The 60,948-nt window shown below is 42.0% G+C and overlaps 1 protein-coding gene across 5 annotated transcripts; it reads right to left on the bottom strand.

The window, feature by feature from the left end:
• Window positions 1-294: 294 nt before the first annotated feature.
• LOC122662373 (pathogenesis-related homeodomain protein) lies at window positions 295-48,686 on the bottom strand. 5 transcript variants are annotated; one of them, XM_043857991.1, is made up of 12 exons: window positions 48,485-48,686; window positions 46,465-47,054; window positions 28,270-28,435; window positions 27,618-27,741; window positions 26,954-27,066; window positions 26,611-26,867; window positions 26,475-26,559; window positions 22,237-22,464; window positions 21,983-22,072; window positions 20,299-20,349; window positions 17,802-18,050; window positions 295-817 (listed from the first exon to the last, which is right to left on the bottom strand). In XM_043857991.1, the coding sequence occupies exons 2-12, from the start codon at window positions 46,962-46,964 to the stop codon at window positions 503-505; spliced, it is 2,178 nt and encodes a 725-aa protein (XP_043713926.1). In that variant the 5' UTR covers window positions 46,965-47,054; window positions 48,485-48,686; the 3' UTR covers window positions 295-502. The 5 variants fall into 5 exon arrangements, with proteins under 5 accessions (XP_043713926.1, XP_043713924.1, XP_043713925.1 ...); XM_043857989.1 differs by having other exon boundaries at window positions 26,475-26,867; XM_043857990.1 differs by lacking the exon at window positions 48,485-48,686 and adding an exon at window positions 47,438-47,507 and having other exon boundaries at window positions 26,475-26,867; window positions 46,465-47,055.
• Window positions 48,687-60,948: the final 12,262 nt, after the last annotated feature.

Here is a 60,948-nt window from a genome sequence, read left to right as displayed (position 1 = left end):
ATTTTCCAAGCCAAGTTACCTAAACTAGCGGAAGTGACTTGTAGCTTAAATGAGAGGTAGAGAGCAACTACCAGAAAGGAAAAAAAATGGGAAAAAGATGCAAAGATGCTTCCACCAAAACTAATATATCTGTATGGAGATAGATGGGTGAAAAAATAAATAAATAAATAAAGACATGTCTAACTGTCTAAGGTTCAATGATGTCTAATAAAGTAAAGGTTGCCCCACACTAAAGCTTGAATTGTAGAATAAACTCCAAAAAAAGATAGAAATAAATTAAGGCCCAAGAAGTCTACAGTCCAAAATTTTACTTTCTTTCCCTGTTAACATTCAATTCCACCAGAATTATCTTCTGTAATATTTATACATGTAATGTTTGTAGTTACAAACTGGGTGGTATTCAATGTTCTGGCAGAGATCATGAACAGTTGAATGGAAAGGTAAACAGTAAGATATCTATTTCTCTTTAATAATCTGCAAAAATTTGTGTTCTCATGAAAGATTATCTGAAATCACACTTTTCCCTTACCTCTGCAACTGGAACATAGATTACCTGTTGTTTATCCAAGATTTCATCCGACACATGAGTCTTGTCATTGCATATTCTTGACAGTGCCTTCAGTCTTTCAATCTTATTCTGAAGACAACACAATCTCTCCAACTCAGTCAAGTAAAGGTGTTCCTTGTTCTTCATCTCATTTACCTTAGAGGTTCCAATTCTGCACTGGGGTTGAACCCTTTTATCCAGTGCATTTTTTCCTTTTAAACTGTTTATTTGCTTCTTCAAACTCAGTCCGTTACTTCTCCCAGGTCTTACCTGCAACATAAGGTCGTCATGATGTGAATGGTAAAGTGACAATAGCGAATTTCCAAAATCATAGTTAAAGCACAAGCCACCCCATGTGACACAAGCATGAATATACTCCATCATATTTATTTTCTACAAGTTCTATTAGGCAACGCTTAAAGTATACCGGCTTCCACACTGTCCGGTAGGGACATGTTTGATCCAGCTTGTCCACAAGAAAATGAGAGAGGATGACATCAAACAACCAATGTATCAAAGGAATAACACAGCTAATGATTAAAGTAGCCAAAATAGCAATCAAAAGAACTTGTGATTATCCTGATGATATTACTCAATAAAACAGTTTGGATTGACAATTACAAAGAGGAAGAAAATATTCCATATCATAGAACGTTTCTCTTTAATAAATAATGAATTTTTTGTCGAAAAAATTCCTGGTTGGGTCAACCATGATCACTTCCTGGCTGGCAATTTTATTGTGCCATGTGGAAGGATGATGTGGCTAGTTGGCTACTCAGACTGTTAAATGTAATGATTTGTATTGCCATGTCAAATTTCAAACCCAAATTCAATCATTTACCCTCCCATGTTATGGCATACCCTCATACGTATGTCCTTGCATCCCCTTTGGTAGTCCAGAATTTTTTAATACTTCATTTTGCCATGTGGCAAAAACTGTTTAAATTAAAATGCTAAATGAATGGTCATTATGCAAATCAAAGGGTTTATAATGCCAAAATATAATGGTTGAAATGCATCCTCTGATTGGAATCTTTTAGAATTTTCGGATGCTTTGATCTTAGATTTGGTTGTACCATCGTGTTTGCCATGATTTAGAATACCATTTGAAAGACCACGATCCAAATCAAACATTTAAAAATGTTTAGACATTATGGTTGAACCCTAACCTTCCAATTGGAATCTTCTTAAACTATTGATGGACTGATCTTAAATCAGACTATGCTATGATGTTTGTCATGATTTAAAATTCTATATGAACGACCATGATCCAAATCAAAGGTTAAAGTTGTGAAAATGTGATGTTGAATCATGTCCTTCCAATTGAAATCTTTGTGATAGATTTAGGAACTTGGGGCATTTTGGCCATTTCATTTCATCATCGTATTTTAACATGAACTAACACCGTTTGTGCTTGGGGCACCCCAAAAATAAAATTTTAAACATTAGGAACCTTAGACGTAGATAACCTGAACGTGAGGACTCTCATGCGTAATTTACCCGAATAAAAATAATGCCTTCGTAGAAACTCAAGTGATAAGATGAAGGAAACAACATTCATAAGAATTTGTGATGGGCAATTGAGACTAATAACTGCACCTATGAGGAGATGTATGGGGCTAACCAGTGAAGATCTAAAAGCTTAAGGACCCACAAATGGACAAGGGTTAAATTCCTGAGGAAGGACATGAACCAGAAAATTTTAATGAAAAATATGAATGTAGCCCCAGATCAATAAGAGTGGAACAGTGAAACACCACGGTCCAAGAGCTGACTAAAGCAACCTGCTGCTTCTTATGATGATGATGTTGATGGGGATATCTAATTGAAAGGAGCAACTAAAACTGGCCCTACAGAAGAAAATCTGGTAAGGTCCATCGGAATTAACCTCTCGCCACCTTTTTTTGCCCCAAACCCCTCCCTCCCTGCCTGATGATCCCCCACCATCCTTCCCTACCTCTATGGCAGGCATCCTTGGTGTAGTGCAGTCACCACCCAGGCCTCCACCTTCTTCCTCTGCCTCTCCCACCCCTCTCCTTGCCCTGTCAACCCTCCCTCCCCTGGGTGGTATGGTGTGGAGTTCTCTACTGAGTCAGTTCCGTCCGGCTATGGGGGAGGGTCTTACTCCCCATTTTGTTCCCCCCTCTATAGTTGGAACCTCTAAGGTTACCCTTTGCCCGTCAGGCTTACTGGACATTGAAGCTCTGAAATGGCAGAACTCCTTGGTAGGCCATTTCATTGGTAGCAGACCCCCTTTCAGTATCGTTAAGCTCTCGTTGAGTGCACATTGGAAACTACATGGAGTTTTGGACACCTACCTAATGGACAACGGCTTTTTCATTTTCAAGTTCTCCGATTTAGTAGATAAAGTGTGTTCCCTTGAGGTTGGTCGATGGCATGTCAGCCGGAAACCTATTTTTCTCAGCCAATGGGATCGTTACTTCCAACTCCACCATATTGACTTGAGGTCCATCCCTCTCTGGATCACTCTGCCTGGACTGCCACTCCATTACTGGTGTAAAAATGGCCTTAGTATCGTCGGTTCCGTTTTGGGGAAATCAATGTACTTTGGTGGAAGAACAAAGAAGATGGATCGTCTTTGCTAACGCTAGGATCTGTGTCAAAATTTCAGCTGAAGACCCACCGCCAACCTCCATTAATATGCTTGACGGTGAAGGATTTTCCTTCAAGCAAGAGGTTTGTTTTGAGTGGCTCCCTCCGCACTGCCAATTCTGCAAAGCCTTCAGTTACCCCTTGTGAGACCCCGAATCTCGTTTCCTGGGAATCTTGTGTAGACCCCAGATGTCAAGAGTATTTTAACAATACTGTATCCAAGAACCAATGAGTCTAAGTAAGGGTAGATGAAATGTTGGTGTCGAACCATGGGTAACCTGCTGGGTCGGTTCAATAATGACCCAATGACTTGGTCATTTAAGGTTTAGGAGTAGCAAGATGGATTCATTTTTGGGTCATCAAGATGGAAGGTTTTGAGAGGAGAAAAGAGAGGAGAGGAGAGAAGGAAAAGGGGAGGAGAGAACTTAGCAAAGGAAGGAACCATGGGGGTGGATGGCATCTTGAGCCAAGATTTGGGAGAGGAGAAGCTCCCCATCACACTAGGGAGTAGGATGAACCCCTCATCTCCAAGTATTTCAAAGATGGGTGGAATTAGAGGTAAATCACCACCAAATCCCAAAGTTGTTTCTAAGTTTGATATCTAGAGTTTAGTTTGGTACTTGTATGAGATAATTAGCATATATTCTACTCTATTTCAGTCTCTATTGAGGAAGAAACGTAAGGACTGAAGGTGAGCTCGACCTAGGGTTTGAAAACGGGAAAATCCTGAAGGTAAGAAAGGGTTTAGTAGATTTTGTGAAATATAGGTAGATCTCTTGATTTCATGTGTTGTAGATCACCTAGGAGGTGAAGTTATGCCCTAGATTAAAACCTCAAAAATCCCTAAAGTTTGGATGATTTTCCGCAGGGTAGAACAAACCCAGATTCACAATCGGCGAGTCTGTTAGCCAAATTGACAATCCAATTGAACTATTGAAGGCCTCCGTTAGCCTCTGGAAGAAAAGCCTGTTTTCATTTTTGAGTACTGAGAATATCAAATCGCTAACCAGTGAGTTCGGAAAGGAATCCGATAGGTACCGGTGACCTCCGTTAGCCCCTGGAGCCATAAAGCCTGTTTTCTCAAAGAGAACCAGAGGCTATCGGATCGCTAACCAGCGAGCCTGGAAGCCAATCCGATAGGGTATCGGCGAGTCCGATAGACCCCAAAAATCTATTTTTGCCTATTTTCATAGGCAGAACCCAATGAGAAGGGTTGGATGATACCTATGAGGACTCTAACTTATTCTAATCCCTTATATAGACAAATGATCATGATGCGAGTGTTTCAATGAAACCAATGTGAGTGGATCTACTTTGAGATTATCTTTCCAATCCTGTGTGTAAACATGTTTGTATAAATACCTTGTTACAGTATAATAACCTGTGGTTGATGATGGAATTTATAATATAAATTGCTAGGATAATAAATACGGTGATGTGGGACATGGAATGGTTTGAATAGCATCCATTGTAAGAATATTATGTTAAATGAAATGTGAATGGTATGAACCTTGTATATAGAATAGTTGAGATAAGTTGCTACAGACACTGAATTTTGTCACCCGCCCCCCCCCCCTCCCCCGGCGATGATGACAACAAAACATGGACAAACATCGGTATCTCTCTCTCTCGGACTTTTACCTCTGCACCCAAGCTATAACACCCTTTTATCCCCAAAATGACTTAAAAATACCCTTTCACCAAATGCTAAAGGAGGTACTGCTCACCAACCTTGATCATGGTAGTCTCGCTAGCCGATTAGCGGGCTGTGGGGGTTGTAGGGGGCGGAGCCCCCTGACAGAATTTTATGAAGAGTCAAAAGGGAACTAAATCCCAAAATCCCGAAAATACCCCCAGCCCTGAGACTAGCTACAGAAGCCCATGGCCAGGTTTCTGCGACGCCGGGTCCAAAACTTGGACTACGGAGGCGTTGTGGCTGCGGTGCCTCCGTAGTGCATGCCCTTTCCGCAGTATCGTGGAGTCTCCAGAGACCCCTATAAATAGGGGTCACCTCCCTCATTTGCAACAAGCAATATTTTGGGGAGAGGTGCACTCCAGAGCCCAATTTTGCCTGTTTTGCTCTCCAAAGCCCTGTTTCGCTTGTCACGGGGTCTACCCCATCCCCAACTTTGAATCCTTTGGCCCCATTGCCCGGTCTGTAGTCCGGATCGCCCGGATCCGATTACCCAACCCATTTCCATACATTTTCTCTTTGAAGTCTATGAATCCCATATAGCGTGGTTGTCTTGTCCAAAGATCAAGCATTTGGCTTCCAAATCTTCTGCGACGCCGTTCTTCTGTCTGAGGATCAAGCATTTGGCTTCAAACCCTGACGCCGTTAATCTGCCCAAGAATCTGAGTATGAAACTTAACCTTTGCAAGCTGTTACTTTGCCCGAAAAGAGAGAGGTAAGTCGATTGTTTGTCTCTACTTGAGTCGGGGGACGCCTTCCATCTTGCATACTTTATAAAAGCATTGATTTAACGAGTAGGTATAGATTTCTACTGTTAATCTTTAATTTCGGCACAATGTACTTAGGTGCTCATGTGTAGTGTACATAATACTTAGCATAATGTAGTTTAGTCTCTTTTGCATAGTTTATGCATCATGGTTTAGACATACATGTTGGTATAAGATACCTTATAATGGGAGAATATTCGAAATCAAGCATCTAGTAGGAAGACCGGTTCAATCGGACGAGGTGGGTGCCTAACACCTTCCCACTGTCCTAACCTGATCGCTTACCTAGCATCTCTGACCAGACCATATGGAATCATGTAGCCCTTTATAGGACTGAACCAATTGGGTCTTAGGCCCTAATCCTAGGTGGCGACTCCATTTCATATGATTGTATGATCCCAATCCCCTATATTTGTACAACTCTTCTTTCCGGTCCTCGAAGGGAGGACCATCTCCAAAGAGGAACGGATGACACCATCCAGACACCCTCCGGGAAGGGGAAAACCCAAACCGGAAAACCCCCGATCCCATGGCGGATCCTCATAGTTGCAAATATGAATATTGCTACGCGATTAGTGTGAAAGGGTGAAAACTGAGTAAGTGTGATGACCCATATGGCTTCTAATTATAATAAACGTGACGTGAGATTACTTGCATGTGTTATTTCAAAGTGTTAATTATACTTGTTATGAGTATCATTATGAGCCATCTCACTCGGGAAGTGAGTACGGCAATGGTAGGAAATGTGTATGAGAAACAGTCGTGAGGTTTCCTCATCCAGTGGGGGAAGTTATGGGATGAGAGAGAGTATAGTGGATTACCTCATCCAGTAGGGGAAGTTATGGGATGAAATGGTATTCATGGTGTACCTCATCTAGCAGGGGAAGTTATGGGATGGAGGGTACAATGATACTTGGCCACGTGATTGATGACATGAGATGAGATGTGTGTTAAGGGAGAGGATTATAGTTTACCCCACATAGTGGAGAGTACAATGGCTTGTGGCCATATGAGTAATGGTAAGGGATGATATGATGGTAATATGATGGGGTCCATCCATTACGGATGAGTAGGTATGGCCCATGATGAATGTTTGTTTTGGATACTGTCACTGCTTTATCTCACCCGGGGTGTGAGTATGGTAATGACTGGTCATCAATCCGATTTTATTGTGGCACCATTCCACCATGAGTGTGGAAGCAGTAACTGATTGGGTGCTTATGATTGTAAAGAACATGGTGTGTGCGTAATTATAATGTGGGGCCATCTCACCATGAGTGTGGAGATGGTACCGATTGTAAAGAAGTAATATATGTTTGAAAGAGCCGATTGTAATCGAGGAAAACAATTCAGTTTAAACTTTGAGAGAATGCAAATGAGATGTAATAAATCATAATTATTTAGTTGTTGTGGTGTGGTTGGTGAGAGTCTCAAAATAGATTTTAGTCACTAGGCTATGGTAGCTTACCCCTTTGGGAACCCCTCTTTTCAGCTTTTGCAGGTTAACCTAGGGAGATGTTGTCACTTGACAAATGGAGTATCATCATTTTACAACTATTGTGATTGAGTCTGTATGGTACCAGATATGGTTGCTGTCAGAAATCAGAGTATAAGTTCAAGTGGGAATAAGAGTGGGTGTATGTAAATTGTTGGGGGTCTTGTCTTATTGTAAATTCGATTAATTCCGCTGCGTAGAATACTCTGGTGTAACTGTGAAAGACTATTAAAGTGTTAATCGTTGTTAGTGATGGAAGTTAAAGAGATAATTCTTTATACATTACGTAAATTATAATGGCTTTACGGTCAGTGCCCGTGAGGGCTGCACCTTTCCCTTATCCCGGGACTAGGGTGTTACACCCCTCCGCCAAGTGCTCCCCTCGCTCTACTACCATCAACCTCCCTTCCTTAATTGGTATCTCTATCAATGTCCCCAATATATCCTCACCCTCCATCCACCCCTTCTCCCTCTTCCCTCACCTAGCTGGTCCCCCACTCCTAGCCTGATCCTCGCTCCCCTGAGTCGTGGCTGCCGTTGGAGTCGACAACTTGGGGCTAAGTGTTGTCGCGAGCCTCCTTTCGGTTCACCCCAAGGTCAAGAAAAGCTCTACCTTCCCTTCCGTTGGTCCAAACCGCGCCTTTACCCGTTAGTTTCAATTGCTTCTCATCTCTGCAGCCTGTTAATAATAGTAATTTTGTCGCTCCCAAGATTCCTGTTGACCATGTCGGCCCCCTCCTCTAGCTTGCCCGATGTCTAGTCCCCATCACCTTGGTTACCTCTTCCACCACTCCATCGCCTCAGCCATCCTCATCCCTTCCTCAACTGGATCCAACCAAGATCTTCCACTCTCCACTAGACCATCTCCCTGTCCTAACAAGTTCGAGAAGCTCCTATCTCTCCCTTTTACCCCTCTCTACCCTTTCCCTTGGGGAGGGACCCACCCCTTGCGTATCTCAGCTGTCCACACCCACACCACCGCCCCCACTACCTCTTCTCATCCCACTCCACAGTGGGCCCTTAAACCGAACCAGCCCATCCAGCTCCCTTCCTCCTTTTGCTGGGCCTGTCCATCTGATGCAGTTAAGATTGTCCAATTGGGTCAATTGGGCCTTATAAGACTTTATGTTGGCCCATGGTTGGGTTCTATAGACCTTAGGCTTCTTATTTTTGAGTTTATTGATGTAATGGGCCTAATTTATAAGCCTATAAAGTGGGGATAATGTTAGTACACGGGATTAGTAGTTAAATTGAGTGTTTGAGTTAGAATACTTAATAGCTAGATAGAGTTCTGTTTTGAGTTTATATACTTTATTGAGTGTATTAGAGTGATTAGAAGTCCTTTTATGAGTCAAAATAGGAATTTTAGAAGGTCTATATATATGTAATACATCCCCCATCAGTTAGAGATGATTTGAATAAAGAATCTGAGTTACTTAAAGAGTTTTGGTGTTGTTGAGCAGTGCATACGGGATTGGTGTCCCAAATCTGGTTTCTTCTATTCTCTTTTGTTCTCTTCTTCTTTCTTCTTTCTCCCAAGAAGATCGATCTCCTCTCTCTTCCCTCCCCTTTCATCGATCTTATTTCTTCCCTTGACAATGCAGTTGCCTCCTTTATCTCAGATTTGATTACAGATTTGATTATTGGGCCTACTTGCATTTGAGATCCTTAAATCTGGATTTTGAGATTACACTAATTGGTATCAGATTTCATTTGGATTATCTGCGATCCTTAATATTAATTCTTCCCTTCACAACACAGTTACTTCCTTTATCTCAGATTTGATTATTGGGCCAACTAGCATCGGAGATCCTTAATCTGGATTTTCAGATTGCATTAATTGGTATCAAATTGCATTATTGGAATATCTGAGATCCTTAATCTTATTTCTTCCTTTGACAACGCAGTTGCTTCCTTTATGTCAGATTTGATTATTGGGCCTACTTGCATCTGAGATCCTTAATCTGGATTTTCAGATTGCATTACCATCCCATTCCCCATTAACCCACCCAGTCTTTCTTGGGCCAGCCCATATCGTTACGGTCCCTATCCAGCCCAATCAGTTGTCTCTCCTCATGATGCCTTGTGCCCTCTAGACTTGGACCCTGGTATAGCCCACTCGACTGATCCCTCCGCCAACCATTCTCCTTCACCAGACTTTACCACTGCTTTGGCCCCCTCCTTTCACAACCAGCCTGCAATGAACCCCCTTGGCGGCCAATCACCTCCATCCACTCCCCCATCCCTCGTGAATATCAGCGTCACTATTCGGACAAATCTGGCCAAACCCGCCAAGCTTCCCTTGTCCCTGCCCTGAGGGACCATGCAATCTCCCCATTCTTCCAGATGACTCAGTGTGTCTTCTGGAACCCCTGGAGGGTAAATTGTTCATCCAAGCAGGCCGAAGTTCACTCCTATATTAAATCCTTGTATGCCACCTTTTCCTGTCATATTAAACCAGAAACAGAGATTCTAATGCCTCCCACATTGCCTCCTCCATTGCCCCCTTTTAGAATCTCAGCTCCATTTACCCTCACCATCCCAATGGGCATATTTGGTACCTCTAAGACCCATCCATTGTTCAAGTCTCGGTCCTTTATTCCTCACCTCAGATATTACAACTCCTGATTTCTGACCCTGCTAGGAAATATTCCTTCCTTTTCACTGCCATTTATGCTGGCTAACTGTCCCTCTGAGAGATCCTTTCTTTGGGTAGACATTCGACATATTGCTCCCCAGGTTAGCTCTCTCCCCTGGGCCTTTGGAGGTGACTTTAACGTCGTTCAGTTTGTCCACGAAAAACAGGGAGGTGGCTGGCTTGATGAGTCCTCAATGGATGCTTTTAATGAGTGCTTCAATGAAATAGGCATGGATGATTTGAGATGGTCTGGCCTTAAGTTTACCTGGCACAACAAACACGGTGGTGATTCTATAATTGCATGTAAGCTAGACAGAGTTCTAGTAAATGATGTAAGGCTAACCTCCTTTCCCTCCTCCCATGCCTCCTTTGATGTCCCTAGTATATCTGATCACAGCCCATCACTGGCTTTATCTAGCTAATGTAGTCCTAGATTGGTAGAAGACCAACTAGGAGCCAGTAAACCAGGATCTGTTTGAGCAGGTGAATCGGCTAGGTCAAAAAGAGGCTTTTGGTGAAATTAGGGTTAGGGTTAGGGTTTAGGTATTTGAAAAGAGGAAAAGATGGATTTTTAGGGTTTATGATGGTCAGAAGAGGGAGCAACTTGGATCGAGTTTTCCAATAGGGGTGGGGAAGGTTCGATCCAAATTTGGGACAGAATGGGTGGCTGGTTAGGTCTGTGGGGGATTTAGGTTATGGGAAAATTAAAAACAAAAAAGGGGAATGTTAGGGTTTGGTGGTTTAGAAGATTTGAAGAAGAAAGGTTAGGGTTGGAATGAATTAAACTCACTGTTGTTGCAGAATTTTCTTGGCAGCAGCTTGTTTGATTGAGAAACTTGAATTAAAATTGAATCTTTAACTAGAACTTGAAGGAGATCTTCAAAGAACTTGAAGGAGAGCTTCAAAAGAACCACCCGGGCTTCACACCGCAAAGAGTCGATTGGATCAAACACCAATCCCACCAACGAACCACCAGGGCTTCCCACCGCAAGGTGTCAATCGGATCAAACACCAATCCCACCAGCCTTGATCAAACACAAGGCAAAAATCAAAATGGAGAAGAAGAGCAGCAAAAGCTTTGCATTAATATCAAAATTCGTGTTCAATACTTGCCCCCCCCCCCCCTTACAACCTTAAATAAAAGACTCGAATATAGACTCCTACACTAAAAAGGAAAGGCCTAACCCAATCCTCAACCTGTTAGGTAACTTAAACTGACTAGGAAACTGAACTAGACTCAAATAGAGTCCTACTCCAGCCCCACTAAACATTTAAAAGAAAACTACTAAAATCACTTAAATTGAACCACTGGTTCAAACCAGTTTTGGACCGGTTCATTTTTAAAAAAAATCCTGAATATTACCTGGGACCCGGCCCAGCCCCGAAGATTTTATTAATTAAACCAAAATGGTAAAAGAATACAAGGGGGGTCACTCTCACAAAAACTCTCAACCACATACCTTCCCAACCCCATACAGCCTGGAAGAAAACAAGCACTATTTCTAAGCACAGGCAGCCCAATCTTGTCCTCCCTAAGAATAACCTATAAAACTCCTGGTGGTAGATTACCCTGAAGGAAAGTGATAGAGGATCCTGTATCACAAGCCAGGTTAGCCGACCAATCAGCCGCCCTGTTATTTTTCTCTATAAGCAAAGGCCACATTAGACTGGGTTTCAGATACCAAAGTTGAGATCTCTTGAAACCAGTACCAACCCTTCCACAAGTTGCAACTCCTAAGGTTAATCATTTTAACAGTGGAAGCGAAATCCAAGTTTACCACCAAATCAAAAAACCCTAATTCCTTGCACAGAAACAACCCATCTCTTAAAGCTCTTAATTCGGCAATCGAGTTAGTGTAAGCACCATAGAAGTTAGAAAAAGCTGCCAGGACAACACCATTCGAGTCCCTAACAAGCCCTCCACCCCCACCACTGCCAGGATTACCCCTACAAGCACCATCCACATTAAGCTTCACCGAAGTGAAAGGTGGACACCAATACACTAGGAGAGGGCGCCGAAAGACCGAAACACTGTAGAATTAACCCATCTCTAGAGGATCTCAAGCGCTCAAGGTTTGGAGGAAACTGAAGTTCTTTCACCCAGGCTTTTACGCAATCAATTATTGAGCTAGCAGTGCGCATGCTCTCCCCATGTTTTTTGTTATTTCTTTCCTTCCAAAGTTCCCAGACGATCAGAGAAGGCAAAATCCCAGTAACATAGGGACTTAGACCTTTGCAACTTGCCGATTCCTGCCAAAGAGCAACACGACTTCTGGTATCCTGTGTGGGAAGGACAGCAATGTCAAAGATACGAGAAAAATAACCCCAAACCTTAGAGGCCGTGCCACCAGAAACAAGGCAGTGATCTGTTCTCTTCCTTCTAGGATTCCTGCAACAGCTGCATTTGGAGGCCAGGGGGGATACCAACCGACATCAACGACTCATTTGTGGGGATCCTTCCATTAAAGAGCTGCCAAGAAAAGAAGCCTACCTTCAAGGGTAAGGATTGATTCCAGATCCATTTCGCATAGGAAACCCCAGGCGACAAACACCACACCTCATTCCAAGCCGATTTAGTTGTGAAACAACCATCACTAGACGGGGTCCAGGCCAAAACATCATCTCTATCTGTAAGAGAAAAGTTACCATGAGCTCTACAATCTCTTATCTCAGCTGAATTAGTGAGACTCAAGATGCCCTGTCTCCAAGTGCCGCCTTCCTCCAGTGCATCCTTGACACACATTTCCCTTTCAACTTGAAGCCCGTTATCAACATGGTCAATTAGAGGGCCAGCCCCAGACCAATTATCAAGCCAAAAGGAGATGTTGCCAGAACCAATCAACCATCTTGATCTATCCAATAGGAACTCCTTATACTCCAGGGCATTTCTCCAAGACTTCAAACCAACCCCATGTGAACCAGCCAAGGCAACATGAAAATTTTTAAAGAACTTAGCTCTGAAGAAATCACTCCACAGCGAATGGTCAGAAAGAACCCTCCAAAGGCCTTTAAGCCTAAGAGAGAGACCTACATCCTCCAGGAGCCTAACCCCCAAACCACCTTCTTCAAGAGGCTTGCAGACCTTCCGCCAATTCACCCAGTGCCTGCGTTTACCCCAACCCAAATTACCCCACAGAAAATCAGCAAAAATCCCATAAAGCCTACGAATGACCGCCATAGGCAGATCCAAAGTGGCGGTGACATGTATGGGAATAGAAGAGAAAACATGTTTCAAGAGTGTTAGACATCCCCCGGAAGACAAGAGCCTCCCCTTCCAACCTGCCACCTTGTTTCTTATTTTTCCAACAAGACCATAAAAAAAACAGCTATTGAATCTTCCAGAATAGAGTGGGGCTCCCAAATAAATTATCGGGAGAGACTTCCTAGTAAACTCAGTAACCATCTCCACCATGTGGGCTCTAGCCCTTGAGGCCTTGTCTCCCAACACATAACAACTTTTTTGCCTGTTGACCAGTTGTCCCGAAATGCCTTCATATCTGCTAATAAAACCCATTATCTGCTTTAAAGAGCTCTTTAGACCCCTGGTGAAGATAATGGTGTCATCATCAAATAAACAATGAGAGATCTTAGGGAAACCTCTCGGGAGTTTAAAAAATTCAGCATGCCCTTCTACAAACAAGTTTTTGATGCCCCTGCTGAGACCCTCCTCCACCAATATAAAGAAGGAAGGAGATAAAGGATCCCCCTGCCTCACACCCCTGGTAGACTTGAAGAAACCCGAATGGCTGCCCCCCAAAACAATAGAAAACAAAAAATTCTCCACAGTCTTCCTGAATTAATTGATCCAGGCATCGACAAAACCAAATTTAGACAGAACCAACCAAAGAAATTCCCACTCAAGACAGTCATAAGCCTTTGCCATATCCAGCTTGAGAATCACATTACCCCCCTAGCCTTCTTGTTTAAGTCCTGAGCAACCTCTTAGACAATGGAAATATTATCATGCATACACCTGCCCTGCACAAAAGCACCTTGCTCTTCCGCTACTAAGCAGAGGAGCAGCCCTGACAACCTAGAGACAATGATTTTATAAGAAAAATTGCAAAGTCTTATAGGCCGAAAATCAGTCATTACCTCAGGGTTATCCTTTTTAGGGATAAGCAACAGGTTGGCAGAAGTGAACCTTCTAGGAAGGACACCATCCTCAAAGAAATCCTTGATCGCAGCCCAAACATCATTGTAAACAATCTACCAACAAGCCGTGAAAAAATGCCCTGAAAAACCATCTGGGCCTGGAGCACTGTTGATCGAAAGAGAAAAAACTGCCCCCTTCACCTCCTCCAAAGTGGGGAGCAACATGAGGGAAGAATTGTCCGTTTCATTCACCACCTTGGGAATCAGAGACAGCAGCTCTTCATCTATCACACACCCCTGAGAGGCAAAAATATTCGAGAAGTGACGCACCACCTTAGCCTGCACCCCCTCCTGGTCAGAAATCCACGAACCGTCCCCTCTTTTAATTTTATGAACACCGCCCTGTCTTCTTCTGACATTAACCATGGAGTGAAAAAACTTTGTGTTCCGATCCCCCTCCTTAAGCCAAGTGACTCTAGATTTTTGCCTCCAGAAAATCTCCTCCTGCAACAACACCTCCCCCAGGGTTTTCCTTACCTCTTCAAGGGTCTCCACGGATCTAACATTGGTGCTCTGGTCAACCGACGCCTCCCTGCTGCTAACCGAATCCTCAACATCCCTAACCTTCTGGAACATGAAAATAAACTAAGTATAGAAGTTAATCCCGTATGCAACCTAATTACCCATACTTTAGGTCCATAAAAGTGACCTATTACATAGAAAATCAATGGGATCAAAGGCCCAACATGTATATAACCCAACCCTAGAATTATTCCTAAGAAAAAAAGCCCAGTTTGATGATAAATCTACATCACTAGCCTTACACATCCTTTGGTCCCGAACCTTTTAAATACTTTGATATGTGATCCTCCCACCTTGATTTTCTATCCATTGTCAAAGAAGCATAGGCTAAGCCTGGTCCACTTTCATTCTTTCCTCCTCATTTCCTTCTCCACAAAGCTTTGGAATGTCAAATGTGCCCTTAAAACCTGAAACTCTTCATCTTTCAAGAACATCTCCTCCTTGGTTTTTTATTGTCATGCTAAGCTCACTGATATCCAGTTGAGACTCCAATTTAACATTCACATTGCCTCCCTTTTTTATGGTAAAAAATCAGTGAGCTTATTTCCTTGGTGCCTTAAGAGGAGAGCTTCCTTTGCCAGAAATATAGAATCAAGAGGTTGGGACTCGGAGACTCTAACATTGCTTTCTTCCATAGGTCCTTGAAGGCTAGAACCAACACCAACTGTATCTCTAAGATTTTGGCTAGAGATGGCTCCTCCATCTCCTTTGGTGAAGATATCAAGTTTGAGAATATTGACTTCTTCAAGCAGAGATTTTCAGGCCCTCCTCCTCTACCCCTCTGCGACCCTAGATGGTCTCCTCAATATCCATTCCCTCTTTCCTCCTTTATTCCCTTAATCCAATCCCCTCTGAAGAGGAAATCCTCTCTGATGTCCTCTCTCATAAGGCTAACAGAGTCCCCGGTCCGGATGGTTTTAGTATGAGTTTCTTCTCCTCTTGGGAAATAATCAAATTGACCTCATCAATGTCATGTAGAGTTCTTTTTTAACCCCAGTCTGGTGAAACGGATCAATAAACTTTTCTTCACCTCATCCTTAAGAAAGAAGGTGCCACCTCTTTGACTAATTTTTAGCCCATCTCCCTTAACAATTTATTGTACAAATTCATTGCCAAAGTCCATGCCAACCGGTTGAAGTTGGTGGTTGACTCTCTTGTTAGTGTCAATCAATCGGCTTTCATTTCAGATAGAAGCATCTTTGACAACATACTTATTTGTATTGAACTTGTCAAAGGCTTTGATCGAGAATCCCACTCCCTTGCTGCTCTTATGAAAATTGACATCCATAAAGCTTTCAACTCCTTGTCTTGGGATTTCATTGTCAGTGTCATTTATAAGATATCCTTTCCTCCTATCTTCGTCAACTGGATCTATCATTGCATTTCCTCTCCCTGCTTCTTGGTGCTTATTAATGGTAGCCCGCTGGCCTTTTTTTTTTGGCCTCCCCTGTTGGCATTCGCCAAGGCTGTCCCCTTTCCCCTTACATTTTCACCTTAGCACTTGAAGTGCTTTCCAGAAGCATCCAATCTTGTATGGACTGGCAGCTCATCTTTCCCATGTTAAAGTGCAAGGCCCTTAATGGCTCCCATCTAGCCTTTGCTAAAAACAAAATGATCTTCTCCAAAGCTGACATCCCTTCTTTGGAGGCCATTATGTCCTATTTGCGCCACTTTGAGAGTATGTCCAGCCACCATATTAACCACTCCAAATCTCTCTTGTTCTTGGGTGGGGTCTCTGATGTTGACAAGTCCTGTCTGATTGAGATGCCTGGGTTCTCCTTGGGCTGTCTTCCAGTCAAGTACTTGGGTTTGCCTTTAATCCCCTCCAGGTTGAGTGCTCAACACTGCTCCCCCATGCTGGATCTCTTGCGTAATAGACTCCAGCTTTGGAAGGGAAAACTTCTCTCTTATGCCAGCCATCTAAAGTTGATCAGATCTGTTCTTGAGTCCTACATCTACTGGTCCGGCATCTTTGGGCTGCCCCAGTCCATCATTTCGAAGTTGGAGTCTCTCATGTGTGCCTTTCTTTGGAAGGGCTGTGATGCCACCAAATTCCTTCACCCTATCAGTTGGGACTCCATCTACCTCCTAAAAATGAGGGATCTTGGTTTGAGAAGAATTAAAGATGTCAATTATACAGGTATCCTCAAATTGATTTGGAAGCTAGCAGTTATGCGAATGAGTATATGGGTTGATTGGTATATTCTCGTCTCCTTCGCAATGACTCTCTTTGGACTGCTCCTACTATCTCTGATGCTTCCTGGGTCTGGATGAAGATCATGAAGCTCAGACCTCTTGTTTATGGAGTTATTAATTCCATGTAAGATGACAGTGCCTCCACTATATTCTGGCTGAACCATTGGCACCGCAGAGAGTTCTTCACTCGTTTGGCAACAAAGTTATTTATAGCTCCGGATATGGCAGGATGGACATGATCTCAAACATTCGGCAAGACGGTTGGCCTTCCCCCTCTTCCACTTTGAATGCCATATAGAATGTTCTGCCAAGCATTCCCAGAAGGCCCAACGGTAGTGGCGACTTTGTCATTTGGTCTGCTTCTTTGATGGGTCTCTTGAGTTGCAAGTCGGCTTGGAATCTCATTAGGGTTAGTGGGTCTGTAAAAGCCTGACGCAATCTGGTCTGGTTCAAAAGACATCCCCCATCACAGCTTCACTGTTTGGAGGGTTTTTTCCCACTACCTCCCTACGCAATCTTTCCTTCATCAAAGACATTCCAGTCTCTCCTCTTTGTGCCTTTGTTGGAATGCCTCTAAAGATGTGGATCACCTCTTTTTTGACTGCTCCTCTTCCTCGGTTTGGAAAGGCCTTTTGGCTAAATGTTGGACCTGAAGAAGAATTTTTCCCTTTGAGAGAGAATGGATCTGGGAGGATATATCCTTTGCCGGTAAATCATGCTGTGACATGGTGGGCAAGCTTGCATTCAGAGCCACCATCTATCCCATCTAGTTGGAGCGAAACCTCTAAAGATGGACCTCTAAGTCCAGATCCTTTCAACAGATTTGGGATTCCATTCTCTATGATGTTAGATCCAAGCTAGCTGTTGCCCCCTCCCAGTGCGCTGACACGCCTAGAAATAGATTGATTAAGACCCCCTCTTTTTCACATTCCCTTGCCTCCCCCCCTGTAAAGGCAGGGTCTTGTAAGTTGTAACGCTTGTTCTTTGTCTCCATTCTTGGGGAGCCCCTATTTTTCTCTTCTTTAGTAATGAATTTTTTATTCACCCAAAAAAAAAGGCCCTACAACCTCAAATCTCTCCATGTGTATGATGTTATTAGCATACAAAAAGGATGTATCCATCAATGAAGTACAAACAAGCATGGAAAAGGGGCAAATAGAAAAGCTACTCATTACCTGACTCATGCCAGAGGGCAATGCATTTCCAGCTTTTTTATGTTGCTTTGTCTTTGAGGCAGTTGCTACAGACACTGGTTTCTTTCTTTGATGAACTTTTCTAATTTTTTTGGGTACATTGACCTTTGTTGCAGATAGGACCAAGCAACGGTTGTCTACGGATCCTACTTGATTAACAGGATTGATTTTTACAATTTCTCCACCTGATTCTTTAGGTATAGGACTTTGTAGTTGTTGTATGCTTTCTGCCTGTAATTTTTCAGAGAAATTCATCCACATTAGAACAAGGGAATTTTTTTCTTTTGGTGTAAAAAAAAGGGAAAATTAGCTTCTGTTCGAATGTGGTGCAAATGGAGCTAGAAGTTACTAATGCCTTCGACTTGCAAAGGATTCATGCAAACCAAAAATTAACCAATTCCATGATTCGTATGCTATTTTGGGAAGACACAAAACTCATGTAGTAGACTAGTAGTTGAGAATGAAGTTGAACACAATGTACAATCATATCCTAATATCTATGATTCCCTAAATTTTAAACCTAACTGGTTTCTAAAGTTTGATATCAAACCAAAGATATTGCAAACTACATTATACTTATAGGCTAAAAATATTTAGAAGTCACCTTTGCACCATTACTGACAGTTAGTTATGATGAACTTTCAGGTTAGGATCTCTTAATTTGAAGTCATTTAGAGTATGTATGGTGACCTTCCAAAAAATGAATTCTGGTGTTTTTTCTGATTCTGGGGGCAGAATTGAAACAGATTATGTATGGGTTGTCCGGTCCGTTTCTGTGATTTTTTGGAACGGACCGGGTGATATAATAGATTCTGCTAAGCTTTTGAGAAGCACCTAAATGGTGTTTCTCATATTTTAGAATTGATTCTACCCATTTTTCGGTGAAACAAGTGGACTTAAAGTGAATCAGGGGCATTGATGGAATTTACCATCAAAACATAACAAGACCTCCCTGCAACTCAACTTCTCTCTCTCGTTTCTTTCTTCTTCGTTCGCGTTTGAGTAGGCAACTGTCGCAGGCTCTAGCCATCTTGCCACCGACGGCGCTGGCTATTTTACAGTCGGAAGTCATGGTTTGAGGATTATTGAAGGGTTTGATGAAACAGAGAGAGCAAAGCTTAGTGAAAATTAAACCAAACCGTTACAGAGAGTATTAGGAAAGCTCTTATTTAGAGGGTGCAAAGACTGCAATTAGGGTAAGTTTCAGAATTTTGGGGATGAAGAGGTGGAAAGTCCTCTCCCTAGAAGAAACCTCGATTTTTCATTACAGACGACGTCCCTCTTCCACCTCCTCAAGATCTGCAGAATTAGAATGAAATACTCTGTATTTGGAGATGATATTCAGCTCTCCCATCTCCCACTGTACTCTTTTTGTTTTCTTTTTAAATCTTTGTTAGGTTTCAATTATTGTTTCTGTACAGTGAATCTTTCATTCATTCATGGAGATCTCTCATCTCTCTGCCTATTATATACAAGCGAAAGATATGTACCTTTAGTGGATGGGTTCCTTCATCTGTGGGTTTGTAAATAAATGCTTCTCTGTTTCTTTCACTTTAATAAAAATTTCCGAAAGATGGAATTGAGTAAATTAAAGCAGTATTTCCACTATTCAAGGAATGGACCTGTCGAGCTCCCCTGAGCTGGGGAAGAAAGCAGCCGCTGCAACTCTTCTTCTTCTTTTTCGGATTCTTATCGCCTTTCTTTTATTTTTCCTCTTACCTCCATCGAACACCCTCTTCCCCTTTTATTCCCATAACCCCAAATCCAACATCTGAAACCCCTTTTCCATTTTCTCTTTGATCACCCCAATCTCATAATCAAAACCCCACCGTCCCTCTTCTCCATCCACTAAAATCTTCCACTAACCCTCAATCCTTTCTTTATCTGATTTACTTTTCTTTTTTATTTCTGAAATCTCACTCTCCATTCCGCACCTCTAACCGAACCGACCTCTTCTTCTATTTTTCTGAAACCTCAATAGGCAACCCACATCGTGTTGGGGTTTCTCCCACGGTTTTGCTTTAGTTTCTGGTAAATCCTTCCAGTATTTTTTTTCTTGCCATGAATCCAGTGGAGCATCCTCATGGAGGAGGAAACCATGAATCCATACATGTTTCTGTTTCTCTGTAATAGCAGAAATTTTTTTTTACCATACAACATTTGTTTGTACAGAATTACTCCAAAAATACAGAAACAGAAAAAAATCGATTTTGACTCTGAACTAATTTTTTGAAACAGAATAGTTGCCATACATATCCTTATTGTCCCTCAGTGATGTTTTTGCTTCACTCATGAGTCCTGAATTATTTAGAAGCCCTATCTTTTTTCTTTAAGGGAATCGAATGGAATATATGATAAACAAGGATCAAAGAGCTTATATTACTAAAAGGAGAAAAAATAACACCAAAATGAACATAAGGTGCTTTATGGGATTGGAATATAATAGAAACAAGCTCTCATAAAGGTTTAGTATGCTGACCTTCCTGACTTTTAGAGCAGTGTACCGGGCATTCTTGAACCATTTACTTACCTGAAAGTAACAGGAAATTATAAAGACTGAAACTCCAGATTCAAAATAAGGTAGTAGGTAAAAGTTATAGCAATGGGTCATGTCATTGTTTCCTTGAAGGGTGTGCAATATGATGTCCTCGATCTTGAGTACTATTATCATATCAGACCATTCATCTGACTTCCATACAGTACAGAATAAGGTCAAGCTTCAGCATATTTCGACTGACTTTGACTAAAACCTTAAATATTTAATATCAAATCACCAAATTCGATCAAGTATGGAATGTCCTTGATCATTTTGGCAGAAGTTCATGTTATACCCTTGCAGGTACACTAAATAGATTGAACAAAATTAACAAAATATACCATACCGTTAATCAAAACATCAATGGATCTGCTTACTTTGAAAGAGACCCAAATGTTCTAATCTTATGGGCAGACTAAAGAGATTAAGATGAGATTCAATGAACATCATGCTGGTCATGGAAAGATTTGGCAACATTCTGGACCGTGGTGTCCACTTATACAATAAAATGGCAAAGATGCCCTAGATATATTGATGGTTCTGTGAAGAGTGAAGTGGAATCTAATCAAAGATTATGTTTCGCTAGCAAAGGTAAGCTTTTGTGCCAGACACATAATTGGGGTGTGTTGACCCCAAAATGACCAGAATGCCCTTGATATAATTGATTGTGAGGAGTGAGGTGGAATCTAATCAAAGATTATATCCATGGTGTGGAGGTCAAAATGTGATTTGATAAGGATGACATCAGTCAAGAGAAGGCATCTTTATGTACAAAATACCGCAGTATGATACACCATCTAGTTCCTACACAGTTCCATGCCTCCTAAATCTTCTATTATTCATTTTCCCCAAAGCTTCTTAGATTCAGACAACTTAGTTCTACAAAACTTCTGTGTACTCTGTGTGTGTGTGTGTGTGTTCTGTGTGGAAGTGTGTACACATACTTCACTTTTAGATATATGGGCATATATGTATGCATACATTTATGTGTTTATATATCACTCTGGAACTCTAGCTTATCTGATGACTGTGGAATACCCTTCAGGACCTTGCTTCGATGGTAGTTTGAGAATGTTCTAATTGCTGGGTTGACTGTAATCAGTGAGTTACTATTTTGGAGAAAACTTTCCAATTCTGAGTCCTCTTCATAACTTATCACTCAGCCATCAGATTAGGTTGAGGCTATTAGGAGTTGTTCCCATCAACAGGTACTGCCCTCGATAGGAAGGTCTGGACCATCAGATTTGTTTAGTTACTAAATCTGAGTCAGTTGCTAATTCTGTGTTTTAATTCACTCTCTGTTCAGCCGACAGTTCAGACTGTGTACTGCCCTATTTTCCGTGACTAGTTAACAGCCTTGTAGTGTGTCTCAGACCCTTGAATGTCTGCTGTGTTAAGAACTATATCAGTAGCTTGGTTGTTGTGTGATTTCCTGATATTGTGTTGTTGGAACCACTTGTTAAGCCCACTGTTAATCAGCACCTTGATTCTTACAGTGGGATAGGTCATAATTGACCTAGCTCTACATCAATCTGGTATTCTGGTTTCTAAACCTGTCACTGCTTTCTGGGAAAACTCCTTGGTATTCTAAACCCTCTCTTTAGGTTATTAGAATCCGCATTATTACCTTTTCAGATGCAAGACCCAACTGCTGTGAGAGATTCTCCTTGACAGCTCTTGAAGGAAGCTCATTTTCAGAAAAGGCTTCCCGAAGCTTCTGGTAAAGCATACAGAAAATAGTTAGCATAAAAGCTTCAAGATACCTCACAATGTCTAAAACAAGAAGGCAAAATAGCTGACATTAAACAGTGCTGTTTCAAAGATTAATTCATTACTGCTTCAATAATAAAATGCAAGTTAGCAGTGGAGAGAAGGAACTACCTCAACTGCACTAGGGGGAATCCGAAAAATTTTTCTGTCTGAAACTGAATAAGGTTTCTCCTTAGATTCCATGGGAACCACAGTGGAACGTCTGTCCTCATTTACACACAAAGTCATGAGGGCATTGGCCACATCTGACTCCTTTTCTCTACGCTTTCTTCTACCAGGCCCCCAGTCTTCATCTTCACTAAGCTGTGTAGTTTCATGATCATCCTTACCAAACATTTCCTGGAAGAAAATTAGGAAAATGATTGTTTTTTTCACTGGGAAATTCCAACATAAATCCTTGGGTAATAATCCGCATTCTAAATTGATGTCATACCAGAATCAGAACAGAATTAAATACAACACTCCACAGATTCTGCAGCAACAGTTCTCCTTTCGAAGATCAAATTTTATTCACCCCCGAAAAAAAAATGCACCTTCCTCATATAATGAGTTCTATCTTTCCAACTGGAAAGTTCAGACACCAAAGACACTAATTACGTGTATTTATGCCATTGTCTAGAGGCATACCATAGATTTCACATGCTAATCTGGTGTTTAGCCCAGCACAATGATTATGGTTGTTTTGCTTACATTTTTCTTGAACAAATTTGCCCCCTGAGCCTGGCCTAGATTTTCACTATTTTTAGGGATTTGTTTTTCTCATTAGCAGTCCTAAGTTCTTTAACTAACACCTGTATTTTAACCTTAGATCCCATCTCTAATAGTTCAACCTGTAATTCTTTATCTCTAGGTTTCTCGATTTCCTAAAACCATATAAACTTTTCTTAGAACTTTTACCCCAGTTCTTTTGGCACACAGAAGGAAGAAGAAACAGAGGAAGTTCAACCTGTAATTCTTTGTTCTCTAGGTTTCTCGATTTCCTAAAACCCCATAAACTTTTCTTAGAACTTTTACCCCAGTTCTTTTGGCACACAGAAGGAAGAAGAAACAGAGGAAGAAGACAGAGGAAGTGGAGAAGATGGTGTCTGTGGGAGAGCTATGATTTTCTCCACACCCATTATATTATATAACAAATAGAGGAAAGAAAAACACCTTTAAGGATTACAATATCCTATACAAAAATTATTTAAATACCCAACCACATCTTACATATGTCTTTTTACACTTCCCCTCGAGTTGTTGCATGGATGTCCCATATGCCCAACTTGATAAGGAACAAGGGAACCAAGCCCTATACAGTCTGTCGGTAAGGACATCAGTTCTAATGCAAATAAGATCATTATTCGGGTTTCCTTGATGAAGCTCAAGAGACCACCATTCAACTTTTCATGACAGTTTCAGCTGCTTGATATAAAGTAAGAATGGTGGACAAAAGGGTTCATAAGAACATATGGCATCAATCATCAGTAGTTTGCTCCACTCGCTAAGATGAATTGCATGTGTGTGACAAATAATAGCAGCTGTGGCAAACAAGGCTTGACTCTTGTGGTAACTTGATATTAAGAATGCATTCATAATTACAGATTTGCAAGAGGATGTGCATATGACTAGTCCTCAAGGCTTTAAAATCTCTATTGGACCAGGAGTGGGTTGCGGCCTGGGGGAGCATGTCAGTAGTCGAAGAAAGCATTGTACTTGAAGCAATCTCCTAGACAATAAAACTCTGATACAGTCAGAGCCAAGCGGATGAGTCTCCGTTTGTTAAATACCATGATGGCAAAGAATACAGCAGTGATCATGTATCAAGGACTCACTGCAATTGAGATATTTTACAGAAATTGAGGTTGCTAGGTCCAATCAAGGTATATTATCTTGCAGAAGAATTATTTCAAGGAGTTTTTGAAAGACTCTTGGATGGTTCGTTGTGAACTGGCTGAAACTGCCCTTGATCTGAACCACACTTAGAGGTGGAAGAAAATGGAGGAAGTAGAAAAGATGGGGTATCAGAGAGAGTTACAATTTAATTCCCCACCCATTATATTGAATGATATGATGGAAGGACATCCCCTTAAAGGGTAAATATATCCACTAGTATCCCATATACAAGAATGAGTAAAAAGCCCCTTACATCTTACCTATTCCTCAACAAGGTTACACTATTCTCAAATTTATGGGGCCCATAACCAACATAATCAATTCCTTTCAAATTGATCAGAATTAAATCACATATTCCATTAACCTTTTTTGGAAGCATTGAAGACACAGTATGTTGAATCTCTCATGACTTTACTCCATGTGACTCTCGTTGGAAATCATACAAGGTCTTTAAATCAGTTGAGAAAGCTTTAGTTGGAAAAATTGCAAGCATAAATCATATAAATAAGGAAATTCTGATGTGCCTTAGTAGTTGTACAAGGCAACAACTTACTAGAATGGTTCAATGATGTACCAGTGAACATATGGAAATAATTTTTCTATCATGTTCCAAGAACAAGAGGCTGATTTTTCCCCCGTATCAGCAACAACAGGAAGATTTTATTGAGAAGAAAAAAAGAGAATATACCAGGAGGAAATTATTCTACAATACCACAACCCTTCATCCAACTCAAAGCATGACATGACATGTAACTGTATGGGATGTGGGTCAGATCCTCCAAAGCCACACCCTCTTTTTCATTTTGAATTTTTTGAATCATATAGACACACATTATAGAACATGCACTCACCATAAAAGCCAGACTGTTATTGTTACTTGTTAGAAGTCCAGCCCCTATTAAGCTCACAATTTCACTTACATGTTGCAGCTGTTATTGTCATGTTGGAAGTTCATAATTTAAATTTTCTCTGCTAAATGTGTTCATTCATATACACATCTAAATAGTTTACTTTCTTCCTTACTTGGAAACTGCATATACTTGTCATGTATGATTTGTTCAAGCACCTGTATCTAGTTAGTGGATCTATATTAGCTGATTCCCATTTTCTAATATTTAATGGTCAACCAGATCCGACTCCTTGACAGATATCCGCACTAGACAGCTGCACCGGAACCCATCTCACATTGAAATCACAAACCCCAAGCCCTGTGAATGCCTCAAAGCCAAGTGATGCAGATTCATCACCAAATAGGGCTTGTTTCATTAGAAATAAGTCTAGGGTTGGGTTACATACATGTTGGGCCTTTGATCCCATGAGTTTCTAATGTAATAGGCCACTTTTCTAGGCCTAAAATAGGGGTACATAGGTTGCATACGGGATTAGCCCAATATTTAGTTTTTATTGTGTGTTTTTAATTGAACCGGTTTAAATTGGTTGCATCCAATTGGTTCAATTGGTCTAATTTAAGTGAAGTGGTCCTATTGGCTAAGAGGTTCTTATATCCTATTGGCTACTAGGGAATCTTCTTTATTTTAAGTAGTTTAAGTTGTTTTTAAGTCATTAGGACTCTATTTTGAGTCTATTTCAGTTTCCTAGTCAGTTTAAGTTAGCTAATAGGTTAAGGATTGGGTTAGACCATTCCTTTTTAGTGTCTAAGTCTAATTTTGAGTCTTTTATATAAGGTTCTAAGGGGGCCATATATTGGATACGAATTTGATTAATAAAAATTAGCTTTATGCTTGCTGCCATTGCTGCTGCTCTTTGTGAGTGTATATCCTTGTGGATCTCAAGGTGGATAGGGTGGGTGGACTCTTGCGACTCCTTGCATTGTGAAGATCGGGAGGTTCTCTCAAGTCATGAAGTTGCTGCCATTGTTCCGGCAATATAGTGAGTTTGAATCTGTTTTTATTTTAAACCTTCTTCTAGTTAGACCTAATCTACAATCCCCTCCATCCATCAAACCTTAATCTCCATTAAACCTGCAACTCCTACTTCAACTAGGACTCCCTTATAACTACAGATCTGGCCATCAATTTCGAACCCTACTTCCAGCCTATATCCCCCACACCTCTCCCTACACTCGACCTTAACCCTAGCCCTTAGTCTCCACTTTATCCCCTCCATTCCTTGCTCCATTAAAACCCAAAACCTGCAACACAATTCTGTCCAGAACTGCAGAATTTTAAAACCTTCCCAAATCTTATTATTTTTATACCATATTGACCCCCTAGACCTGCCCATTAATACCCTATAAACCCCTTTCCCAATATCCAACCCTAACCCTAGGAATTGACCTAAATCCTAGTGCTGTCCATTCGAACCAGCAACCCCTTTTGTTATTTGATTCTGTTGTTTGGCTCCTAGTAGGCCTCTTACCTATCTAGGACTACATTACCAAGACCCAGGGACACATGAATGAATGTGTTATGCCTAATAAATACCTTTCCAGCTAAGAGTTTAATGATACTCACATCATGGAGCTTCTTATAATCAACATCTCTTCGCTGTCTACGTCGGCCTGTAATTTCATCAGAATCTACACTTGTGAGTGAGTCAATAAAGTCATTGTCAGAGCCCCTACTTCTATTTTTACCCTGAGGAGAGTCACCATTTGGAGTTTCATCATTCACTTGTCTCCCAGATTTTAGGCTAACATCATCTCCAGATGACCAAAATAAGATGCTGGAAGAACTTGCATCATCAGATATGTTCTCTTCAGTGCCTTCTCCACTGCAACTGCAGCTCTTGTCATTTCTTTCTGGATCATAATCATCATCCTCAGAATCATCAGAGGGCCATTCTTCTTCCTGGTTCAGAGATTCAATTCCACCATCTACCAAAGCAGCTTGTTCCTTGAAAATATCCTATCATGAATCCTCAGAACCTTATCAATTTATTTGAGAGACATTATTGCAACTAAATTTTTTTTGAAGATGTTACTGCAACTCACCTGCCAATTACTGTTTGCAGGGAAGTGGGTTCCGAGATGTGCATTTATTGCCTCTAGTATTTCCATCTTACACTCGCAAAAGTTGCAAAACCATCCTTGATCTCCTGGAGGAACTGCATATTAATAATTAAATTAAAAACTTACGTTCATCCAGTAAGAAGGAGAGGCAGTATTGGACTATTGGGGCCAAACTGAGCCAACCACAATCCATTTGTAAACTATTCCAACCAGAAACTGCATGTACCAACAGATTATATTCGCCTAAATAAAATAATTTTTTTTTTCCCCAGGGCTGTGATATGGACATGGAACTCTTTGCCTGCCCAAGGCCTAGACAGGCTTAATAAGCTAAGTTGCAATCTCTGACCCTATTATAATACAAGAATGATCCATGAGAAATATAGTTCAGAGAAACAGACAAGCAATCATACTTGTCAAGGCGTCGCGTAGGTGACCGCCTTGACAACTAGTGTCGCCTTGGTTGCCTATGCGGGTGTTTTAGTTGCCTTGCGTCCTGCCCACCTCTAACACCTTGGTTTTGCCTAGACACCATGATAACTACGGTCTACAGGAGCAATAGAATGCAAGTCACAGTCCAATTGTTCTCACCTAGGAGCCTAAGGAGAAATTACGTTATAGAAAATAATTAAGAAGGATGGCTTACTTTTTTCAGTTGCCAACGGAGGCTCCAGACATTTCTGGTGGAAAGCACAGTTGCAAGTCCCATCACAGAGTATGATGTCATTATCTGGAAAAGCATCCCGCGACTTACACTTTGCACAGAAAATCTAGACACAGAAGGCATAACTTTGTGAACAAGAAAACAAGAAAATAAAATAAAATAAAAAAGCAAAAATAGATGAATTTAACATGATTATGGCCTACAATCTGAGTCCTGCAAGAAATAAATAATCATTTGGTCCCACCACAAAGATCTCCTAATCCAAACTGCAACTTGATTAGGTGGTTGTATTAATCCCACTAATAGGGGGTTTTTGGGAACCTTTGTCAAAGATTTTACATCAATGGTCACATGGTTATGGTCATTACATTGCATTACCAATTATATCTATGATGGACATGAGCCAGAACCGCCTCTTCATCCATCTTACCATCTGTAAGACTCATCCTTTTTTTATTTTATTTTAACTCCCTTCATATTTTATAAATAGAGCCCTCAAACTTTAAGGTTTCCCTCTTTGTAAAACAAGATAATTGAGGAGAAACTCTAAGACATAAAGTTGGATTTCTGTCAAAGTTATTTAAATTAAGTCATCCCACCTAAGAACATAATAAGGTCATGATATATGTATTACATGTTCATGGAAAACAGATCCATCTGGAGCAATCACAGAGTCTTCAATGCATCCTTCAGAACTAAGCAAATGCAGTTGGCGAATTGCATCACGTATTCCAAGTTGGCACTTCACTATCTGCTTCTTGGCTCTCTGTAGCTCATTTTCTGGCTTAATCTTTTCTCGACTGCAAATAAAAAATTCGGAAGAAAATTTTATTCTTGTTTACAACAAAATTTGGGGAGAAACATTAAATATTTTAGGAGAAATGGTTTAGAAATTCAGCATTCACTTCATTGCAGAATAATGTGAACTAGAAGAGCTACATATCATCTTCAGTGACTCCATCACCAATAATAAATGTGAGATTATTCTGAAAATGTTTCATAACCTTGATGATTTAATTATAAATTTTATTCAAGATGAGGGAAAAAAAATAGTATGCTGCATTTGGGTGTTCTCAAGGTAGGGAAAATGAAAATGACAGGTACAAAGTATTTCTGTCAGAATATTTAGGAGTTTGTTTGCCTTGAGAACGGAAAAAAAAAAGAGAAGGAAAATGACATATTTCAGCGTTTCCATATTTTTATTCCACACTTCTCTCATTCTCTCTCCCTCTATTTCTCTTCATTCACATTTATCATATGCTGGGAGAGGGAAGAAACTGAGGCTTTGATTTCGAAATACTTTAGCTGTTTCACTCACTTTTCTCTCCTGAGTCAACCACATATGTCCATTTAACTAATTTCTCTCAATGTTACTTCTTAAAGCCCATTGAAAGCAACCAAATACAACCTTAAAGTACAGGTCCAGAGAGAGAGAAATATTTCCATCAAATTCTCTTCTTTCTCTAATTTCTAATGATCTTGATATTTAATCTTTTAATCAATCAGAAATTCCAATAACACATCCATATCCTTATGATTGGAAATCTACATCAGATCACTGTTTCCTTTTACCTTTATTTTTCTCTTTTCTTTTTATGGATCCAGGTTTCCATTAGAAGTTATAAATTCGTTGTTTCTTAACTGTTAGATTTTTGCAACATCTTAGACATTTGATTAAAGGACTAAAGTGAGTTAATTTTACTCAATTATATCATCTACAGAAAGAGCAAAAACTCTAACTGACACATTGCCCCTCGTACTCAGATTTTATCAGTGCTCAAAAAAATTATATAATTTTTTTACTTATTTTGGTGACTAAAAAAAGGTAATTCAAATCTGCTGCTATGGGATGGAGGGATGGGTGCAAGTCTAGAAGATGTACACTAGGATGGCATGCTTATTTCAAATATGGTGACTTGAAATCAAATATCACAGCTAACTTGAGAATTGCAGCTCAAAGTTGTCATCTGTTAACATTGGTTCAATGTCATTTAAGAAAAATCCCAATATTGTGTTTTGCTAACTACAGAAATTTGAATCTTAAAAGTTCTGAGACACAAGTATTTTGTATGTATCAACAAACAAAAAGATAATGTTCGTCAATGCCATCAAATTGTGCAAGAGGTGCTTCTGAAGATATAAGAAAGGCCACCTAAATTGTGAACCAACCACAAAGGCAGATGTATGCAGTTTGTTTTTCATGACTCTCCGTGCTGCATTCGTGAGGTAGCTCATTGATAAGGAACAGAGAACGAGGATCTTGGACTTTATTCCCCTTGATTAAGTCAGGAGATAATTTCTTTAAGTACCATCAACCTTAGTTGTCGAACAGAAGACATCTAAGTATTCCCAGAATAACTTGGAGTTCATGCCTCTTGTTGTAGGTCCATTATTGACATTGAATACCTCTCTAGAGGGAAGGTTTCCCACTGTATCTACATGGTTCTCATCCTCAAACCAGAGGACAATGTCCAGTCTTTTCCAGTTGAAGGTGCTGATGTACTCCCCGACCCCAAGTACGAAAGTAATGAACTGCAAGCAACACTGAGCCATCTTTGAGAAGGCAATGATGATCAATCATCAACTGCTTCTAAGGATGAGAAGGCAAAGACTCATGGCTTAAATATGATCCTACCTAGAAGAGGCTGAATGTTGCAGATACATCACATAAGTAGGCTCATATTTGTGGAAATAAGCCTTAGGTTTGGCTATATATATGTTGATCCTTTGGCCTAAGGGGTTTTCATTGTAGTGGGATACTTTAATGGGCCTAAAATATGTGGAGTTAGGAATATGAGATTTATTAGTTAGATAAATTAGGTTCTTAAGGTTGTTTTCTTTTAAATTCTATTGCTATTTTTTTTTTTATTATATTGGCTGGATTAAGTGAGATGTCAGAATATCCTAATTCCTCGTGGTAGTCTTCTCGCAGAATATGTTACTTCCTATGGCTGGTAGATGGGGTTTTTTTATTTTTTTATTTTTATCGCCATCTACTCTATGGGGAGGGGAAGGGAAGGTGAGGACCAGAAGGTTCGAATCCGAGACCTCCTGGTAGGATGGGCTTTACCACTCCATTCTCTACCAACTGTGCTAGGCAGTTATCCTCATAGATGGGGTGTTTTATCCCATTGAACTGCTGTTTTTTATTATTTTCTTTTGGATAAGGTTATCTGTAAACAGTCCCTACGCTATCCAACTTTGGGTTAGCAAATACTATATATACATGTAAGGGCATAACTGCCTAAGGCCTCTCCAGCGATTTGATAAGTAATATAGCTCAGATTTCTGTTGTGGATTCAGTATATGCTTGGGTAGATCGTTAGGTGTCCATGGTGGATTCCAGGCGAAGACTAAAGTGGGTTCCTGATGCAGAGCTAAGGGTATAAACATAGAGGAAGAAAAGCCAGCCCATTCTGGCCCCTAATTGGGCCCAATGATTTTAGTTATAAACAGCCACATAGGCCATCAACTATTCAACTTACGTTACAATCAGGCCCATACTTGGGCCCATATGTTAGTAATACTTAAGCCCATATCCTGCCCATATATAATCACTGTAGAGAGATTTAAAATTAGGGAAAGGCTGGATGATTAATTCCATCCCAAGCACCTCTTTATTTATAAGAGTAATAAAACAGTAAAATTATGTACATGAGCAATGTGGGACTAAACCACATACAAAACAAATAAAATAATAAAGGAAAAAAGGTCCAGAATACCCCCCACGGTATTCTGGCCCATATATCTAACACTCCCCCTTAAGTTGGAGCATATATATCATGCATGCCCAACTTGACTAAGATAGGATGAAATAGCTTGCTACTCAGTCCCTTAGTGAACACATCAGCCAGTTGATCAGTAGACTTCACAAAGGGAACACAAATGAGGCCAGCTTCATGCTTTTCCTTGATGAAATGTCTGTCAACCTCCACGTGTTTAGTGCGATCATGCTGGACAGGGTTATGAGCAATGCTAATGGCAGCCTTATTGTCACAATAAAGCATCATGGGAAGATGGACAGCAACACCGATATCCTGCAACAATCCTCTAAGCCATAGAAGTTCACAAATGCCTTGGGCCATTGCACGAAACTCGGCTTCAGCACTGGACCTTGCCACAACATTCTGCTTTTTGCTACGCCATGTGACAAGGTTCCCACCCACAAAGGAACAATAGCCAGAGATAGATTTCCTGTCAGTAGAACCAGCCCAATCGGCATCAGTATAAGCTTCAATCTTGAGATGACCATTGGGAGATAGGAGGATTCTCTTTCCTGGAGCAGACTTCAAATACCTCAAAATACGACGAACTGCATCCATATGAGAGGAATAGGGATCATGGGAAGATGGACAGCAACACCGATATCCTGCAACAATCCTCTAAGCCATAGAAGTTCACAAATGCCTTGGGCCATCGCACGAAACTCGGCTTCAGCACTGGACCTTGCCACAACATTCTGCTTTTTGCTACGTCATGTGACAAGGTTCCCACCCACAAAGGAACAATAGCCAGAGATAGATTTCCTGTCAGTAGAACCAGCCCAATCGGCATTAGTATAAGCTTCAATCTTGAGATGACCATTGGGAGATAAGAGGATTCCCTTTCCTGGAGCAGACTTCAAATACCTCAAAATTCGACGGACTGCATCCATATGAGAGGAATAGAGATCATGCATGAACTGGCTCACCAAACTTACAGCAACTGCTATGTCAGGTCGTGTGTGGGAAAGGTAGATTAGTTTGCCCACTAACCGCTAATAACCACCCTTGTCAACCGGCTCACCCTCTTTCTCCCTAAGTTTTGTAGTAGCTTCCATAGGAGTATCTGAAGGATGACAACCTAGCAGCCCTGTCTCAGTCAATAGATCAAGGACATATTTCCTTTGGGAAAGAAATATGCCTTTTGAAGAGCGAGCAACTTCTATCCCTAGAAAATATTTTAGAGGGCCAAAATCTTTGACCTCAAACTCACTGCTAAGGAGAAGCTTCAAATCCCTGATTTTTTGTTTGCAAAAGATACACCTAGGTGTTCCTAGAATGACAATCAATGAAAGAGACAAACCAACGATGACCAGAAATAGATGTTTTACGACTAGGGCCCCAAACATCAGAATGCACCAATTAAAAACAAGAACAACTCTTTTTATTTGAAAGTGGATAAGTTGAACGTGTCTGTTTGGCCAGAACACAAGCCTCACAAAAAAAATCATCCTTAGTACGAAGGGTGACCAAACTAGGAAATAAATGAGCTAAAATTCCTAAAGGGGGGTGACCTAACCTAGAGTGCCACTAGTAGAGTTCAGAAGAGACTATGGAGTTCTGGTGTAGTGGAGAAGACAATGGTGGTGGAGAGAAGCGACCGTCATCAAGCAAGTACAGCCCACCGTGCACTTTACCCAATCCAATCGTCTTCCCAGATTCCAGATCCTGAAACACACAATGAGAAGGAAAGAAAGTAACTTTGTAGTTAAGATCACGGGTAATACTACTAATGGAAAGAAGGTTAGTAGTAAAGTTAGGAATGTGCAAAACAGAAGACAAGGGAAGAGAGGAAGTACAGTTGATGATTCCTTTTCCAGATATGGAAGAAAGGGAACCATCAGCCATCTTGACCTTGTCTTTCCCAAAAGTGGGAGAATATCTATGAAACAAACCAAAGGAACCGGTCATATGATCTGTAGCCCCAGAATCTATGATCCAAGGATGGGAAGCTACAGAAGCACAATGACCTCCAAATGGAATACCTAATCGGGCAAAGTGTGCACCTAAAGGAGCAGAAGAATTGGCAGGAGCTAATGTAGTAGAGGCAATAGTAGCGGAAGACCTTAGCACACATAAAAATGCCTGTAGATCATCCTGGGATAGACCAGTGTCAGTAGTAGGGGCTGCAGTAACAGTTTCAGTCTGATGGGCCTTGGTCTTTGTCTTTGTCTTTGTCTTGGCAGCCCTTTTAGCTTCAAAGTCAGCTGGGTTCCCATGAAGTTTCCAGCACTTCTCCTTGGTGTGATAGGGTTTGTGATAGTGCTCATAAACAACAGTCCCTGTAGTAGAATCACCAAGAGAAGCAGTGCCACTAGGTGCAGGAGTGGCAGGGGCAGCAACCTTGAGAGCTGATCTGTCAGTAGTAGGAGGGTGCAACATGGCAGCCCTACGGTTCTCCTCAGAGGACACCAAGGCATAAGATTGTTCAAGTGTGGGAAAAGGCGTATGGCCCAACACTTGAACACGAATTTGATCATACTCCACATTTAAGCCAGCCAAAAAATCATAGACCCTGATCTTGTCCACATGCTTCTTATAGGAAGCAAGATCAGCAATTGTAGTTGGGTGGAAGTCAGAGAAGTGGTCTAATTGTTGCCATAGACTGCGTAGAGTAACATAATACTTCGAAACTGAAAGTTCACCTTGAGTGGTATGAAGGACCTTCTTCTAAAGTTCATATACCTGGGCATCATTGCCAAGTTGCCCGTAGGTTTCCTTGCAGGCAGCCCAAATCTGTGCAGCTGTGTCTAGAAGAAGAAAATTATGCTGCAAATCTGAAGTCATAGAGCTAATCAAGTAGGACATGAGAACACCATTATTGGCAAGCCACCTTTCCTGAGCAGGGCCTTGTTCAATAGGCATAACACTAGTGCCATTAATATGGCTGGTGAGACCACAGCCAGCAATGGCAAAAGAGGCAGATCTGGACCATAACAGGTAATTCGAGCCATCAAGTTTAATAGGATTTGGTGGGAAGCTGTGATAGTCTGTCTTACTGTGACCATCATTAAGTGGCTGATCCGAAGTAGCTGAAGAAGTGATAGAATCACCCATACTGGCAGCAAATAAGCCCAATATTAACTTCAAATTAAGGGCTGAATCAACTCTCCAAAAATCAGAAACAGCAGCAAAGGAAGAGCCCTATATCGATATTGTCAGGGTTTTGAAAAAACCTTGAATTGTTGAGATCGATAAAGGAAATAAAGAGGGACAAAAACTGCAGAAAAGTGGCTTCAACTGAAGTCGATTGACCCTTTATAATGGAAGAAATAACCTGCAAAAAATCAGGTCCAATGGACAGCAGCAACCCTAAGATCGATAGGTGTCAAGGTTTTGGAAAAAACCCTGTAATGGTGGAATCGATCTCAAGGAGGTCTTCAAATCTGTGGGATAAGAACTGAACCAATGAAAGAGAAATCCTGCAGCAGGTTGTGGTCTTCAAAGAGAGGAGTTGATTCCTTATAGCTGTTGTAGAAGCAATCTCCAAAAAAACTGAAAAACCAATATCGCAGGCAGCTCTGGTCTGTTCCTATCGAGCAGAATTATGGGGCATAAATGAGGTAATGGGGGCAGCAACTGGATCGCATGATCACCTCATCACTGCTGCCCTATATGGGGATGGAGAACAAGGGAGAAGAGAGAAAGAAAGAGAGGGGAAGAAGATCGAGAGAGAGAGAGGGAGGAAAGGACTGAAATCGAAGGTTGTTGGTCCCTAATTCGAAATCTGCTCTGATACCATATGTAGAGAGATTTAAAATTAGGGAAAGGCTTGGATGATTAATTCCATCCCAAGCACCTCTTTATTTATAAGAGTAATAAAACAGTAAAATTATGTACATGAGCAATGTGGGACTAAACCACATACAAAACAAATAAAATAACAAAGGAAAAAAGGTCCAGAATACCCCCCACGGTATTCTGGCCCATATATCTAACATTACAGACCAGCGACTGTGGAGGACAGATACTGCGGAGATTGTGTGGATCCATGTTGCTACAACATGTGAAGGATATTTAGTTAATAGTTACTATTTTGTCATAGTTTCTATTTCTTTGTGCTAGTTTTAGTTGCTAAGCCATTAGCAACAGGGGGGTTTCTATTTTGATGTTATGGCAAGTAAGATCTTATTGGAAGTTTCTATTTTTAAGTTGAAAGCTACATAGTAGTTGTTAACAGAACACGATGGGATGTAATGCTTAAGTGAGTAATGATCACCCCAAGCTCTTCGATTTATAATATTGAAAAGAGAGGACAGAATTACAAATAGGCAATGTGGGACTAAAACCCACATAGCCGACTAAACTTAAGAATAAAACAAATATACTCTTTTGGGTTTGACTACTCAACACTCCCCCTCAAGTTGGTGCATAAATATCACACATGCCCAACTTGACCAAATTAGGATGAAACATCTTTCCACTCAACCTTTAGAGTGAAGATATCAGCAAGTTGATCACTCGAATTCACAAAAGGTATACAAATTTGTCCACTTTCCAACTTTTCCTCGATGAAGTGTCTGTCAATCTCCACATGCTTGGTACAATCACGTTGTACTGGATTATGGGCAATGCTGATCGTTGCTTTGTTGTCACAGTACAACACCATTAGACGATGAACAGAACCACTAAGATCTTGGAGTAAACTTTGAAGCCACAATAACTCACAGATTCCTTGAGCCATAGCACGGAACTCTACTTCAGCATTGGATCTTGCCACTACATTCTGTTTTTTACTATGCCATGTGACAAGATTACCTCGAACAAACATGCAATACCCTGAAGTAGATTTCCGATCAGGATTACCACCCTAGTCCGCATCTGTGTAAGCTTCAATACGAAGATGATCATGTGAGGACAAAGAATTCCTTTTCCTGGAGCTGACTTCAAGTAGTGGAGAATACGAAGAACAACATCTATATGGTTGGAGTAGGGATCATGCATGAACTGACTGACAAGGCTTACCGAAAATGCAATGTTTGGTCTTGTGTGAGAGATAAATCTATTTTCCCACCAACCGTTGATAAGGACCCTTATCAACGGGAGTACCATCTTTCTCTTGCAAACAAGTATTGGCGTCCAAAGGAGTATCACAAGGACGACAACTCAACAAACCACTCTCTGAAAGTAGGTCTAGAACATACTTCCTTTGGGAGAAAAATATGCTTTTGGAAGAACGAGCAACTTCAATCCCAAGGAAGTACCTTAGCTATCCAAGATCCATTATTTCAAATTCTCGTCCCAAGAAAAGTTTCAGTTTAGAAACTTCATCAGCATCATTACCAGTCATAACTATGTCATTGACATAGACAATAAGAAGAGTTGATCTTATCTCCACGACGCTTGATGAACAATGTGTGGTCAGCATTGCTCTGTTTGTACCCTACAAAGATCATGGCTCTATGGAATCTCCCAAACCAAGCTCGAGGAGATTGCTTCAGCTCATACACTGCGCGCTTCAGTCTGCAAACCTTCCCATAAGTTTTTTTAAAAGAAAAACCTGGAGGAATCTCCATATGGACTTCTTCTTCCAGCTCCCCATGAAGAAAGACATTTTTCACATCTAACTGGTGCAAGTCCCAGCCCAGATTAACAGCTTATGATAATAGGACTCGGACAGTATTCAAGTTTGCAACTGGGGCAAAGGTCTCCTAGTAGTCGATCCCATAGGTTTGAGTAAACCCCTTAGTGACAAGTCTGGCCTTGTATCTATCAACTGATCCATCCACCTTCTGCTTGACAACAAATACCCATTTACAGCCAACTGGTTTCTTACCCGAGGGAAGAACCACTAGCTCTCATGTCTCATTTTTGGATAAGGCTTTCATTTCCCCCATCATGGTTGCTTTCCATTTTGGATCTGCAATTGCCTCCTGCCACTTCTGTGGAATAGAAATAGAGGACAGAGAAGATATAAAAGTGTGATATGAAGGAGATCAGGAGTCAAATGAAACAACATGAGAGGTGGGATGTTGGGTATAAGACCTAATGCCTTTACGAACAACAATAGGAAGATCAAGAGAAGGATCCTTACCAAGAGGTGGAGCAATCTCTAGATCAAGATCTGGCAATTGGGGAAGAGGTACGGTAGTGGTGGTAGTCTCAACATACTCTTGTTGCTGCTTTCGATTTCGGGTATAGACTGTATCAATAGAAATCTGACTCACAGGTCTACGCTCCCCTTGAGCAGGAGCTAAAGTAGACATCGACTCCCCCTCGACAGCAGGCACATCTTCAAGGATAACTAGAACATACTCCCCCTAAAGAGGTGGCTAAGAATAATACGCCAAGGATTCATGGAAGACAACATCCATAGTTACCAGAGTACGCCTAGTGGGAGGGTGATAACACTTGTATCCCTTTTGAGTAGCGGAGTAGCCCAAAAAAATACACCGAATGCTACAAGGATCAAGCTTGCCATGAGGAAGATGATTGCGAGCAGACACAGCCAAATACTTTTGGTGGCACCACAAAAGAGAAAGAACCCTGTAGGAGGTCAACAGGAGCAAGGCCATCAAGGACTGGAGTAGGCATGCGGTTGATGAGCTAGGCAGCGGTGAGAATAGCATCACTCCAACATTGGGTAGGGACTTGACGTGCAAACATGATGGTCCGAGCAACCTCCAAAAGGTGACGATTCTTCATTTCAGCCACTCCATTCTGAGCAGGAGTGTCAACACAGCTTGTCTGATGAATTATCCCATTTTCAGCTAGATACTTTGGAACTGCCCCTCCATGTACTCTCTGCCATTATCACTTCGCAGAATTTTTAGAGATGCATTGATTTGGATCAGAACCATCCGGTGGAAGAGCTAAAAACAGGGAAAAACTTCACTCTTGTGCTGCATCATGTACACCTAGCTAGTACGAGTATAACAGTCTATATAGGAAACAAACCATCTAGAACCAGATATTGAGACACAACGAGAAGGTCCCCAAACATCCGTATGAACTAAAGCAAAAGGTGAAGTACTTCTTTTATTAGTGGAAGAATAACTAGAATGAGTCTATTTGGCCAAAACATAAGCCTCACATAAAAACTCATCCTTATTACAACCTTTGAGTAACTGAGGAAATAAAAAGGCTAAAGTTCGAAGAGGAGGATGCCCAAGTCGACAATGCCATAGGTGAAGATCAGGTGATGTGGCTGAATGTAACTGATGAACTGGAGATGGAGTCAATGGAAGTGAAGGTTGACCCGTGTCGAGTAAGTAGAGACCACCATGTACCTTACCACCCCCAATCGTCGTCCCTATCACCAGATCTTGTATGACACAATGAGAAGAAAAAAAGGTTATTTTGTAGTTTAATTGTTTAGTAAGACTACTAATTGAAAGAAGATTAGTAGAGAATGAAGGAACATGTAGAACAGAATTTAATGGAAGGAGAACAACGAATGGATCCTTTTTCAAAGATAGAGGAAAGGGAACCATTAGCTACTCAAACTATGTCGTTTCAAGAAGAGGAAGAATACTGGTGAAAAATATGGGAGGAACCAGTCATATGGTCAGTTGCACCGGAGTCTATAATCCAAGGACTGGTAATAGCCGATGCGCAATGACGACCGACTGGAATACCTGAGGCAAAGTGAGAACCAAAAGAGGCAGCAGGTGCAGCCGATGGTGTTGATGAAGCCTTGAGCATGCGATGGAAGGCTAGGAGTTCATCTGAAGTAAGACCAAGGAGACTAGTGTCAAAGGATGGAGTAGCAGGAGCAGCAGGAGTTTCTGTGTGATGAGCCTTGAACTTGGACTTCCCCTTAGCAGCCCGTTTAGCCTCAAAATCAGCCGGCTTTCCATGTATCTTCCAGCACGTAGCCTTAGTGTGATAAGGCTTGTTGCAATGTTCACATTTAACCGGCTCCTTGGGGCAGCATTACCACTATCACTAATGGTATTAGAAGTGGTGTTAGAACCAGTTTGCAAGGCAGATTTTTCAATAGGAGTAGTGTGCAACATAGTAGCTCGACGACGCTCCTCATATTGACCAAAGCAAAAGCCTGCTCTAGTGTAGGGGCTGGATATTTGCCAAGAACTTGGACTCTTATGGGATCAATTTCATCATTCAGCCCTGCTAGGAAAGTATAGACACGTCTTTTCTCCACGTGTTTATGGTAGGCAGCAATGTCATCTGCAGTAGAAGGCTGATAATCTGAATAGTGATCTAATTGTTGCCAAAGTCCTTTTAGGGAGGCATAATATTTGGAGACGGACAGTTCCTTCTGAGTGGTTTCATGGACCCTTTTTTGAAGCTCATGCATCTGAGCATCATCCCCATCCTGCCCAAAGGTCTGCTTGGCTGCACTCCAAATAGAATAGGCTGTATCCAACAATAAGTAGTTGCTGGAGATGTCCGGTTGCATAGAGTGTAGCAAATAGGACATCACCATGGCATCATTGGATACCCATTGAACTTGAGGTGAACCCTCTTCAACAGGTTTCTTTGTACTGCCAGTAATATGCATAGTTGTCACGTCGTCACGGCGATCCAAGTCGGTGGAGGGGTGTCATGTCGATATATCGACATGGCGATCATATTGACCATGTTTTATTTTTTATTTTCTCTATTTTTAATGTCATTTAGTATGCTATAATATATATCCTATAACATAAAAAATTAACATGAAAGTGTACTACTAATCTACCATGGTTTAAGTCATGAAAGTGTAATATCCATTAGTGTATATGAAATCATGGATTATCAAATAATTGATAGCAATAGTCTTGCTGATAATAAAGTTGAAAAATCATGAGAGTTGAGATATGATTCATATGAAAGTGACTACAAAAGCAACAAAACAAAAAAACAATTACAAGAACTTAATTTATATTGAGTGAATAAAGCTAATAAACAACCCATCTAAATAAATAAATAAAAAATTTGATGATGTAAATATGTGATTGTGTATTAGTCAATAGTGTATTAGTGTTTTCTGTTTGATTTTTTTAAATTTTTTTATGTTAAGGAAAAAGCATAAAAATAAAAAATGGTTAAAAAAAATTAATATTAAAAAATTAAGTTTTATAATTTGAAAGAACCATGTCGCCCGATGTGGCCATATGTCGTGGTATGGCGTCCATGGCGGCGCCATAGCGACAACATGGAGGCTATATCGGTCGATATTCTTACATCATTCATATCGGTGGTCGATATGCCCACTTCTCCAGCGATATGACGCCATGGCGCCTCCATGGTAATATGGCAAGTAAATCCTCGACCAGTAATGGTCAAATAAGTAGACCTGGACCACATCAAGTAGTTTGTTCCATCTAGTTTGATAGGAGCAGCAAAAGGTAAATATTCAGGCCTTGACTGTCCATCAGTTTCAGAACCAGAAGTAGCAGTAGTAACAGCTGAACCAGGCATGGTAATTAATACAATGAACTAACAATAATGAATCTGAATCAAAGAACAACAGGCTCTATGCAACCAACAAAGAAGTGCCAGAATCAAATTGATAGTTTGGAGAGAAAAAACCTGATGTGTGCAACAAAACTCAATATAAATGGCTGAAAAACAGATCAAGTGCTCCCCTGGTATGGATAGAACTTTCCTCAAAAAATCAGCCAAGGATGACAACCCTAACCCTCAAATCAATTTTTGTCAGGGTTTTAGGAAACCTTGAAAGTTGAGATCGATATAGGGTAGGGGGCTTCAATTGGTGATGATGATTTGTGATAAATGCTGTCCCAGGCTGCAAGAATGGGTCTCCAATACGAACAATCAATCTCCAATGATAATTAAGACTTGATCTTCAAGAGGGAGAATTCCCAAAAAATCGTAGAAAAGATGGGTCAGCTGCAACTATCGAACCTTCTTCATATCATAGAGGAGGTACCATGGAAGGCAGCAACTAGATCATCGATTACCTCCTAAGTGCTGCCCTTCAATAGCGAAAGGAAACCAAAACAGAAAAAGAAGAAGAAGCCGAGAGAAAGAGAGAGAGAGAGAGAGAGAGGAGAGATGAGAGGAAACGATGGGGGGTGTTCTGAACAAGATCAGATCTAGCTCTGATACCATGTTAACAGAACACAATGGGATGTAATGCTTGAGTGAGTAATGATCACCCCAAGCTCTTCTATTTATAATATTGAAAAGAGATGACAGAATTACAATAGGCGATGTGGGACTAAAACCGGCATAGCCGACTAAACTTAAGAATAAAAAAAAAAACAAATATACCCTTTTGGGTTTGACTACTCAACAGTAGCAATAACTTTCTATTTTTGTAACCCATACTTCATATTTTACAAATACAAGGGAATGGCTATTAAAGCCCACAATTTTGATGATTAAACTACTACTCTCTTGTGAGAATGAGCTGCTGTAGTGACTCAGTTGCAGATCCTAGGTGGTGAAGCTGACCATAGGCTTGGTGGTGATACCAAGTCATATCCCCCCTTTCTTCTCCTCATCTTTTCTTTTCTTCTTCTTCTTCTTTTCCCTCACTGTTCTCAGTTCTAGACTTCCAGCAAGCACTTTTCATTCTACCGTGGCTATCAGTGGGTGATTTCTAAACCTTTTTTGTATCTTATTCATATATTATTTCTGTTACCATATCTCACTTATTTTTCTGTAGGGTTTCCTTCACTTTTTACTAGCCTATGGTTTCTGTCTACTCCATTCTAGTTGCAGGAACTTTGTGCCTAAAGTCCAACCAATCCAGCCATTGGATGGGCTTCCTTCTTTGATATTGTCTTCTCTCTCACCCATACTACCTTCAATCGGAATTGGAGAGCCATCTGATCATCAGATTGTGAGTTATAGTTTCTCCTATGAGTTACCAATTTCTGGTTTCTTAAGTTTCTATTTTCTGACCACACCTGTTTCTCTAAATCTAACCATTCCCTTGCCTTGATATTCTAGCCGTATAATCAATCTATTAGGACATTCTTTTGACCCTAGTCTCAGTCCCATTAATTTGGTGGATTGTTAGATATCACTCTCACCATATTCTGCCCTTTATTCTCAGTTTTGATTTACTGCGGTTCTGGCTTTTCTAACTGGTTTGCTAGTCCTTGCTTATTCAGCCTAGTTAACCTCATTGGTTCCTTAATGGAAGAATGGACTCTCTTTCTGGGTTAGGTGGATTCCTGGCCTATCTTTCTATTCTGCCTATCTCTTACCTTTCTATCCTATCTTTTTTTTTAACAGGTCAGATCTATCTAGTTTACAATCACCTGCAACACATTTATTTCTACCTAATTTCAGGTTGTTTTTTTTATTCAGATCTCTCATATTACTACTCTCTTTGATCTCAGATCTTGCATATCAGTTACTACTTATGAACTATCTGAAGTTCTATATACTTATGAACTATCTGAAGTTCTCTTCTTAAATTCTTGTTTTTTTATCAACATATTAGTTCTGTTTCTGCTGTTCACTTTCCTAGTAAAATAAGGACTCTCTATTATTCCTACTGTCATCATAATTTCTTCAAATTCTGGAAACTTGTTCTGCTACCTGAATAGGCCTCTCAACCATATTTTATTTTAGACCATCTGGTTTTCACAGTCTTGAGCTATAATTTTCTCCATCTTCTGTGGTCCAGTTCAAGCTAATCTCCTACTGGAATTTCCTGGTTCGAGCTTTAGTTTTACAATATTGAAGGGTGCAACTATGCAACTATGCGAGTCTTCATGCTTTTCACATGGATCACCATCCTTTGTGAAAGAAGAGAAGGAAACAAATATATTCTAATGTGGGAAGAGGTAGTTCATTAATCTGTTCAGGTTCGAAAGAGGCTATCTTTCTTTCTTTCTTTTTTTTGGGTCCCTTTCTTTTGTCTGTGGTGTGTGTGTAAGGTGGAGACCTACATACATCAGAGTATTTGAAAGTCTCTTCATGTTTGAAAGGTGAGGCTTGCACGCAGCATGCTTGTATGTGTAGAATTTTCATGCATTAAAAAAGTCTTCAAAATACCATAGGGAAATGAGATATCTAGATCAGAATTGGAAAAGGTTCAGGAATAATAAATGGGGAGTTGATCATTTTCTCTTTTTGGGTAAGAATGTAGAGTTGATCCAGAAGCTGAGAAAAATGATACATTCAATACCGTGGCTGCTCCTTCTTGGTGGGAGTGGGGGGAGGGACATGCCTCAAAGGGGAATAGGATGATAGGAAGAGCTAAGGCACATTGGGTGGAGTTCAAATCCTTGTGGATCGGCGTCAGTTAGTGTCACACAAGGTGATAAGTGACTGGTCCATTTGAGTGATTTCATTTGTTGGGTAAGCCTTGGCGAATGATCAACATTTTTTTACTTTTGGAGCAGAGTTTATTTTGGTTCTTTTAACTAATGGAGGTCAAAAGAATGTGCAAGAAAATTTCCTGCAGATAATTGACGATATGTTTTGATTTTGGTGCATTTTTGGATGAGTAGTTTAACTGGTAGCTTTTTCATATGGTCTCTTTTTCACCCAAAAAGTAGACCTACATAGATAGACAATATTGAAGGCAGTGGTTTCTGCATGCAACTTCTATACTATCCATCACATATAAATGCATAATATTATTCAGATATAAAAGAAAGAAGACAGTGGAGGCTCTTCCAAATAAAATCTAGGATTTCTTTGTTGCCTCAAAAGGCAGATTGTTTATGAAATAAATTATTTAAAAAAAGGTATATTAAGGGGTACACTTATTTAATTTTGATGTGTTTCAGAATGTAATAGTGTTTTAGAAGATTGTAATAACTTATAATCATCAAGAAATTACAAATATTAGATATATACGGAAAATTATGGTGTCTGAAATAAAGGAAGCTTTAAAGATGAAAATGGGTAAAGCAGTAAATCCATATCGAATTAGTAGAATAACTTGGCTAACTAAGTTATTTAATAAGATTAAGAGCACAAGAAAATTTCCAAATGAATGGAACAGAAGCATTGTGGTTCCGATTTATTAAAAAAAAAAAAAAAAAAAAAGGTGATATTCAAAGCTGCGCAAATGAGGAGGCTAAGATGGATGTGCGGCAAAACTGGGAAGGATAAAGTGAGCAACGAACGCATTAAAGCCTATGTGGGAGTTGCCCCGATCAGCGACAAGCTCCAAAAATGTTGTCTGAGGTGATTTGGCCATGTGCAACGGAGGCCTGGGGACGCCCCAATAAAGAGGAGTGATTTGATCCTGATTTAAGGAGCTAAAAGAGGTAGGGGCAGGCCTAAAATGACCAAAGGTGAGGTTGTGAAGAATGCAATGCATAGCCTGGGGCTTGTGCCATGTATGACCTCAAATAGAGACTATTGGAGGGCAAGGATCCACGTTGTCGACACCATGTAGCTGAGCTTTTCCTGATTCCCTAGGCCATCCTCTTTCCTCTTACTTTCATTTTTCATTTCCATTTCTCACTTTTCTTATCTCATTTCTGCATTTTTATTCTTCATTTCACTCACTTTGTCTTGAAAGGATCCATGTAGCCAACGCCATTTAGTTGGGATAAGGCTGAGTTGTTGTTGTATTCAAAGCTGAAATAACTATAGAGGAATAAACTCATGAGCCATACTATGAAATTATGGGAGAGAGTAATTGAAACCAGCCTAAGACAAGAAACTAATTTTTCGGATCATAGTTGTCACGACGCCTTGACAACTATGTTTTGGATAACCAATTAGGTTTTATGCTAGGAAGATCAACCATAGAAGCTATTCATTTTATTAGGAGACTAATGGAAAAGATATCAAGAATGTAAGAAGGATCCATACGGTCTTTGCTGAAATTATTAAAAAAAAATGCTTATGATAGAGTCCCTATAGAGTTAATTTGGCAAGTGTTAGAGAAGAAAAGTGTTTCAAGTAAATATGTGGACATAGTTAAGAAATGTATAATGGTGTAGTGACTAGTGTAAAAAAACTGTAGGGGGGGCAGCGTAGTGAATTCCGAATTACAATTGGATTAGATAAAAGATCAGCTCTACGCCCATATTTGTTTACACTAATCATAGATGAGCTGATCAGACATTCAAGATCGATCCCATGGTGTATGCTTTTTGCAGATGATATTGTTTTGGTACATGAAATAAAAGTAGGGATAAATACAAAGTTAGACTTGTAGAGATCAATGTTGGAATCAAAAAGTATTACGATATGTATAACAAAGAGTTATATGGTGTAACTTCAGTAACAATAGGACTGAAAATCGGGTGGTGAAAATTGATGATAGGGAGATACCGTGAAAGTGAAGACTTTAGCTACCTTGATTCAATCATAAAAGAAGGGTAAATAGAGGATGATGTTGCACAAAGACTTACAATAGGTTGGATGCAGTGGAAGGGTGTGTGAGGAGTGTTGTCTGATCAACATGTTCCTTTAAACTCAAAGGAAAATTTTGTAGGACAGTTATACGACAAGCAATAATGTATGTAGCTGAATGTTAGGTAGTAAATAAAACACATGTAAACAAACTTAGTGTAACTGAAATGAGGACGTTGAGATGGATGAGTGGTAAAACTAAAAAAGATAAAATAAGGAATGAACAAATTAGAATTAATTTAGGAGTAGCTCTGATACATGACAAGTTGTGAGAAAGCCATTTAAGGAGGAATGGACATGTGCAATGGAGGCATTTGAATGCACCAGTATAGAGGGATGACTTGGTTCAGACTGAAGAAGCTAAGAGAGCCAGGGGTAGGTCTAAAAGGCTCTAAGAGAAGTGGCGAGGAAAGATTGGCTGCTTAGATATTGAATCCGTGGTAAAACAAGCTGACTGCCACACCTAACCAATAAAGTTAATAATTTGGATGGATGGAACTTCCTCAATTGAGAATCTTCTCACAAGAACAAGTAAGACAGTGAAAATGCACAAGTAAGACAGTAAAAATAAGATCTGAATAACAGTACCGAAGCTTATGTATCTCTAATGTACATATATTTCTTCTTATTTTTTCAAAAATTGCAGTCTCTATGATCACAAAGAGCACACATGTTGATGCATATTGGGTGTTCAATTAAGTTCTTAATCTTTGGTTTCTTCGCAATTAGCATAACTTTATGAGATCTCAACAGATCAAATGAAATGTAAACTGATATTCACATTTTGTATTTTAGGTGGAAAATAGTTTTAACTTCCATACCTCTGTCCTTTCCAACCTTCACCAGAGTAAGCATCAATAAGATTCTGCTCCAGCTTCATTTTAATCAGCAAGTACCTTGTTCTTCTTTGCAAGCGAGATGCTTCATCCTGCTCCATATTTTTCTTCCTCCTCTTCCGTTTTCGCCTTTTGTCTGGTTTTTGAGCTCCCATATCCCCACCAGCATTCTTTTCAAGTCCTTTACAGCTAGAAATTGAGTACTTTCCTCCAAGTTTCGAGGTTGAGAGCATCTCAAAAGAATTGGTACCATAGGATTTATGCTGAGCCACTCGTTTCCTCCAATTTCGAGCTGCAAAGTTATCACTGTTCCCTTTGCTTGTAACTTCGCATGCATCTTTCCTTGAGCATATTGAACTGGCTGTCTTCCCATTAGATCTTGGTTTTGGTTTGCATCTCTTGGTGCTGGTTATTTTGGAACCACATCTGTTCTTTAAAAAGGTGATTAGTTTACAGTCAAATTCACTCTGGGAACAGCAAGACATACTAAGCCCTCCTCTATTGAATTCAAGGCTTTTTTTTTTTTTTTTTACTTTCTAAGACCATGCAGTTGCTGAAACAAATGATTGGTCAACCTGAAATATCAAAATGAAAAAAGTAAGGCACAGAAATTGCTACATTGATCAATTCTTCACAGGGCATATTACAGAAAATTTATAGCACAAGCACACTTCTGAAACCCATGAAATTTTTGAGTAGATATGATTCTAATCTAATATTTCTGATATACAATCATAATCTTCAAATCTCAACTCCAAGTATCATGGAAATTTGAAGTCTTTGGCAGGAAGGACCAAAATTTTGATATAAATTTTTAAACAGCTGAAGTTCAATGAACATGACAGATATCTGGAATTTATATTAAAAGCTTTATCATCATCTAATAAGGCAAGAAAAATTTTTCCAGACTGCTTTTCATCTTGAAAATAGAAGGGTAAAAGTCACACAGATGCCCTAACTTCACAATTCAAATACTCTGAAGATGCATCATTTCTCCATACTAGTCTGAAAGAATTTTACTTCAAATCTTACAAGAGAAATGAAATGATCACAAAAAGATATTAAAAAAACCCCAATTGATTAACCAATTTCAAAATGAAAACTAACCATGACTCTAATCAGAACTGCAATAGCCATAATCCCCAAAGCAAAACTTGAAATACCTGAACAAAAAACATGTTGACTCCTCAGCATAAAAGACATTAAAACCCCATTCTGAGACAGATAAATCAGCAAACAAGCTCAGTTTTTGGCCAAACTGGTTTCTCATATCATGAAACCAACAAACTCCAACTGGAAAGCAAAAGGACAAACCTAATCCCACAACTGCGTTTCTGTAAATACATAATTGTTTTTCTTGAAAACCCAAACGGCAATTCAAAAGACAATCCACGATAATAAACCCACCCCCAACCCAACTGAAAATAAGATACCCGATCATGCCAATCACCAAGGCTTATGGCAATTCAATACCTCACCTTCGGGTGACATAGGACGTATGATCATCCAAGAACAAAATTTTAAGAACCCAGAACAACTATAAATGTTAACGTTTACTGAAAGTAAACCTCACGCCAATTTTACATCTCAACCTTTTAGGAACAAAAAGATCTATAATCACTCGGACATTAAAAATAAAAAAAAAAGATACCAGAGAACAAGTAGAAAAGAGAGTTTCTTAAAGAAACCGAAATCAGCACATAGTTTACATTCTTCTATTCATATAAATTCGAAAAGTAAACCTTGTGATCAAATACAAGAAAAGCCCAGATAGGTAAAATTCGCCATGAAACCAAAAACAACACTGCGATTACATGTTTCAATTCACATTAATCTTAATGATAAACAATATACACTTCTCCAAAAAAGAAAACAACAAATACTCGGAAGTAATAAATGATCAGTTCTGTAAACAACCCTACTCAACAGAGAGATTTTTTCAAACATTTAAGTGTAAATTAATAAGCTCAGAAATGTAGAACACAGGAGGTAACTGACTAGTCACCTCTGGGAGACACAGAGAAGGGAGAGACAGAGATCTTTTAGAGCATTTGAATAACTGATCTCTGCATTTAGAATTGTGTCACCAAAAAATAAATCTGGGTTTGATTGCTCTGGTCAAATTCCGGTCGCTGGTTTTGAGCACCTCAGCAAGGCAACGGTCTGCGTCCCCTCTCTCCTTCTCTCCCATTGGAAAATTGTAGAAAATTAGAATTTAGCATAAAACCCCACTCGTCGGAAAATTTTACTGGTTTCATAATTACCTCTCTTATGACTTTAATCGGGGTGGGTAATTTCATCTAATTCAGAGAAAATTATGATTAAGGGTAGACAAGGGTCTGCGTCTAGTCCACCCAAAACTAGTTTAATCAGTTCATTAATCATGTCTTTATAGGTTCACCCCGCATTAATGTTTTAATTGAACAAAAAAACCAACAAAAATGGGTTTAATTTTTTTTTAATTTTTTGGTAAGGAAAAAATGGGTTTAATTAGCTAGGAGTAGGGGGGTGCCAATACCCAACCCGAACCGTTAAAACCGGCCCGAACAGACCCGAACGAGCCCGGAACACACTAGAGCGATCCCTTAGTGGTTTGGGTTCGGTTTGTGGATCCAGAGAGTAGTCGGGTTCAGTTCGGGCCGAGCTAGACCGACGGTGCACTGCAAACCCGAACTGTTAGGCCCAAACCCAACCCGAACCGTTAGACCCGAAAATCAGTTATTCCCCCACTAAAGGCCCTAACTGACTAAATGGCTAATCACTTTCACTCTCTCGGTCTCTCCTCTCTTGTCTCGAGTTCTCGACTCTCAACGGCGGCAGCGGCGTCACTCCTCAGTCCTCAGCCACTCAATGACACTCAAGCTTCAAGAGTTCAAGGCTTCAAGCAATCAAGCCTCAAGGGCTCAAGGTCACTCGGTAGCACCGGCATTCGGCAACCGACAACGGCACAAGTGCAAGTTGCAACCAGAGGTAGGTTCTGAACTTCTGATTGTCACTTCTTCTTTTTTCCAATCTCAACTCCTGATTCTTCATTTCTATTTTCTTTGTTTGATCTTTGAACTTCGATTGTTTCTAATAGCTATTTGGGATTGGTTTTGAGTTTAGTACTTTAGATAATTTTGGTATTATGTTCAGTTGGCGTCAAAACTTGTCATGTTTGCATGATTTATTTGAAAGGTTGTTGAGTTGTGTTTCCTTGAAGACCAAGATCTCAAAAATCTAGTTTATCTACTACCATGGTTGGTGTTGATGAACCACAAATCATCCCCACCAATCAGAAGATGCCACGTGTCCCTAAGAAAGAAGATCCACCTGGACGTCCTCTCCTCCAAGGCAACGTACTCCAACGGGATATAAGTACGAGTTAGATTACACTACGTCAACAACAAGATGAACACCTCTGCAGGACTCCAGAGCCTGGCTTACTACTCATGTAACCCACATGGACTCAAGAAGGACCTAGTCATCCGGAAGGATCTGTCCCTCCGGAAGGATCTATCCATCTAGAAGGACAACCCTACTGGGACTCTAAATCTTGTCGGAAGATGACCAACCAGAGCGGAGCCCTGTTACTCAGGGAAACCTTCACCTACGAAGAAGACTCCACATCAACTAGGGACTCTCCACTCTGCCATGCACTACTATAAAAGAGAAGGTATCTCACACCCTCAACTCATCTTGAATAATCTCTATTCATCTGTTTGCTCAGGAGATCTCACTTTGGCATCGGAGAGCCCTAGGCCTGAACCACGCCGGTTCTCTCTGGTGACTTACTTGGTCCTCTTGTAGGTGACGGTACTCATAGGACCGCTCGACGATTTCTTGATGCAACAGATTGGCGCTGTTTGTGGGAACGATGCTAGCCATTACACCTACTAGCTCGCTTCCATACTCATACATTGCCGCCACGAAGGAAGACCGCTGCCTCCACCAACAATGTTCCGAGGAATGGATCACTACCCCCAGAGAGCTCTCGTCGCTGCAGAACCAATGGCCACGACCATGTCTCTCTGGAGGCGGAGGTCCCAAAAAATGATCAAGTTGTCATAGCCGAACCTAACAACGAGGCGGTGGTGGAGGTGGTACTCGACCCCAATGCACCAGCAATTGTAGATTAGGTCCATGACCTGCAACGATAGATACTGGATGATCGCTGACTCTTTCGAGACTATCTGACGCCGCGTTCAACATCCCACCGCCATAGGGTATCGGCAGTCGCAAGGGCAGAGCCTGTACCTCGACAAGAGCCTGATCCTAGGAGGCCACTACTCCTGGAGGAAAGCTCAGAGAGACTCGCCAGGCGATCAACATCCTTTCCCCCACCAAGGGAGCAGCAACTCGCCAAGCGAACACCCATTCCCTCGCCGGGGGAGCCTTCTCAGCACCCTAGAAGGATGAGAGACCTCCCAGGGCAGTCAGACCGTGGAACCGGCGCCTGGGGCACGGGTGCCAAACCCAGAGAGATCCGCTAGGAGGTCGGTGGTCCAAGGTCAACTGGGGGAGAGTCACAGGCCAGGACAAAGCCAGATCCGGTGGGAGGAGAGCCCCTCCCCATCGCGTCAGGGTTCATCGTGACGTAACCATTCACCATCCCGCCAACACTCAAGGCGGGAAGGGACATCAAGGAGAAGTCGTGAACGAGGTCGTACTGAGCGTCCTGCCGGACATGAAGGACAGGCACGAGAGGAAGAGTTAGACCAAAGGCTCCGGGACCTGGACGAGAAGCTAGAAGGGTTGAAGAAACAGACCAGAGGAGAGACACACCCCGTACTTGGACAACACCCGTTCTCCACAGAGATCATGTCAGCCACACTCCCCTCCGGGTTCCGACTGCCTACCTTTAAACTATACAGTGGTACCACGGACCCTAATGACCACATCAACTATTTTAATGGCATGATGACACTGTATGGTGGGTCGGACGTGGTCTCCTATCGGGCATTCCCTACATCCCTCAAGGGTGCGGCTACATCATTGTTCTCAAGGCTACGACCAAGGTCGATAGGCTCATTCGCAGAGCTAAGCGAACAACTCGTCACCCGCTTCCAGAGCAGCGTTAAGCAGAAGAAGACCACCTTCAATCTACTGAACGTGGTACAGAACCCTGGGGAATCTCTCAGGGAGTATGTTAGCAGGTTCACCAAGGAGTCCTTAGAGGTTCGAGATTTGGACGACCAGACCCAGTATGCAGCCTTGGCAGGAGGCATCAGAGACTTGGACCTGATCAAGGACCTGGCACGTCATGAGACCGGGACCATGAAGGAGCTCCTGGAGCGGTGCAACGAGTTTGCCAATATGGCGGAGGTACTGCAAGACAGGAAGAAAGTGATAGAGGCCAAGCCCCAAGATAACAAGAGGTCAGCACCGGATGACCGCAAGGAAGGCAAGCGGACAAGGACCAAGCGCCGGCAAGAGAAGAACGATCTTCCCTCCGGAAGAACTGATCGTCATCCTGAGAGAAGTGAAAGAGCCAACAGCCCCAAGTTCACACCGTTGAACACTACCCGGTCACAAATCCTCATGCAGATCCAGGACCGTGACCTGATCCGGTGGCCACGACCCATGCTAGTAGGACCTGAGAAGAGAAACCCTAACAAGTACTGCCTCTTCCACAAGGAGAATGGGCATGACACAGAGGACTGCTTCCAGTTGAAGAGAGAGATAGAAAGCCTTGTAAAGGCAGGGAGCTTAAACAGGTACGTGAAAGGAAGGCGCGATAGCCATTCGGGTCAGGCAGACAGAGGTCGTGATCGAGAAAGAGAACCATGGAGAGAGGAAAGAAGGACGGATCGAGAGAGAAACCGCCCAGAAGGGCGGAGGAATGCAGCAGAACTGAGTGGCACCAAGGGAGCCCCCATCCTCACCATACTAGGGGGACCGGGACAGGAGTCCACCCGGAAGGCCAGAGGCCATGCTAGGATTGTGGGTGTTGCAGAGAAGCCAAGAAAGATAGCTAAGACCGAGATAATGATCTCCTTCTCGGAGGAAGACCTAGAAGGACTGAGCTTCCCACATGAGGATGCACTGGTGGTACAGGTGGAGGTAGCCAACCGACCCATACATAGGGTACTGATAGACATAGGGGCATCGGTAGACGTTCTCTCCCAGGATGCCTACCAACAGTTTGGGTTTGGAGACGATCAGCTCAAGCCGGAGCCTACCTACCTCCATGGATTCTCCGGTGCAACCGCCTCCGTTGGAGGTACCATAGAACTACCCGTCACATTCGGAGTGCACCCCCAGCAAGTGACGATCATGGTGAACTTCATAGTTGTCAAGTCCGTGGTGTCATTCAATGGCCTCCTAGGGTGACCCTCCCTGATAGCCCTTATAGGAGTCGTGTCACCACTCCACCTGAAGGTGAAATTCCCCACTGAGAACGGGGTAGGTGAAGTTCGAGGAGATCAGAAGAAGGCAAGGGAGTATTATGCGACCTTCATGAAGAAAAATAATGGTAACACCCGTAGAATGGTACTCTACATAGAGAATCTGGTCAGCGACCAGAGAGATGAATTGACAGAAAGAAGGGTTAGGCCAGTGGAGGATCTCGTCCCATGGCCACTCAACAAGGATGACCCCTCCAGGGTTGTACAGATAGGCTCACTGTTGAGCGACAAGCAGAAGAACGAGTTGGGGCATCTCCTCCAAACGAACATGGATGTCTTTGCATGGTCGACCTCCGACATGCCTGGCATACCACGTTCTATAGCAGAACACTGCCTGCATGTAGACCCGACCCAGAAGCCCATCCAACAAAAGAGGCAAAATTTTGCCCTGGATCGACAAGCAGCCATCAAGGAAGAGGTGGAGAAACTCAGCCAATCTGGGTTCATCAGGAAGGAGAAATTCCCTACCTGGCTGGCGAACGTAGTCATGGTGCTGAAGCCCAATGGGAAGTGGAGGATGTGTGTTGATTACACCGATCTGAACAAGGCATGCCCGAAGGACGAGTACCCACTACCCCGGATCGACCTGTTGATCGATGCGACTGCTGGCCATAAGATGCTGAGTTTCATGGACGCCTACTCCAGATACAACCAGATCCTCATGCATAAGGATGATGAGTCTTACACTACCTTCAGGACGGACACGGAGAACTACTACAACCGCATCATGTCGTTTGGGGTAAAGAATGCAGGGGCCACCTACCAGAGGATGGTCAACAAGATGTTCGAGGAGCAGATCGGGCGTAACATGAAAGTGTACATGGACGACATGCTTGTGAAAAGCACCCAGGCCCATCGGCACCTAGCCGACCTGGAGGAAGCCTTTACAGTACTGAGAAGGAACCAGATGAAGCTAAACCCTGCTAAGTGCGCCTTCGGTGTAACGTCAGGAAAATTCCTGGGGTTCATGGTCTTAGTACAGGGAATAGAAGGCAACCTGTCCAAGATCAAAGCCATCCGGGAGATGTCACCCCCTCGAACAGTCAGAGAAGTACAAAGGTTGAATGGAAGGGTGGCAGCCCTTTCAAGGTTTGTGTCGCGGTCAGGAGACAAATGCTTGCCCTTCTTTAAGACATTGAAGAACCTCCAGAGCCCAAAGGACTTTACGTGGACAGAGGAGTGCCAAAAGGCGTTCGAGGAGTGGAAGGGGTACCTGGAAAGCCCACCACTACTCGGGATGCTAGAGCCCAATGAAGATCTGCAGGTCTACCTAGAGGCCACCCCGGTCGCCGTAAGCGCAGTACTCCTGAAGGAAGAGGGCAGGGTCTAGAGGCCCATCTACTATGTCAGTCATGTCCTGATCGATGCAGAGACTAGGTACACGAGGATCGAGAAGGTAGCCTATGCACTAGTGGTCGCAGCCAGGAAGCTACGACCATACTTCCAAGCCCACACCGTCACAATCCTTACCGACCTACCCCTGAAGAAGGTACTCCACAAGCCAGATGTATCTGGAAGACTCATAGCCTGGGCGGTGGAACTGAGTGAGCATGACATCAGATTCCAACCACGGACTGCCGTCAAGGGCCAAGCCCTAGCAGACTTCGTCACCGAGTATACCCTACCCGAGACAGACCCGGAGGCAGATGAACCAGAGGAACAGGACTGCGGATCATGGGAGATGTTCGTGGATGGCTCGAGTAATGCGACAGGAAGTGGGCCTGGCCTCATACTTACCAGCCCCGAGGGATTCCAGATCCAGTATGCACTCCGATTCACCTTCTCGGCATCCAACAACGAAGCAGAGTACGAGGCACTACTAGCTGGACTCCGGGTGGCCAAGGCCATCCAAGTAACACACCTATCCATCCGGAGCGATTCTCAGCTCATCGTGAACCAGGTGAATGGAGAATATGAGGCAAAGGACGAGCGAATGGTAGCGTACCTAGCACGTGCCTGATCACTGATCGAGGGATTTGTGAAGTTCGAGATGGTTTGCGTACCCAGGATCGAGAACACGACTGCTGATGCTCTGTCCAGGCTAGCCAACGATGAGTTCCAAGACCTGGTAGGAGTAGTGTACATTGAGGTCCTGCATGAACCAACATACCAGGAAAAGTAGGTCAATACCATAGAGGAAGGGCCCAGCTGGATGGACCCCACACTTGACTACATACAGAACGACACCCTACCGGAAGACAAGGTTGAGGCAAGAAAGGTCAGGATGAGAGCTACGAATTACACCATCCTGGATGGAGTACTATATAAGAGGGGAGCCACAACACCACTACTCCGGTGCCTGGGACCCAAAGGAGCCAAGTATGCCCTGGCGGAGGTCCATGAGGGGATATGCGGAAGCCACATGGGAGGATGAGCCCTAGCCTATAAGGTCCTCCGTCAGGGACTCTATTGGCCACGAATGCAGGAGGAGGCCATACAATACGTGAGGAAGTGCGAGTAGTGTCAGTTGTTCGCCCCTATACCCCATCTACCCGCCACCAAATTGACATCGATCCTCAACCCCATACCCTTCACCATGTAGGGGATGGACATCCTGGGCAACTTTACTGCGGCCTCCGGAAACAGACAGTACCTAGGCATCGCTATTGACTACTTCACTAAGTGGGTTGAGGCTAAGCCATTGGCCAAAATAACTGAGAACGAGATGGAGAAGTTTATCCGCGACGACGTTATCTACAGGTTCGGGGTGCCAAAGATTCTAGTCTCAGACAACGACAAGCAGTTCAACAATCCCAAGTTTAGAGAATTCTGCCAAAGCTACAACATTAACTATCAGCCTGTCTCGGTAGCATACCCACAAGCCAATGGTTAGGTGAAGGTGACTAACAGAACCCTACTGAAATGGGTCAAGAAAAGGCTAGAAGGAGCCAAGGGGAAGTGGGTCGAGGAGCTACCAAGTGTTCTGTGGGCATACCAAACCACAGTATGGACACCCACAGGAGAAAGCCCCTTCCGCCTGGCATATGGCACAGAGGCACTGGGACTGGTAAAGGTGCTCGCCATGACCCACATGGTACTGCTCTTCAACGAGAGAACCTATATCGACGGGCTTCGAGCAAACTTGGACTTCATCGATGAAATCCAGGAGAAGGCACTACTAAGAAACGTGGCCTACCAGCAACGAACTGCTAAGTACTACAACACTAGGGTCAAGGAAAGGCTATTTCACCAGGGCGACTTGGTACTGAGACAGGCAAGTGCATCAGAGCCAAGGAAGGAAGGAAAGTTGTTAGCCAACTGGGAAGGACCTTACGTAGTCTCCAAGCAGATACGTCCAGGGACCTACCGCCTGAAGACTTCGGGGGGCAAGAAGATAGACCACACCTGGAACTCAGAACACCTGAAGAAGTACTACCAGTAAGGAGAACCCCAACAATAGTAGTAAAGCAACACCGAAAGCATCACCAAAAAAGCTAGCAATAGAGTCGACAGTCAGCAGGTAGCAATAGCAGAGTCGGCGATCAGCTAGGTAGCAGTAGCAGAGTCGGCAGTCAGCCACAGTTTAGATTTTCAATGGCAATTTGGAATTTTTTATTTATGAAAGAAGTCTGGTGATTTGATTGCAATACGATTGTCTACTCATGCTCATTGACCGACTACCACCAAGACTAAGGTCCGACGACCACCGAGGCCCAGAGGCCACCAAGGCGTAATGCCACCAGGGTCTGTTGACCACCAAGGCGTAATGCCACCAAGGCCTGTAGGCCACCCAACGTAAGGTCCGATGACCAAAGGTCTGCTGACCACCGAGGTGCAATGCCACCAAGGTCGGTTGACCACCAAGGCCCATAGGCCACCAAGGCGCAAGGTCCGATGACCAAAGGTCCGCTGACTGCCAAAGTGCAAGGTCTGTTGACCACTAAGGCCCAAAGGCCACCAAGGCATAATGCCACCCAGGTTCAGTGACCACCGGGGCCCATAGGCCACCAAGGCACAAAGCCACTCAGGTCCCCAGACTGTCAGAACACCAAGGTCCTACGTAACAAGTAATAATAGAAGGAAAACACATTAACTACAAACGACCGAGTTCATGATATGTATAGCTCAAAATTCAAAACACAAAAGTTAGACAAGTCTACGCATCCGGTACAACCATAAAGCTAAGAAGCCTAAGGAAGAAGGGTAATGTTCGACTCGGCAGCAGATATCATGTCAACCTGAGGAATACAAGTAGCACCCTCCTCAGGCAAAGCAGCATCCACCTCCGACGCTGGGACGCTAGCCATCACTGCAACATCAGGAAGCGTCGCCATAAACTCAGGGAACCCTGGGTCGGAGAAGTTATAGCCAGGGGTCACCTCCTGGACCCAAGCCGCCAGGTCCCGGATCCCCCCTTCGTACGCCGACTGAAGCTGCGCCTGGTACAACGCCGAGAACGTTGGAGACGTCTGGAACTCAGCTATAGCTCGCCCGCACGCAGACTTTAGCTCAGCCTCATGCCTCTCCCTCAACGCATGTAGCTCCTCCTCCAAAGCAAGAACCCTAACCGAACTCTCGGCCCCGACAGTAGAGGTCACTCGAAGCTCCTCAAATACCTCCAAGAGCTTTCCTGATGCCACCACAAGCTCCTCCGACGCCCTCTATACACGGGCCTTAGCCCTCTCACAGGCATCACGATACCCCTGTAGCTCCTTCTCCACCTCACGCAGAACGTGCTATATCTGTACCTCACGAGAAGCGTGACCTTCTAGTCGAAGCACCACCTCAGCAAGACGGTGATGGACCTACAATCAGCATAGCAAGCAGTAAACACTCTAAACATAGGAGGAACGACGAACATAATGAAACCAAAAGGAATAACTCATCGAAGCGATATCGTGGTAGAGAGTCTGGACCAGACACGCATTGCTGAGCCACTGCAAGGCTACTCTCGCGGTAGGAAGCCTCCCCTTGTCCATCCACTCCCGAGACACACCGAGAGAATTTTTTGAGAGCACCTTCATAACAGAAAGATTTTGGTGGAGAGGGATATGGTAGTGGAGGAATTGATTACCTTCAAAGTGGGCATCAGATTTAGCAAACTGAAGTGGAGTAGCATGCTGACTCATCCAGACTTCTACTATCCTACATTAGTTAGGGAGTTTTATTCCAATTTGGTGCTTGTCAAAGAAGATGGAGAAGGTATTAGGTTGACCTCATTTGTGAAGGGGGTCACTATTACTTTCAATGAAGTGGAGTTAGGGACACTTTTGGATATTTCTGCAGAAGGGGATAAGGTCTTTTATGCACCAGGCAGCAATCCTAATAGATGTCTATCCCCTGTAGACAGTCAAAAGTTGTTCAGGGCACTCACCAATAACAAGTCTGATAAAAATGAAGATCTTACAAGGTTTCCCCCTTCTCAGCGAGTTCTTACTTTTGTTGCCAAGACCAACTTGACTCCCTCCAAAGGACATAGCACCCAACTTCCTTTAATGGCAGCAGTATTGGCGTACTCTCTCTATACTGGTCAGCAACTTTGCCTCCCATATGTGATTATTCAGCACATGGCTCATACGGTGGCCAATCCTCGTCGCAAGAACACCTTGCCATATGGTAGACTGCTCACTCGAATTTTCCTGCACTTTGGAATAGACCTCAATCACGAACCCAAAGAAACAAGCTCCGAGGGGCCTTTTGGGTTTAATGCCATACGGGTTGTATTGTGATTATTATAGTTCTGGGGAGCCGGTCAGATATGGGGAGGGAGGGGAACCCTAGGAGATTGATGATGATGATGATGAGGATATAGAGTTCATGGGATCCGGGCCGCATTCTACAGGGGCTTCTAGTGCCAGAGAGGGAGGTGGAGGTGATGTTCTTTTGGCCATCAGGCAGATGAACCTGAGGATGATGGAGAGTTTTGAAGATGTCAAGAAGCAGTTCTCTTCTCAGGATTGGCGTCTCGAGAGGTTGGATAAGGAATTGAATGACATCAACACCTTTTTCTACTATTGTGGTAGCGAGAGGACTGATGATCGTGACGGCATGGAGGACTAGCTCACTTCTCTCTCAGAATTACAGTTGTCTTTGATTGGAATCTTTTTAACTTGTCTTTGAGTTGGATGATGTTGGAACTATTTCACCCTTTTTCTTCTTTTTACTTTTATTGCTCTGTTTTCTTCTCTTTTTTTTTTTTTTTGATCAGTCGGTTTGGGAAGTTTGGTGATGGTGGTTGTGGATACTCTGAGTCACGAAGGATACAATTACCTCCAGGGGAGGAATTTGAACAATTTGATAGTTGGATTTGTTATATATATATATATATATATATATATATATATATGTTTATATAATTGCCTATTTCCCTTACTTGGATCATTTTTTGATTATTGTGGGTTGTTATATGCGATTGACTATCTATAACTCACTTAGGACCTAACAAAATAGTATCACAATTATCTCTTAACAACATATGTTTCAAGTCCTAAATTCCATACTTGTTTTTCTAGGTTCCCAATTACACCACAATCAGTCTTCTCCTATGTCTGCATACAATTATTTATGCTCTTGAGACTTTTAATTTAGAACCTAATTATGGAGAGTAAATCAAGAGGTTACGCCAGACTGTGGTCGGTGCAGAGCATCATGCTCTGATACCACTCTGTCATGCCCCCATCCTGATAAAGGATATTTTACAATAAAGGGGGTGATTGGGATGGCAGATGTCCTCTCAATACTACCAGGATCACAGATACAGTGTCCCGAGCCACAGTCCACCCGGTTATCAATTCATGATAACATCAGAGTACGTATCCAATGGAATAGATGATCCAATTATAGAGTTAGCGGATGCAAAATTCATTTAAATCATTTAAATATAAAGCATCGATTCTCTAATGATAATATATAATACGGTTACAATACCCCGTATCCATCCGGTACATTCTGTATATTTACACATAAAGTTTATACATGAATGAAGATGAATACAGAAATAAATAATTAAATCACGCCACTAAGGCGCCATTCTTGGGTGTACATCGATATCCAAGTCTCATCCACCGACTCCACTTGATTCGCATCCATAGGTGCTCATCAAGAGATTATTTGCATATCAACTAAAAGGGGTTACGCAACGTGGTTAGCTCCACAAGCTAGTGAGAGAGCAAAGGGGAATGCACATACACATAAACACGCAATTTCAAACAATTCATGATGCATGCTAATGTTAGATTTATTTTTCACCTAGCACACAATTCTAAGTCAAGTGTATGCTACTGTGATAACTTGAGAGACACTGTGGGTCACTTAACTTATCACCACAATGAAACCTCAATTATCACGAGGGAGCCGACGTCGGTAGAAGCCATCACACCACCGGGAGAGAACCTTACCTAGAGTTGGAGGAGATCGACCTTAGGGTCTTGGCTCACCAAAATCACTGAGAGAGGGGCGAGCGATGCATGAATGGAGGCTTCTTGGAGATCCTTCACGTTGTGGTTCCATTCTTCCCTCTTGGAGCCAAAATGAGTTTGAAAAACTCGTGGCTCTGTTTTTATAAAATTTTACGAATGAATGCATGAACGGATCCACCATCCTGATTTCATCCGTAAATCTGTCCAGCACAAAATTGTAAATTTTTGGTTCCTAGAACTACACAGAACATCAAATGGATCCACCATTGTGAGTCCGTCCATAGTTCTGTTCGTCTCGGTATTTTTACCAAACCCAGCTTTCTGAGAATGGACGAACGAACGGATTCATGTTACATAATCTGCCCGTTAATTCATCCTGCCTATTTTACGATGGAGCCACGAATGGACTCACAGCATTGATTTCGTCTGTGAGTCCGTCCATTTCCTTTAAGGATTTGAGCCCAGATTTTTGAGACCTTTTGGCTACACCTATATGCGATGATTATGTGCCTATACCCTAGTTTTACACCCATGTTATTTGGCCTATTCGTGGTTATTGTTTAAACTAATTGATGTTATGAGGTCAAAATGTTAGGACCTACGCCAGCCGGGCCAGCCAATGAGAAATGGCAGGCATTAGTACATGTTATGGTTCCCATCTTATGTGAGAGAAGGAGAGTTACCCTTAAGCATGAAAATCCTTAAGCCTCATGAATGATTGAACC

This window comes from Telopea speciosissima, chromosome 5 (genome assembly GCF_018873765.1).
Source record: "Telopea speciosissima isolate NSW1024214 ecotype Mountain lineage chromosome 5, Tspe_v1, whole genome shotgun sequence".
NCBI classification, from domain to species: Eukaryota; Viridiplantae; Streptophyta; class Magnoliopsida; order Proteales; family Proteaceae; genus Telopea; species Telopea speciosissima.
The sequence above is the reverse complement of the archived record's forward strand: the minus strand, read 5'-3'. Positions and strand labels throughout refer to the sequence as shown.

Coding starts and splice junctions, on each gene's coding strand:
- LOC122662373 (XM_043857989.1), bottom strand. CDS start 46,964: ATGTCTTGCTGTTCCCAGAGTGAATTTGACTGTAAACTAATCACCTTT. Junction 28,436..46,464: donor GAAGGTTGGAAAGGACAGAG/GTATGGAAGTTA, acceptor TTTTATTTGCAG/TCGAGAAAAGATTAAGCCAG. Junction 27,742..28,269: donor GATCTGTTTTCCATGAACAT/GTAATACATATA, acceptor TTCTGTGTCTAG/ATTTTCTGTGCAAAGTGTAA.